We start from the raw sequence: 72089 nt of genomic DNA, 5'->3' as shown, positions 1-72089 counted from the left end.
CTCCTTCTGACATTACAAGGGTTGTAAACTTTCCTTCTACGAAATGTGCACTACACATGAGACTGTAACTCTATTGTACAATGTCCTAGTTTTCTTTGTTCTCTTATCTTTTGCCTCTATGTTTTATCCTGTTATATTTTATCTTTTCTTCATTGTTATTTACTCTTAGCATTTTTCTTAGCTATTTCTATGAGACTCTTATGTAATATGAGGATGTGTGGGTATTTGGGTTATGGTGTTGCATCTTTTATTGATATCCTCAGATCTATGTACATGTGGGTTATTGTTGCTATTGTTCTACCTTATAGCTTATATGTTATTAACTGACAGCTTCATGTATGCAGCACTTGCAGTCAAGGACAAATTTCCCTAAGGGGACAACAAAGTGTATTGTATTGTACATTTTACTGTCTGGAATTTGTGGTCAAATGTATTTATTTAGTGCTGGTATTAAAAAAACATGTGCATGTGACATTATGACATCCCATCCAACAGTCTAAACAAATACCATAATATAAAAGTAACAATTTTCCTGTGTGCAATGTGCTGTAACTGATCAAATCAGTCAATTACATTGTACAATGTAGGTTTTTTTGTACAAATAAAGGAAACCGGGTATTGTTACCTTTGACAGAGCAGGTAAGCTTAATTCTCTTGTGTCCTGTCTTTGTTTTAAGCTAAGTTAGCTGTCTGACGGCTGTGCTGCAGCTGTGTATTTACACCATGGACATCAGACGATTTAAAAATGAACCCAACACATAAGTGCCAAAAACGCCAGCACCTCCACCCAAGCTACCTCTATTACATTTCACTGGTGTTTAGATCCAGCTCTTTCATACATCCTACATCCCCTCATCACTACTTCCAAGTCATCTCATCTATGTCTGGGCCCAGCTTCTCAGAAGTCCATTTCTTAATTATGCTTATAATAATAACTTTTATTTGTACAGCACTTTTGAAAACAAGGGTTTACAAAGTGCTTTAACATGTGCATAAGCAAACAGAAGAACAAAGCAAAGAAACCCAAGAAAAGACAAAAATATAGAACAAATGACACCCAAACAACATCAGCAGAATCCAAAACAGTTGAAGAATCTAACCAAGAACCAGATCAAAACAATAATTCAGCAACTTCGTGAGGCATCAACAACTCAGAAGTCATGAGACACCATACAAACTTAGACATCACAGGAAATCAAGCAGAGTTAAGGCATCATATACACAACTAGGACATCATAGACATCATCAGAATGCAGATATCAGATTTAGATAGTAAGTACCATAAAAACAATACGAACCATATCAGATGTAATCATATATGGCTACAAGAAGAGACCACAACAGAGAAAAGGCTTCAGTTCAGGAGGTTTGTGACGTCACACTAAGTACCGTCCTAACTCAGCCGCTTATCCAAGTCAGAAAGTGACATGCTGCTCAAAATATTGAACTATTAATTCAAGGAAGCAGACAAAACGAGTATGGTCCTAGTTTACCCACCTCTAAGCAGTCTATTACCAGCGCTGTCAGCACTAAAAGGCCAAACTGTCTCTACAGTGTAGTCTGGAACCTTATACGGGGCAGGTGCACACCAGTTTGATGGGGTGTGGGGGTTTGGACAGTGACCAGTTGGATACCTCGTGGGTCTCTGATTCTAAATCCTGCTCTTTATCCATCGACAGCAGCTCTATACTGGCAGAGAGCATTCGCTCACACTGGGACTAGGGAAACTAAATTGATAGTAAAGGGGAGAGAGGAGGCATGTTTCTGGTACGTTTTAAAATCTGAACAGCACCATCCAAAAGTTAAAAATCTACATTACTGGTCTGATTATGTTTCAAGTATCCTACTCAGAGGTGTTAATGGCTGGTGCTTGTAGGGAGAGACGGTGGTGTTAGGTTTCATTAACTGTGCTCCCCATGTTCTTCAACAGTGGTTATTTTTATGATCACTGCTTGTTTGAGTGCCAGTACATTTGCATGAAGAAGGACATATCTAGTACTCATAAATAGGAGAGCCAGGAGCATCCATCACCTCTCTGGTGACAACCTGTTCTTTGCATTTCTGTCAGTTAGTCACGCTAGCGCGAACGGGGCTCAGCACTCTACAATCAGGGCAATACGCTTTTGTGTTAACTATGTCACATTTAAATTGGTGTGCAAGCCAATGGGGAAACAGAATTTAATGGAACAAATGAACCATAAAAAGGCTCAAGATCTGGGGAATATTTAAATGACATCATCAGCAAACTCAGCATACTAAACAATGTTTTTCTTGGATGACTAGAACAAGACTGGCACTGAGAGATGTTTATTGTTCCTGCAGTTACTATTTTGGAGTCTGGGAAAGTGTTCAAATGTGGAAGCATAAACACCTCATTGGGTAGACTATACACTCTGTCACATTACATTTTCACATTATTCCTCAATTTTAAATGTTGCTGTTGCCCTGGGACTGATGTGAAGTAGCTAATAGGCTCATTATACACAGAGTTACTGCAGCCACATCAATGACTGTTGGCAAACACAGCCTAATAAATGACTAAGTTTTATCATCACATCTTCTAATTAAATTATTTTGCATAGTTTGGCATCGAGTGTCTTATTCTTGATGAGGATACGTTAGCAATACAGCCATGTACATACCCTAACATAGCATGTAAAACGACATGTTTGGGCGAAGAAGAATAACAACAAAGACGACAAAAGCAGAGGTTTTGGGGCCATTTCTGTATTTGACTTAGCGTAGGTAATTACGTTGATGATTTAAGTCGTATTACAGTCTTAAATAGTACAGTCTCTTCACTAATGTTCGTTTGTATTGAAGCATGATAGCTGGAGACGGAGTCAAGCCACACTTGTGCACAATGGCATGAACGACAACATGCCATTATTTTCAAAATAAAATTTGTATTGAACTTTTGCTATTAAAATTAAGAAATTAATGGGAAAATTAGAGAAAAATATAGGTCAAAATTTATGTTAAAAGGGATGCTTTCTTCTAAGTCGCCCTATACAGTCATATTTCAGCGTTCACCGCCTAATGTATAACAGGCAGTTTGAGACAAAAGCTTAACAAGAGGTGTTTAAATCGTTTAAAAGACACTTTGTCACTGCCAAAACTAATTTAAAAAATTTCAGCCAGTTATTTCAGTTGCTTTGGGTAGCAGCGCTTTACTCCTTTATTGGCACAAGTCATTTCCGGTTTCGTGTTGCGTCACTGCGTCTGACTTGACCAAACCGCTGCACTGGACAGCTCTGCGTTTTGCGTTGGCAGCTAGACGTTGCCAATCCGTTTCCTCTGTTGCTGGGCACGGACGAGCACCGGGAAAGTCGGAAACAGAACGAGACCGGTAAGATGAAGCGCTTTCTTATCTGGTTGTACTGTCGCATGTGAGGACGAGCGCTGTCTCTGAGAAGAAAAGTTTTCTTTCGACTTTAATTGATGCTGATGCTGTTGTTGAGGTGAACAGCATGGCTGAGTTGGGAGAGCTTGGAGTGGATAAAAACGTGGTGTTTTGGAGTTTGATTTTGCCCATCGCTTTTATCTGATTGGTTGATAAAGAGTGCACGTTAGTTGCTTATAAAGATAATGGATTTTGGAGGAGGCTATGCGTAATTGCGCACCAGCAGCAGCAGTTGACGTTTAATCCCCTTTCTGCACACATGTCGACCCACTGGAAAAAATACTTTGTAATACTGAATGAGTGATGAGGATTTTTTTTGTGTAAATGAATAACAAAGGAAGAGCATTAAAATGCATAATAACGGAGGTTCTTTTTGCACATCGACTGTAAATTCTAATCAGATTGGAGCAAGAGTTACCTAAAACTATCGAAGTTACTCTTTGACTTTAAATCAGCACATATTTGAAAAATTTACTTCAACTTCTCTTGTTTCCAACATTATGCTCCCATGCTGGCTAAATGACTCTAATTTATGGTGTTTTCTTCTGAAAATGGTCAATAAGTTCCCCTCCAAGTGCACTCCTCTCTGCACTGCAACCTATCAATATTACTTTATTTTCTTCTATTAAGCCAAATGTATTTGCTTTCCTTTAAAGGCTGATCTCTGTGGTGCAGTATTGCTGTGCTAACGTTAACTTATTGGTTAAACTGTGGGAGCTTATCAGACTTTGTGTCAGTCACTATTGTCAGCATGAATAATGTTCAGAGATGAAATCTTCTGAAAATAGTCATTTTAGATTGTAGTTTTGCACCGAAACCTTCATAAAGTGTTTGTGTAACTCTGTTCTGTTAAATCTGCATGTCTTGCTGACAGGCATAAAGCAACATATCATATCTGACTGCACATTCAGGGTTCATTGCTTTTTGAAGGGGGCAAAAATTTGACTTTGCATGCAGGACCCCAGGACATGGACGTGTTGTCATGACATGCTGTGATTCTACACACTGAATACGATGCACTGGAAGCGTTTATGAGACATTTTTTTGCATCCTCCTCCTCAGGGGAAAATATGTTTGACATTTTTTGAACTGCACAGAGAGAAAACTGTTTCTCCTACTACTGATGGAGTCTGTCTTTGTAAAGCCACCACTGGCACAGTGGAGCTTAAAGCACCTCTTGATTTTTTTGTGCTCATCTTAAAAGCTCTCCTGCTGCAGAAACCTTGATGCTCAGTAATTGTAGCAACAAGTAAGAGGTTCTATAAATCACCAAGATCGTCGCAGAGTTGTTTTAGAGAACATGACAGAGTGCTGCAGCTCTGTTCGCACAGGTTTTATTGATGGACAGCACCTTTTCCTGCTGAATAGCCCTGTCTGATAAATGTTACAGCCTGTCATGCTGCAACAATCAAGTCGGCAATAAGTTTTCCACGATCATTTGTGTTTTTATTGTTGCTTTATGTTATGCCAAAGGGAGATTTAAGAGTTGTAACCTGGAGTGAAGGAGGTACAGTGAATGGAGCTGGTGTTTCATGGTACACATGCTCATCATGAGCTGTTTAGTGTGGGACTTGTGGTTTCAGAACTACAGGGCAGAAATTACAGCTTCTTGGTATATGAGCAATTTAAAAGTGTAAATTCCTCTTGGAGGTCTTGTATATTTGGCTGTTACCAAAAACCACTCAGTTAAGCCTGAATTGTTGTGGTGATGACAAATGAGAAGGCAGTAACGTTTAAAAAAATCCCTTTTAATTTAAGATCCACTGTTTGGGAGTTTTGTGGGTTTTGAGTGTCTTTGCAGAGTCATAGTTCAGTGAAAGTTAAACCTATAAATGCTGCATACAAGGCACAAAGCTACTGATTCAGGTGTTTTTTTATACAGAGTAAATGCCAATGTTCTAGCGTCCTTATTTTTGGTGAAAACATGTGGATTAAGCTTCACTAATGCTTCAGATTCCAGATTTACACTCGTGATCATATTATTAGGTACACCTGTTCAGCTGCTCAAATATTTAATCAACCAATCGCACAGTGGTAACCAATGCAGTGTCGACATGTAGATCAGTTAAAAGACAATGTGCTATGCAAACTAAGCATCAAAATGAGGGATAAAGGGGATTTAAGGGACTTTGAACATTGATTATAATCTTGTTCTTAGTTGACTAGAGGGGTTCATCTGATTTAAGGTTTTGACCAATGTGCATTCAGAGGTGCTTTTCTGCATATCTCCATTGCAACGAGTGGTTTCCCTTTTTTGATCATTTTCTGTTAACCCCAGAGGTGTTTGTGTGTAAAAATACCTGTAGATCAACAGTTTGTGAAATACTCAAACCAATCCAACCACCATGGCACGTTCAAAGTCACTTAAATCCCCTTTTTTTCCCATTCTGATGCTTGTTTTGAACTTCAGCGTATGATCTTGCCCAGGTTTGCACGGTTAAATGCACAGTTTGTGATTGGCTGATTAAAATGTTGCATTGATGAGCGGTTGGACAGGTGTACCTCATAGGTTCTTTGCAGATGCAGCAGCAAGCTCCCCTTGGGGGGCCAAGAAGTGATTTCTGCATCAAGAAACACTACCAAAAAAGGCCATATTTTGAGCTGTTTGGAGCAATACCAAGCGTTCAAAGTACAAAAATGAAAACATTTTTATTCCTAAGCTGCCTGTGTGTCCTGAAAGTAGTGAAATATTCAGGCAAAAAATTAGAAGTAAAAAAAAAGACTCTTGGAGAACCAGCAGCAGGCAGGAATTAAAAAGCATCTGTCTGAATCCTAGATACACAGTGCCACGTAACGCTTATGTATGGTCTGTTTCCACAAAGTGGTCCAGTTTGGTTCAGTAAAGTTTTGTCATGGTTTTAGCACATAAAACTCTGATATTACCTGTTTTTCTTCAGCCGATGGACCACCAGTCTCACTCCTTTTGGTGGGAAATCCACCTCTTAAGTGAACCAGACCATTTGACGACTCTTTATTTGGTCACGGATTGGCTTTTTAAATATGGATTGAATAAAGACAACTCAAGGAGGAAAGAAAAGTGGCATTCTTGTCTCCCTAGATGATGCCTGTAGGAGGTCTGTAGGACTAAGTCCTGTGATACTGATCGCCTCCACACCAGGTAAATCAGACAAACCTTGGAAAAAAAATCGCTGTTTTGTAAAGTATAGGGATGGTATCACTGTATCACTGATCACTGTACGTAGACATTTTCTGAGCATAAGTGCAGTGTACAGGCCCATTTAGAGCTTTAAAGCACTAACTTTCCTCCATTCCCATTTATTTCTTATGGCTGCCCCCAACCTCCTGACCCCCAATGGCAAAAGCATGAATCATAGCTAGTTGTGCATTTGTAATTTGCAGCCATTAATTGGATTTATTGTGGGCAAAAAGGGTAAGCTTGCAAATGTTTTCCTGCCACAGGGGAAACAAACACTACAGAAATTACAGAAGTGTCACCATGCTCTGCTACTGCAAAAAACAGCTGACTGTAGTGTCTGTGTGCAGGAGTGTTTAAATAGTATTATGACTGACTTAATTCCATTACAGATGCTTTTCAGTTATTCTCCTTAATGCCATTTTACATTTTCAATAGTATGGTTAAGATTAAATCCTTGGTTTTCTCTGTTCATCTATTTCAGTGCTGGTAATTCAGTCAAATTAAAATGTTGGCACACACAATAATGAAGAGTAGGTGAAGGGGATTATTACGCAAACAGAAATTTTTAGCAAATGCCCTAATTATAGCCGCCAACGTAGCCTGCATCCCCAGCACTGACAGAAGAACATCTGTGTTTTGATCATTTCTCATCACCTCATCCACAACTCTGCAGAGCAGTTGAACCACATCAGTGTCCACCCTCACCCTCTCTGTCCTCCTGCTGCGTTTAAAAAGACTACATGCACTCACATAGAGAAGACATCACAAAGTGGCTTTTTTCAAATCATAATGTAGTTTTTAAAGGATATCAAGGTTATCTATTGAATTATTTTCACATTTGATGTGCTGTTGTTATAACTATGGTTGTTTTTGTAAAGTGATGTGACAACTTTGAACTAAAAATGTTAATTAAATTCATTTTGTGCCATCCTGCTCTTTCATTCTTGTAACTTATGAGAAAACATTGAAATAACAGTCACTCCATTATTCAGCCTATCTTGTAGGCAGCAGGGAAACTTTAGCTTCTCAAAGGAGATTTTGCCTCCTCTCTGGTGTTTCTGTAGACATATCAGTTTGATGTATAGCTTGGAAAAATTGCAGCAGTTTTGTCTCTCTGTGTTTCTGCAGCCTGCCTGCTAAATGTGTAGTTCTCCTGACATCGTTTCGGTCATTTCATGTGGCTTTGTGCTTGTTGGAATCACAAGTCTTCAATATGAGAACAGAGGAGGTTTAGATTAGGATACATTGGTTGGTGTTTCAGCTCTCTAGGATATTCAGGTGTATTTTGAGCTTTGATTTACAGCCAAGAGTAATGTAAGGCTGTGAAGAGAGGCTGTGGCTGCTCATGATGCATCTTGGAACAAAAATGTTTGGCTTTGTGGGCAGGGGAATGGTTTTCTTGGGCTCTATAACTTGCATTCTGAGACATTGTTGTTGAAATAGGCTGTATTCAATGTAGGGCAGAGGTGTCCAAACTATGGCCCAAAGTCCATTTTTGATTGATCCAAAGTAAATTCTAGAATTAAAATCAAATATGGCCCACATGTGAATATGAAGGTTGTGTATGCTTTAATGTAATGTTCTTCACAGTTTCACCACAAGGTGGTGCTACCATTCTAATTCTGTAAACAAACATTTTGTTACTCGGTTGAGATAACACTGTAAATGGTAAAATATTGGCAACTAAAATAATTGCAGTTCTTCAATTTATAACTCCCTGATGGATTATGGCAGTGGATAGCAGTACCAGTAACATTTTTTTTGGTGTAGCCAGTGGTAGTGAAATCTGATTGGCCTCCCCAAAACCATGAAATGATTGGCTATTTGCCTTGTCAGCTGTGAACTAGCCATTTACCTACATTGGATTGGTGTTACTCACTTTAATATCGTCAAGGCAAAGTATATGAAAGTGGCCCCACCACCCTTAAATATTTCTGTATGTGGTCTTCATTGGATAAAGTTTGGACACCTCTGATGTGAGGATAGGGTTAGGATTAACCAATATTGACTGGACAGCTACACAAACGGTGTTTGAAATGCTTTAAATGACTCACAGGAAAGAAACTAGAGTTGATCAAGTTGAATCTGTGACACTATAGCACAACTTGCTTTTCGAGTAGCTACACTTCTTAGATTACCAGACCTCTGCCATAATTGAGATCAGCTGATGTCGCGCAAACCCTTATTAGCTGAAAGCCAGCTGATTCTAAGCACACTATTGGATAATCACTCTCATGATTCTGTATTTAAACTGCTCTTGTCTGGCTACACTCTACTGCTCTCTCTGCAAGCTGCTCATGCAACCCTCCTCCATCCCAGCTCCTCCTTTATTCTGCTTTTGACTTAATCAGTGTTGTTCATTTGTCACTGATGCCTGCTCTGCTCTGGGTTTTTGCTGCTTCTCTTCCTGCCTTATGCTTTTCTTATCAGCTTAGGAAGAGCAGGAATGCCTGCTGTTGCTGCTTAATGCTGCATAGAAAAATTACATACACATTGAAATTCATACAGGTGAAAACTCAAGGATTCAAATCTTATACATAAAAATATACATAATTATACAGACAATATAAATTTATTTTTATTTAAAAAAAAGGTACATAAAAGTAAAGATACATGTATTAAATGGAAATACAGCACTTTTGAGGCATAACTCTCTGATCTATGACACAAACCCTCCTGTAGAAATATTGGAAATATTCAAGCCAAAACATGACAAAAATGGTTCCCATGTTCTGCAAAAAGGAAGCATTTCTTCAGCTTTAATGTAATCTTTTAGTCAGAGTTAATGCAGAATGGCAGCAGACAAACAGCCTGTCAGTATTTTTTGATTTTAGAGGTTTGAAATTCCACTTAAGGAAGTCTGTAGTGAAACACATCCAGACATAAAGCACTACAGTAGTTTGACGTGCTCATGATGAAAACACTAGCTCATCTTGCAGAGTCATGTGACTGAAATCATCAATATTAGATGTAAAAAGAGGTCACTCTGCAGCTGCACGCTGCATCCTGTCCACCTGGGAAGTTTAATGGGTTAGGTCTTTTTTTGACGTTTTTATCTGAGACTCTGGAGGAGAGGGCTGAAATGATGCTCACCTTAAGGAAGAAGTATTTCCCTTCTTTGCTTCTTTTCTTTGACCACAGTTCAGATGAGGGAAAAAGAAAACTACAGATACTTTCATTAATTTATCTAATTAAGTTTTCTTTACTACTGACAACTTTTTGACATACATTTTAACATATATATCCACATTTTCTTCCAACAGATTCGTTACTATAGGTAGGAATTTAATAAAACAGTAACATGCAGACAAGATAATCACTGCTCAATATGCTTTTGAGACATAACATTGTAGAAAAAATTGTCTGAATCTCTCTAACTAAACTCCAAGGATCCAGCTAAGGTACATCGACTGAAATAAAAAAAAAAGATAATGCAGTTTATGCTGCTTTTGCAGATTTGATCACTGTCCTAACCATCTGAGGTAGACTTTCCATGAGTGTGAAACAATGATATATGGTCCTGCAAAAGACACAATTTTCCATGGTATCTACCTTCCTTTGAGAAAAACATGGTTTATTTGGACTCACAGGGCGAAGAACTTCATTACTCACAGTCCTGGAGTACCACAGCAATGTCTCTGATTGGAGGATTGAACTTTAACCTGCAGAACTTCTGCATTTGGCTGCTCCTACTGAATTGACCCGTTATCCTTTAACTACAGGAAAATACGAAAATGATGGTGATGGTGATGGTTTCTGAAGAAGACACAGATTTTATGTTATCAACCTTGTTTTAAGAAAAACATGGTTTATTCTAGAGATGTTCTGTTTGTAAAAATCAGGCCTAATGCCTGAAAAAGACAATTTGCTAATGGCCAATATTGGTGCTGATGCTTTTGTCATTACCACTTGAGGATGCTTTTTGGCCGCTTCCCGAGAAGCATCCCCACAGCATGATGCTGCCACCACCATGCTTCACAGTGGAGACGGTGCGTTTGTGGTGATGTTCAGTGTTTGAATTCTTGTCTGTTGGCCAAAAAGCACCATTTTGGTCTCATCAGGCCAAAGAACTTTCTTCCTCTTGACCATTGAATCTCCAACATGCCTTTTGGGGAACCCTTTCTTTCCATCGATGTTGTCACAGTTCATCTCTTTGTCAGCGCTGTATTACAAAACTCTGCTGTATTTATGCCCCAAGACCTTTATACTGATACAGTAACAGCATGATATTATTTTTCTGTCTGTCAGTTCACAGTGTTCTGGCATTGTGGGATGTCAAGAGAGCAAAGCACAGAGAGAGCTCCACATACACAACAGGAATACAACCAATGACTAGTTTCATCATTAACTAGTCACAGTCTGTTGAGACCAATAGTCAGTTATTCAGGTTGATTTTTTCGCATTTACTTAGTTGCTGTTATTCAGAAAATGTGCCATAAAGAATTTAAATTCAAGCCATTTTTTTTGTCTTTGCTTCACATAAACAAGGACAATATAGATTGGATGATTTTCTACATGTTGTTTGGTAATGTTGTAATAAATAAAGTTGCGCATATTTAGTTAATATAGGGGACAGTGCATCTTAACTTGGACAAGTAAATGTGCCAGATTTTAGCCATAGGTTAATTTCCATCTGTACTCCCTCGCAGGTTGGTGGTATACATATAAAAGTGTACATCAAGCATGTACATAATGGGGAAAAAAAAACATAAAATCAGACAGGCAGAGACCAAACAACATGCAAACAACAGTTCAATATTGCTCCACTTTTTACAGGAGTAGAAGAAGAAAATGATGAGAAGAGGAGAAAACTGAAAAGATGCATTTTTTTTTATTCTTCTACATGCCTTCTTTTTAATTGCTCATTCATTACTGTCATGCTCCCACAGTAAGCAAGGCCCACTTTCCATGTCAGTTTCACTCCTCTGCTCACCTGCTGCTTTCAGTACTTTTTCCACTCACACTGCCACTGCTCCACTCTGCCAGCCAGCCACGCCCACCTCATCAGCCAACTCTACTCACCTGTGCTCTCAGCGTCCTCTCATGCTCAATCAAGCCAGTTTTAAGCCTCCTCTCCTCATTCAGACTCTGCCAGATTGTTCTTAGCCCTCATGCAAGACTTTCCAGCATTCTCCATAGGATTGACTACCCATTACCGACCCTGCCTGTCTCTGACCTCTGAATCTTGTCTCTGCCCCAGAAAAACACCTAAGCCCTCTGTCCCTGACCTCAAGTTTTTGCCTCTGTGGATTGGATTCTGTCTGCTCAGCTCCTGGACTCCTCAGCTTGTGTGTCACAGCTCTGCTCAGATACAGTGAGTGTGTTCTCCTCCTGCTGGATCTTCTGGCTCTGATCCATCTTCTGTTCTTCCCCGGATGGGCAGTTCTTTAGGAAGTGATTGTTTATTGTTGACCCGGTTGGTTCAAGTGCAGTTTGAGCTGAGATTTTTAAAGGACATTAGATCTAATTCTCCATCTCGTGTGTTGCTTCTTGGTACTAAAACCACCCGTTACATTACAAATATCATGGCTAATCTTTATGTTGCAGAAGAAGCTGAGTTTTGTTTGAGCAGCTAAAAGCGAGCAAGGAGCGAGTGTGTTACAAACACACTAACACTCACTGTGTGTGAAATGAGTAAAGCCGGTTGAAAGCTGAAAGGGTGAGCAGGCTGAATGTTACGTTTCAGCTGTGAGTGCTACAATAAACATCCACAACACCTGAGTCGGGCTCTTGTGTCTGCTTGTTGCTCCCTGCTACAAACCAGCAGGGTTAGGACTGAAATTACTGTCACTGCCGTGGTAGACAAATCACTCACACCCGTGCTCTCTGGCATTAGGCTCTGCAGCAGGGAGTTTTAACACTTATCTGTAGCGTTGAGGGTAAATGCTCATGTGTATTTACATTATGAGACACACTGATGTTGCAAAGGCCTTCATCATCATTATTAGAGATGTTCTAATGCCATTTTTCCTTCGTAGTACAGATCCTGAAACCACAGTGTTTGGTATTGGCTGATAAAGTACAGAATCAATACCATTGTAAACTGTCTGGGTGGACTATGTTGTGGAGGTCTGTGGAATTATTTTAGCCCTACATTTGACTCAGAACATGGCTCAACAAATAGAATCATAATGTACAGCCTCTCTGTGACCCTTAAAGATGTTTTCCTGCGGATTATTGCGAGTTTGACTAATAGATATGTAAATAATAACACAGGACGCAACATCGCAGGCTCTCTCTCTTCTTTCTCTCCATCATCCTCTATTCAAGCAGCAGGACGTGATAACAGAACAGCCTGCCATTGGTTGACAGACCCTCACAAAAGTAAAACAATGTGATGGATAGCATTTATGCTTGTGTTAATAAATGATCAAAAATGAATTTTAAAAAGCATTAAATATCGGGTTTACTGGAGCGTATTTTATCTTTATGCCATGTTGTAGTGTCACTGATTTGCATGCGACTCTGAGCAAAGATCATAAAGATGTTAGATGTCTCACTCCTCATCAATCTAAATAACAATGCAATGAACGAGTGCAGCATAAAAACATACTCAACAAATCGTCACTTATATCCATCAGTGACAAACTTTGCCACCAAATTTTGTTGACAATGTCTGTAATTTGTTACATCCCTAATACATGCACAGATATGCCCACAAACAGTGCTGGCTCTGCTGATCCTGCTTTCAGCACAGAGGAAAGATCACCTTGTCTCTCCTTTTTGCCTTCCTGATGTTCACAGTGGAGGTGAAACATCACAGGGGTGTAAATGTCACGTCTTTAAATGGCGCTGTGGTTTGGGCTCTCTCACCTTACAGCTTTCTCTGTGATTTGTCTGCTGTTCTGGCCTCTCTCTATTTCACCTCAGCCTTTTTTAGATCCCCCTCCTCACTTTTCTTATCTTTGCTATCATCACCTGCTGAGCAAAGGTGACCGGCCCGAGCGGCTCACACAGCTGGAGCCAGCGAGGCGATGCTGACCTCTCTTGTTCTCCTTTTCTGTCTTGCACTGTGTGAATCTGCTAACCTTGGTTTCACAGTACACTCAGATCAGCACTGTGACCTTCAGTTGGGCTCTCTGAAGTGTTTTGTGCTAAAGCGGTGACGTACGTGCTGGTCGCTTGTCCCATCGCCAGAATAAACACACAGTTAATTCCCAATTAGCTGGGGGACATCACCATCCTATCAAGTGGAGCGTAGCAGCAAAGTCATGTTCAAAGCTGTCATAGCTGCTAGTTGTAAATGTTAAGTACACAAGTTATGAATTTTAATGAAACTAAACTTCATGCATTTAACATCTGAGCATGCCTCAAATCACATTTTCTAAATTGTATCTTAAAATATTGTTAAATATGCTCATGTTGCACTATATTTATGAAGCCCCATTTTACACATTGAGTTATGTCATCAGCATTTTGGACTTGTAAATGTGTCTTCAGTAGAGAGAGCTTCTTATTTATTGAGATGTTTTATCAGAAAGTTTAACAAGCAAGCTTGATGAATTATAAATCCCTTTGCCTGCCTTTTGGGGTTTTATGGGGGGTAAAGGGGTGAGTAATGAGCTGTGCATGACAGAATGAAAAGGGTAAAATTTCTTCTCTCGCCTTCTCCTTGTTTCCCTCTCTCTCGCCTTGAAGGAGCGACAAAGTGATCGTGCCCCTCCACTCTGTGCCCTTTGCTGCCTGGAGTCGGTGACCTACGTGAGGCTGGAGGTGGCAGAGACATGGTGGGGGTTGGACTGGGTGGGGGTCAGAGATTCTGACAGCTGCACAGAGCTCGCCTCGGGGCATGCAGTCTGCCCTTTTCCTCTTCCCACCCCCCCCTTCCTCCCTCCTGCCCAGACTGGCATACCCAAGCGGAGGTGCACGGCCCAAGGATTGACTCAGAGGAGAGGCTGCCTGCTCCTCAGCAGGGAGCAGTAGAAGTGACACCAACGACCCTGGGGAGGCCAGGTTTAGATTTCACCCCCCCCCCCCTTTCGTTTGTCCTGTGACACCTTTGTGCCAAAACAGGACGTGGTCCTGCAGCAAAAGGAGAATTGTGAACCACATTGTGTCTCATTTGATATCATTTGATCAACAGATCACTAACAAAACACACTGAAAGTCTCTGTAAATGCATCCACTCACAGTCATGTGTGTAATGACTCACAGACAGTGACTCCAGTGTTGAATTCATTTACAAAAACACAGGCGCAGATGCACAGAGGTGCGTTTATGCTGCAGAGCTGCTGCTGAATGACGGCGCTCTGGGGTTCAACAGTGGCTCAGTGTGTTCACACAGGTAAACCCCCTCCACTTCTCTGCACAACAACAACAAACGCTAAATAGACGGCTTGTTTAAGTCCGACTGCCCTCATCAGGAAGGGAGCGGCTTAATAGTGAGATCAGAAACACGCTGGTATAGATGGCTTTCACGAATATGCAGATATTCTGAGTGAGGTAGCCAGTTTTCAAAAACATTTATCGAAGGCAGCTTGGTTTGATGCATGACTTTTTTTTCCCGTAGCACCTTCCTTCACACAGTTGTTCATTCAGTTCCACACGTTTGCACCTGGTAGCCTCTCAGCACAACCGCAGCCTTTCAGTGGAGCTCAGCCAGAGCTGTCGGGGGTTAATTGCCTTGCTCAAGGGCATCCTAGTCATCAATATCGACAGAAGAAGAGAGTGTTACTCGTTTGCTTTCTCCGTGTCATGATTATTCATAGCTGAGAGTATGAGTTAGCGGTCTTGAGGATGTGTGTTTAGCTCTTGTCCTCATCACATTTTTTTTTCACTTTGAGGATTATAAAAGTAATATTCATGCAGAAATGTGTGTGCTAAGATTTCAATGGCAGTATAAGGGTGCACTTCAGAGATGTTTAATGTGAAATCCCAGGCTGTGCAACAGTTACACACAAGTCATTACAGAATTGTTTTTTCATTACTGCCGTCAGGCAAAAAACATGAAAAAATAATCAGAGAATTCAAATTCTTCAAATCAGGAGTCATTAGATCCTTAATAAAGTGGTGCATGGAGGATTTTGTTTTTGTATCATGTTTACTTTGTCAGATTTTTTTTAATATTCTAGTCAAAAAATATTTCGTAAAAATTAAACACCTTTTACACCACTGGAAGCTTAACCTTGTATCCCCCCTCTGAGACTTGTTTCATTTTACCCTTTATTGGTTAAGTTTAGTACTTCCCTAAGTGTGGGCTGAGGTTGGCCCCAGAAGTACTGTAGCAGGCTGCAAAAGGTCATTTGGGTTAATTAAAAATCATATAAATAATTGGTAAAATAATTAAATTACATTTTAACCCTCCAAGACAAACACTGTTGTATTCAACAAGAAGAGACAGGTTATTAAATTGAATACAACTTTTGAACCCTAAATTGCAGCCACTTCTTCCCCTGTTGAAGCTAGCTATTGTGCCGTTGCAATGATGCTATCCATGCCTTTGTAGCTCTTACAGAATAATTTCTAGCAAGCCTGGAACATTGATAACTCCCCGAGGTCTTTAAGGATTGAATCTACACCGGTATGTTCAATATTGAAGGTGTTTTTATCATTTTTTGTAATCATTTTTTGATTGTTTCTGACTCTAGCCTTGAATGTTATCCACCATATTGTATCCTGCAATGTTTTGTGATGGGCTATGATAAATAATAGCACAGATTGAGCCAGTACAAAGCACACTTCTTTCCCGTTTTAGTCCAAAAGAAATGGGAGAACAAGTTTGTCAGAAAAAGACTTAGCCATTATTGTTTACTGTGTCACACATGAAAATTGAGTTTTATAAACTGATTTGGTTTCCTTTTGTCTTTATAGTCCCACAACTTTTTAAAAACTCAAAACACAGCCAGAAGTTCGTAGTCATGTCATCTTTTATCAATTATTTCCTCCAATGTATACAACAGGTGTCGCAGTTAATTTGGTATTGGATTGACTGGTGACACTCAGTTAGATGCTGTAGTATGTTGCTTGCTTCCTGGTTTTATGGCTGTATCAGGCCCTGTATGTGTCATCATTTAAAAACCAAATTGGCAAAGAGAGTAAAGGAGAAGCGACCCAAACAAATACCCAATTACTCATTTACTCATATATGACTACATCATAAGAGATGGCATTTTTAAAAGCAATCAAACAGTCACTTACTGGCCCTGGTTTTAGTTAATTGATATACATATGGGAATAAGAAAACATAATGAATGCATAATGGATTGAGTACAAAAACCACTAACTGACAAGAATACCTGATTTATCTGACAGTTTATGATGCACGTTTTTCCCCTAATATCTGTGATACCAATTTGAAATACATGCAACTTTTAGGCCAATTTAAAGCAGTGGTTCCCAACCTGGGGTCCGGGACCTCATCCTCATCCTCATCCTCATCTTCTGCTCTGTGGCTGTCAAAATTAGAGTTGCAAATGTTAAGTAAAATCCTGATGAAGCACTTGATAAATTGTTTTATACATATATGGTTTGGTAAGAAAAACCTGTGAAGAGCTACTCTCTGTTGTTTTTTGGCAACAATATGACAATATATATTTTTTGTTCGGGTCTTGTTCAGGCTCCAAGAAAAAATAGTTCGGAACCACTGGTCTAAAATATTTTTTTGAAAATTTGTGTTCCAAATATGACTCATTTGGATTTATTAATGCTGTAATTATGCCTCAGCACTGGCAATAGTCTAGCCTAGACACTTCACATTTTTGTATCCATATGTCTAAACATCTGTCCTCCTCTGTGTCCAGCCGTCTGCTCTTATGATCACAATATCTCTACAACACTTTGAGATATTCACTTCAATCTTTGCCCAACTTTCCCCTTTGACTTAAGAAACAAGGAGGTCTTAGGTCAAAGGTTAAGGTCACTGGACCTCATGTTCATCCCTTGCTTGTCAATGCAGTCTATCAAGAATGCTTTAAGGGATTTTTATCAAACTTTGCATGAATTTTTTTCTCTGACCTGGATACATTTTTCAGCACAAGGTCAAAAACCACTTTATTTACTGTCCTGTAACTGTTTCTCTGAGGCTCATCTCTGATTCTAGCTTTTCTCAATGTCATGTCAGAAATGATCAGAGAAATACTGTGTTCCAGTGTGGTGTCAATGTTCGAGCACTGACAAAAGATAGAAGAAAACATCCAGATCTGAAAAGACATTTTTTTTTTGTTGTCATTGCTGTCACCTGAGTATGAAGCACATGATGAATATGTAGAACCAGCAGCCAGCAGGAATGACAGGCACCCTGCAGATATTTGAATCACCTGGGTGTTATCTGTTCAATGTTCGGCTATCAGGGGCTTCAGGTAGACTTGTTTCTGCCAGTCTCACATCAATTCAGTGCTATTTATTAAATACTGCAGAACAAGACTACAATGCTTTTTATTTTAGCCCACAGCTGAGTCTTACTCTGAAGTATTTGCTTTAAAACTTCATATTTAACAGGTTAGAAGAGCACGTTGTTTTGCAAAAGTGCTTCAAACCTGTGTCAGTACAGCGGAAATGTAATTTTCTCAACAGTCACACTTGTGTGGCACTCGACCCCAGTCATCCTTAAGTGAGCTGAGGAGGAGACTAATGTGTTTCACTGCCACTTCCTCAGTAATACATACAGGAAATTTATTATAAAGTCAGAAATATTTCAGTGCTGCTCAAAGCAATGAAGAGTGCCAAGAATATGATTGGCATAAAGCAGGTATAAAGACAGTGTTTCCCTTTTTAATACCTCTATGATTATTAACAGAAATAACTCAAATGATATAATAGATAAACATTTCTGGCCTACTTCCTCTAAATATCTTAAGAAGTTGAAGTTTTGTTATTTGAGTAGTTGAAGCACATTTTACTTCATTTTTTCATCCTAAAAGCTCAGTAATGATTGTTTACCACTGAAATGTGCTCATTAAAATGGAGCTTTTTACTATCACAGAGTAGGTTAAGATGTCAGTGGTTGTCACACTACAGCACATTCAGTATGTAATTTGAAACAAAGCGCATTTTAAATGTAAAAATGCTGTATTTTGTATGACAGCTTAAATACTGAGCTGCATAACTTTGATGAGGCTGATGCATGTTTTTGTGATCTGCCGTTCATGTTAACACACTAGACCTCTAATAATCTTTATTTTCAGTTTAAAGAAGCAGAGTGAGAAGGCCTAGGACAGGTTTAGGTGGAAGAGTTGGAAGTGTGCATGCATTATCTTTACATAGGTTAGCATTTTTTTCTATTTAGTTGTCCATCAGTCTGTGGAATATGAGAAATCCTGTTTAATCTTATATTTTTCATCTCCCTTGTGTTTAAATAATTGTTGTTTGTGCGTCTCTTTGTTTTAATGTGTCTTTTATGTACAAGCTGAGCCAAACTAATTGCCCCTGAAGGGACTGATACATTTGTTTCACTACTGAATGTAAGTAGCACAAAAGAGGCAGCATGCCATCAACTACAATGAAGCAATTGAAAGCCATATAATGACAGCTTCACTGAAATGAATGTCCTGTTGGGTAGTAATCAATAAAATGTATGGATAAAAATATCTTGGCTGCAAGTCATTCATGCCTATGATAGCTGGTGATATGGAAAGAAAAATTTGGTTTTCTTTCCCAAGGAAGATATATTTTACCATTAAAAGCGACTTGCAATGGAATGGAAAAATGCCTTCCCTAAACTGCTGCCACAGATTTGGAAGAACAGCATTGTCCAAAACGTCTTGGTATGCTGAAGCATTAAGATTGGCCTTCACTGGAGATAAGGGGCCTAAACCCTAAAAGACAACCCCGTACCGGTCCAATATCAGTGTGCTTTACACCCCTCTAGCTGACACTTGTCATTGGACTTGGTGAGGTCTGGCAGGTGCTCTGCAATGGAAGAGCATTCCATAAAGTTCCTGGAATGAGCTCCTGCCTGATTGGCACCTGCTTGTCAGCATCAAGCACGGGCCATGCCACAGCAGTCAGTAGGTGCCTGCCCCTGGCTCTACTTTAGATAGAGGATAGATGTCTGCAGCTGTTTCTGTGGTGTTGCAGATTTTGAGTGGGTTGAAAATCGTCCAGATCCAGTCATCGGCAGATTGATTGTTGCGCTGCTAGTTTCCTGGATTAACCCTTTGGTAAACAGACACGGTAAAGTCTGGCTTATGCAAATCACAAGTTGTGGTTTATTAGCAATTTTCTGATTAATACAGCAGGTAAGAAACAGACAAATGATGAAGAATGACTGGAACTGTCAATGGAATCATCTTTGGATAAACTGGCTTTGGTTTTTCTCTAAAATCAGACCTAACTCTCCATTTCTACAATAGTAAAGTAAATGAAAGTTCAGCTGTGATTTCCAGCTTCCATTCACATGCCCTTCCTCTGGGCTGAACATCTGTTTTATCTCCTGCACAGCGACCAGCTCCTCCTCTGCCCACTGCTCCAGCTATCAAAGTCATTACAGCTCGCAGGAGGTGGCACCAAAGCTTCCTCTACCCCGCCAAGCCACCAACCTCCTCACCCACCTCCATGTCTCATTGATCCGACGACTAATTCATGCCGATCAGTGTAACCTCCACCGTCTGGGAGGCGCACACGCTTGTTTCACTGTGTGTCTTATTGAACCGAGCACGCTGCGAGGAGAGGAGGCTGGATATCGATGGGTGGGTCTCGGCTCACCCCAGATAGCCCGACGATGATGGCGGTGCAGGAGATGGGCTTGTGATGCCACTATTGACGTAGTGGGTGACTCAGAGTTTCTGATATCATTCAGCTTTCCTCTTTTATTCAGTCTCCTTACAATGAACTTAGCAAGGCTTAGCAAAGCGATCAGCGGTGCCCTGGCCTTTGATTAAAAGTCAGATTATCACTCACATACCATATGTTGGATAAGCAGCTTCAGGGAACTAACCTGTTTGTCATGCATGTTTTTTATCTCCTCCTCTCCTAGCGTGGAGCGTTTTTTTCAATTCTTTCTTCCTCAAGCTTGTGGCGGATGTACCTTTACACTCCTCTTTTAGTCTGTTTCAAACTCGTGGGCTGAGAATGGCTGAATGAAGCTCTCCACTCTCCAAAATCCCACATTAACTCCACTTCCTCCAGTATAAAATCCCTTTCAGCCCTGCAGCACCACCCAAGGTTTCAGCTCTTAACTCGCACGGCTGACGCACGCATCAGCTCACTGATCCGCTAAATCACTTCTGTTAACTGCATCGATTCAGTGCGTCTCTCTCTTTGTTTCTAACCTGCTCGGTGAGTCTGTGTCTATACTGCTTCTCTAACTTATTTCTAAGTTGTTGAAGTTGAACAAGACTTCCTCTGACAGTGATTCACTTCCCTTTTTCACAGTCAGATTGGAGCTTGGCTAATTTCATCTTTTGTCACAGCCAGTGTGAGTTTTAAACAAAGCTAATGAAGCAGCAAAAGCTGAACTCCGCTTGTTCTACATTAGTTGACTTCATTTCCCTCCAGCTCAGTGCAGGCCATCACAGACTCATAGTGGCCTGACAGACACTATAATTGAACCATATATTCTGGTTTCCTCTCAGTAAGGAGAGGGAGGAAGGGTATTTTTCACTGCTCCACTCCTGGGAGCATTTTTGCTGACAAAACAGGAGCTGCTGGGGTCGGGTTAACAATCGTAATGACATGGCTGTCAGGGAGGGGGAGCCGGAGAAGATAAAGAGAGAGGAGGAATGGATGCACCTGCTCTATGGAAGAGCAGAGACCTGCGCAGAGAGAAAGACAGGAAAAAGTGAGAGGTACAGACTTTTAAAGCAATTCTGCTTTATTCAAAAACTGTCTGCTTCACTGCTGAACCAAGTTTAATTAAACCCCTTATTCTATAAAAACAAGGATTAAGATTTACTTTGGATGCTCTCCTCCTTAGCCCTTTTCAAATATGTACAAAACTCCTGAAAATGTACCTATTTTTTACAGTCTAGGCTGCATGGCTGAATTTTACACCCTTATTTCTGCAAGAATTCTGTGTTATTTAATTTTTTCTGCTACTAGCTGTGTGAATGCAGCATATTCAGGAAATTCAAGCAAGAGGGTGGGGAAAACATTTTATATCCTCCTTAGATCCTGCATGTTCATATGAGGACATTATGTTGGCTTTTCTACAAGACGGTAATAATTCTGCAATTAGAAATTTTTAGATTATTGTCCAAACTTTCCACAGAAGTTGGAATGTCTGGGGAATATCCTTTGACATTTTCCTGAGTTTTCATAGAAATGTTAGGACGTTTGTTTTGATGTTTTGGGGATTTGTTTGGAAATTTTAAATGGAATTTTTGAGAATGCATATATAAAATCTTGGGATTTTTTTTTTTTTAGATATTTTGGGGGGAATTTTGCTATGCAATCTTGGGAACTCAATTTTACAATTTTGAGGAATTGTTATGGAATATTTGAATGCATATTTGCATATTTTTATTGGGTTGTAATGGAATTTTTAGGTGCTTTCATGAGAATTTGGGGAATTTATTGGACAATATTTGGGAATTTGAAATTTTTCTGGCAATTGTTTTCCTGAATTTTCATGGAATTCAAGTGAATTTGTTTTGATGTTTTGAGGAATTTGTTTGGAAATTTCAATGGAATTTTAGAGAATGTGTATATAAAATCTTGGGATTTCTTTTAGAATTCTTGGGGGAATTTTACTTTGAAATCTTGGGGACTTAGTATAATAATTTGAAGGAATTGTTATGGAATTTTTGGGTACATATTTGCATTTTTTTTGTGTGTTTTGTTATGGAATCTTAAGTTACTTTTATGAGAATTTGGGGAATTTATTGCAAAATATTTGGAATTTTTCTGGCAATTCATTTTCCTGAATTTTTATGTAATTCCAAGGGTTTTGATCTTTTGGGGAATTTGTTTGGAAATTTTCAATGGAATTTTTGGAGAATGCATAAGTAAATTAGTGGAAAATTGTTTGGAAGTTATGGGTGGAATTCGCTTTGTAATTTTAAGGAATTTTTGTTGCAGTTTTTATTTTATTTTTTATGCTTTCTCTGAACATTTGACTGAAACATTCAGAAACTATTGAAGGAAATCTGCCTTTCATGGAATTTAAAGAAGGTTTAATAACTTTCACAGAAATCCTCGTGTTGTACAGTAAAACCTTTTGTCCTCATATGCAGGTATCATTTTTTGGTGAGCTACATCCTGCCCATTTATTCTGTTTGAAGCTTTTCCAGTGAACCTGGAACTTGTGTGACTTTATTTTAAGATTAAATCCAAGCCAGTGGGTTGATATTGAACATCTTTTTATCCCTAATTAAAATCCATTTTCAATCGTTTCTGACGCTAGTTTTGCATGCTGAACATCAAATTGTATCCCACTATGCTTTTTGACGGGCTGTGACAACCAAAGACAGGCTGTTCTGTATTCATGTCATGCTTTGTCAAACTGCACATACGTGATTGTGTAGATCACGGTAAAGATGGCCTGAATAGCTCCTAACAGAGTGAAAGAGAGACTGTGATGTAGCCCTCTGTGTCACTGCAGGCAGGAACTGCTTTGAATAATGTCACTAATAAAACCAATACAGAAAAGGGCACAAGGACTGTTTCACAGCAGGATTTTTTTTCACTCTTTGGTCCCCGTGTGATGGGAGAACAATTTTGTACAAAATAGTCTTGGTCATTATTGTTTACCATGTATCACAATCTGAGAATCTGTGAGTTTTGATTTCTGTTTAGTTATTTTCTTTTGTCTTTATAGTCCCATAACTTTTTTAAAATTCAAGTGACATTACTGCAGCACACATATTCCTAAAGCCCAGGCTGTTCTGAATAAACGATATTTAGAGCTTCAATGTGCACCACAGCGTTGATTTTTTACAAGCTTTTTAGGACAGTTAGTCCATGCAACACAATTGGTTTGAATATAGTTTAGTGCTTGGAAGTCTAACATGGGTTCAAAGGTTTCTAAAACACAACTGTTGATTGTTTTAATTGTGCATGATGTTGCTATGGCAGCATTTAGGATTATCTGTAAACTTCAGAGTGTTTTTCATCACTCATACTCCAGGAGGGAGAGGTGAAGTGTCACATTACAACCAGTGGTGCACAGTTTGTGATGCCATGCAAAGCTATGAAAAATATATGACTGGGTCCTTTCTTTCCTGGTTTGTTGTTTGACAGAAATTTTCACACACAGGCAGTGGCGCTGCTGCTAGAAACAGATACACATCTAAGGCATTTATTATTATCATTATCATTATTATTATTATTATTATTATTATTATTATTGTTATTTGCTTATTACACAGCACAGTCTTCATGATGGTGTTAAAACAATATCATTGCTATTTTTAATTATGGTATTACCACCCAGTCTAGTGGAAACTGTCAAAAAAACATGCAAGACAAATTTCAAATAAAAGCATAGTTCAAGGATGCCATGTATATTTATGTCTTGACTTTCTACCAGTTTGATTTTATACTTGATCAGCTAATTGCTGATCCACATCAATGCATCCGTACACCTCTAACTTATAAAAATGCCATGTAATTGTAGCACAAATCTCTGTTGAATAGCGTGCCATCTTAGATAAGTGTGATACACATACACAAAATTTCAGCAAATTGCCCTGTGTCATTTCAGGATAAGATGCATGTGTGAACACAAACAGCTACATTTTCATTTCAGGCAGAATTTTTCCTACCAGCCCCCCCTTTATCAGGAAAATTCACAGTGGAGGATTAAGCGTGAGAGGTTGATAGCATTTATATCCTGTAAGGACTGCATGACATGGTTAATCTTCATGCACGAGATGAAGCTGCTTCCTACTCTTCTCTGCTTTTTAGTATGTTCTTTACCACTCTGTCAGTGATACTGTACACTCATTATAGCTTCAGACACTATTGATTCGTCTGTCTTGTGTTGCCTCCTGAGCAGTGTTGGGGGTCATGTGTTCAAAAGTAACCATTAAAGAATTTGAATTACATTCTTTTACTTGCAGAATGGTAGCATAAAAACAGATGTAAATGTTATTATGTCTTTTACTCTCAGAGGGAGATGTACAGTAGACTTAATGGACCACACCAATTCTCTGCTGATTCCATAGTGAGGAGCAATTCTTGCAATGCTGTCCATGAAGCGTATCCGTTTATTCCACCACTGCATATTGCAATAATGATACAGTTTCATTTTTGTTGTTCAACCCCAGTGTATAACACAATTGTATTCTTCTTCAATTCTTTTTAATGGCAGTTGTTTTGTAAGTTACGAGTTACTTTTAAAAGTGATATTACTCAACACTGCTCCTGAGACCCTCCCCTTCCTTTACGACAGGGAAAATCTCCTGCTGTGAGCAAAATTGATAAAAGAGAAACTGCAGGAAGATTTCGACTTCATCCACTAGTTCAAGTTTTCCATCTTTTTTGTTGTGACAAAAGGACCAGAGAGAAAGAGAGAGAGAGAGAGAGCGGGAGAGAGACCAAAAGAGAAGCCTGAGGAGAGCTTATCCTCCCTCCCAGTGGTACAGGAACAGGGTGGTTCAGGATCTGCAACCATGCGACGCCTGAGTGACTCTCATCTAAGAAACAAGGCAAGAATCAAAACAAAGCACTCCTCTACTACTTTCAAATTGAATCACAAGAGTCTGCAGGAAATCAATAGCTGGATCTTTGGAGCGAAAAGAGAACACATTCTCTGTCTGATGTTTTTTGATGACAAACTTGGAGAGAAAACACCTGAACAAGAGAGTCAGGGGGATACTGGTCATGTTTATAGTTACATTCATGTAAGGATAGATCCTGTGTACACCATGTCCATGTCAGACTCTCATTTAGAGATTTGCCATGTGACACTGGCAACACATAGTTTTAAGTAGCTTTCGTTTGTTATTTGAAGGGATAGAGGCTTTTACAGAACACCGATTTTCCTGAAGCCCTTTATCTTTGAGAGATACAGTGGTTTGAGCCTACAGTAGGAATAGGAATTTTAATTTCAGTATCTAATCATTCTCATAACCTTATGAGAATCATCAAATACTTGAAGATAACTAGTAAATATACTGTTAATCTATAAAGGAACCTCCCAGAGGTTGTTGTTACATGCACAAGCTGACAACAAGCTCCACTCCACAGCAGCTGCTCTAAGGTGGTTTGGTCTGTTTTCTGCAGTGTGCCTCAATAATACTACATGCCTGCAGCACAGTGGTCTTCAAATCCCCATTCTGAATTAAGTTTCAAGTGATGGTAATGTAGAGCTCAGTGTAGTGAAGTATTGTAGAGCTGGCTAATACTAGAAAAATAAGAATGCCTTTGTGACAGTTGGCATTCGACCAATGTGGAGTTGAATAGGATCGGCTGTTTTGTTATTTCTCGTCTGTATACCATACAATTTTGACATCCCCTCTCACAAACCGTTCAATTGAGACACTGTATATCTCAGAAAGATTTGCCGGTACAACATATTTCCAGTTTTACCTGGTGGTGTGGGTGTTGAAAATGCTAACCCATGCTTAGGAACTCTCCTGCTTCAAACTTTCAAATGAAGTTTCTCTGCTCTCTCTTTTTTAGCCCACTGACACTCCATCTTTATAAGTTCTTCTTCTGTGTACTCTGGTTCATACAAATTTCCTCTTGTATCCACAGTAAACGGCACATCGAGTCAAAATCGCTCATATTATCTCTGCTTTAGCTTGGTGTGGTGTTATCCCTGTAGAAGCTCGCAGACCCACACAGCTGATCAGAGGATAACTGCGGAAGGAGATAAAGTGCCAAAAGCTGCATCATAAACTAGAAAAGCACTCAGAGAGCGCAGACCTCTGCCATTAGCCCTGTCTCCCAATAGTGAAGAATTCTTTAAAAACATTCCTGGATCCAGACGGTGATCCAGATCACTCCCAAAATCTAATTCACTGATTACTCCCACTCCGGTGGGGTGGAGACATGGTGAGGCAAAGCATTGGCTTCGCTACGTGTGAAAGTCATGGCAGAGGGTGAATATTCCTCTATTCCTCCCAGGATTGTGAGTATTCTTGCTACAAATCGCTGTCTTTCTCTCTGTTACGCTCCAACTCGTCTCCTTGACCAGGCATGCGTCTTTCAAACTCTATAAACTCCAAAACTTTGGATAAGTTACTCATGTCTGCCATCTCCTGGTGTAAAGTGGTAACAGCGCAGCCCTATTTTCCAATAGTACAGAATCCTTTCAAAAATTCCTGGATCCAGCCGGTGATCCGGATCAGTCCCAAAATCTAATCAGTTCTCCCTTATGACATTTCTGACATTTCCTGAAAATTTCATGAAAATCCGTCCATGACTTTTTGAGTTATGTTGCTAACAAACTATCAAACTAACAAACGAACAAACCCACCCGATCACATAACCTCCTTGGCGGGGGTAATTAGTGCCTGACACAGAGGGTTTTTTTTGGGGAGAAATGAAGTGCTTTGTACTTTTTTGACAAGCATACAGGTGAGCCAACATATTTTCTTGACCCATTTTTACGCAAAACTTGTTAAACTACCCAGATGAAACAATCCCATCTACAGCCATTACGCAGATCTCTCTGAGCTCATAATAACCACAAGATCAACTTTCACAGAAATCACTGGAGGCTAATGCCACTACTATAGCCAAGCACCTCATATGACCCAACTTCAAAAATCCTTAAGTATCCCTTTAAATAATGACATCAGCAACAAGTACTTGTGTAACTATCTCCATCCCTAGATTACAGGATGGTTAGGTTTTACCTAGCTTTGTGTGCTTTAAATCATTTCAACAAGTTTGTGAAATGTGTGCAAATAACTATTGTAGTCTTCCTAACACTGTGTTCAGTCTTCAGCTTGCCCGTCTCTGACAGTCTGCCCACTTCATGGCCTATATCAAGGTACTCCTCCTTCATGGTAAACTTTTCCATGGCACATGAACACACAGGCCTCCCTGGGCCTGGGCTAACATCTAACCCCAAAAGCAGACACTTAAAACTGCCTGCAGAGAGACTGACCCCTCAAGGGTTCAAAACACACAGAGAGCTGCCCTGTTCCCCTCCTGGCCCTGGACTCAGGGACACACAGGAGCCTTCAGAGCGATGACGGCAGAAGGACAGGTTCAGTGGAAAGGACACACATTGAAGCTCTGTATTTCTATGTTTGACTTCTCCTCCACCCCCCTTTCAGACACCGCCCTCTCTCTGCTCCATCCATGTCAACACGCACACACCTTTGAGACCCAAAGTTGTGCCTGTTTTTAACGGTAGCTTTTAACTTCCACTTTTTTGCCTTTTTTTCTCTGTCTTCTCTGTGATCTCTCAAGCTCCAAAGCTCCAGCCAAGTTGATCCAACATCCCCAGTAACAGTGTGCCCATGTCTTTCTAACAGTGTTAACATATAAAGCTTTATACCAGAGAGAGGGAGTGAGCCAGAAGTGAGAGGAAGCTTATCTTTCAAAGAGAGGAGTAATGGGCCCTGAGGGCACTTCTCAGCTCCCTTGCTTTGCTACATGCCTAGAGAGGTGTTACGTAAATGGCAGAATATCCTCGATGGCCACTTTTTGTATGCTAAAAGCCTTCTCCCAGGTTGGTGTTTATGTTAATGACTTCAGTCAGGGTTTTGAAGTGCCTGGATGATGAGCAGCCAGCCTAGAAAACAGAGAAGTGGCTCTGACCTTGGCCCACTTCAGGGAAACGCTCTGGTTTCTGACTAATAGTGTATGCCCTATTCTCTTTCCCACAACATGCACAGAGAATAGCTCCGGCATGCCCCATTAAGCAGCATTTTAATTGTTAACACGGCATACCCTGTCCTTGGCACACATTAACTACCTTATTTAAATGTCAATTCCAATTAAAGATGGGCCAAGGAGACAATTGTTTTAACCAGAAACAAGCACGGTGCTGCAACCAAATTCACCACTATCGTCTTCAGAGAGATTCTTCACATCTTACCTCTTAACTATAAACAGAGAGGGCCAGTGTTCATATCGAAAAAATGAGGGAACTCTGCCATTTCCACATTTGAAATTATACATATTCCTTTCAAGTGTTTGAATCCCCTGGGACTTCATTGTTAAAACAGCTAGGGATTATAAACCTTTAAATGTAACCCTAGAGAGTATTGAGTTTAACAATGAATGGCATTAACACAGTAGAGTTCCTATAGGTTTTAATAATAGAGTGTATATTAAGATGGACAAAGAAACAGCCACCCAGGACTGAAGCCGCATATTTTTAAAGTTTCCCTGCTGAATGGATACAGTATAAATCATAAAATCTGCCTCTTCCATGTTAGCAAATAGGGTCTTTTGACAGTCTTTTGACATAATTAGAGTTTATATGTTATTTTTTACCTATGCTTTATATATGTGAGCAGTGCAGCACATGGCTAATTCAGTAGTTGAGTATTTATGAGATCAAGATATAGGACATGGAAAATGCATCTTTGGTGAAGTTTAAAACGAGACATGCATTATATTCGTTTTTTTTTTCTGATCAATATTCACAAAATAATTTTTTCTGCTATCGATACTGACATTCAGATTTATTTTAGACCCAAAAATTCAGTCTTTAAAACACAAAGTTGAAAGTTTTAAGATGATCAAATTAACAAATTTGAGCCCTTAAAACACACTCTAAAGAAATTACGATTAATAAATAAAGAAAAAGATGCCATCTGATGTAGGTCTGTTGGTTCAGCCTAAAACTCTCAAATACTTATTTGTTTGTACGGCCAGTTTTTACAGTTGGTATAGGCAGATTTTTATTGGCAAAATATCAATTGTAAACATTGGCAGAAATGGTCATATCTCCCAATACCAATGTTGCACTTTTTAAGCAAATATCTTCTGATATTGATAATCCTGCCCATCCCTATTTAAAACTACTGAAGCTATGCAGGAAAATTTATGCTTCAAGCACAAAGCTATCCACAGTAGACATGTTTCTCTCTCTTCAGCTACCATAAGTAAACCATGGATGAATTTTACAGTTTTAAATAAACAGCGGTTACGGTTGAGCTCATCAGTTCATGAGGACTAACAGTGGACAATGAATGGTAAGACTCAAAATTAGTTTTTACATGCCAAGTTTTAGTGTGATATCTAATGTTACCAGACTGATGTTTGTTGAAAAGGTTTGTTGGTTTGTCTGTGGAGGATGTTATTTGACTATTTTGTGGTAGTGGCTAATGTGCTAACAGGCTAAATAGGAGCAAATGTGTAAATGTGTAGTTAAGTGATGATGTGCTAAACGCTAGCTTGTATGGTGCAACTGACTGTATGTGTGTTAGGAACAGCTGATTACACTTTCCTGTGTTTTTTAAACAAGTTTTATTCAGATACATAAATGAATGACTATTCATAGCCATTTTCAAGTTCCAGCCTTTTATATTCTGCATAAATAGGCAGACCGTAACAGGGTCAAAACAACTTTTGGTTTGGGTTACTACTGTCTTGAACTCAAGTCAGGTTTGTACAGAAATATGCTGACTAAAATAGTGGAACAACAATGCTCTTGCACAGCTGGGTAAGTCACTATAACATTAAATTTCAAGCTAATGTTGAGTTGACTTTAATTATGTCTTAAATGTTAGCTTGGCAAAATATCAGTTTTACAGTTACCCTAGCTCGATCACCTCTGAGCATGTCTTGGCTGCACATTATATCACCTCCATTATCTCAGACAAATGTAGGCCATCCATATTGACATACAGTCAGAAGTTTGAATTGACCATACAGTGCTTAAGCCAGCCATGTTGGATTACATTTAAAGCTGCATGTATTGGGGTGTATCATGACAATTAGACATTCTCAGCTGTGCTTCAATAGCAGTTGGTTGCTCCAATGGAATTTTGACAAAATTAGTCACTTACATGCTAAAGAGGAGGACTGTGAGATCCTTACAACACAAACATGGGAATGGTTTATCTGATTCCCATGCCATACTATAGTTTCAAAGTTGGGAACATCCCAGCATTTCCTGCACAAGTTTCCGCTGTTAAAATTTGTCTCCTGAGAGTATCCATATTTCATGGCTGCCCAGTAAGGTCAACTAAATAAATGTCCCTATTCAGAGCTTTAGTTTTCTGTTCTATGCCGCTGCATGGGATTGATGTTGCTCATATTTGTTGTAATGCATGACAGAGCTGAAGGCTGTGACGGATGTTTGTGACTATTTCCTCCCTTCCTTCCTCTCACTGCCGCATAGGCCCTTCCCTCAGTGAAAACCACCATGGCTGGCGGATCCAACAAACCCCCAACAACCCACCCAGCTTGTAGCCTGCTCAGCTGTTCCGGGACACAAACCCCTTTTCCCCTGGAGAGCAATAATGCTAGCATTAGGTTGTGCGCAGAGTAATGCCAGCCCAGGGGCCTGGCATGCAATCGTCTACTCCTGCAAACAGAAGCCCTTGTCGGCTGAATCCTTTCCCAGCGCTGCAGTACCAGATGGATGGCAAACACAGATGCTCCCTGGGCCAAATCACCTCCTGCAGCTGGGTGATAGAGCCTGACAGTGGTGAGAGGGCAGGGAATGGGCCCTATGGTGGTTGTGTTTGCTGCAGCATTGTATAGCTCCAGTTAGATGAAGTGTTGGTTTGTCACCATCTTGTGCGTTCATGTACTTGCTTCGTTGCATTTTGGCCTTAGATTTTCTGTAAGCCCTTACTTGTGTGTCAGCATGCAGGCCTGCCCACTGATTTGTACAAGCCCCTAAAAATCCCAGTGAAAGGGCCCTCCCCAGTTGTGATTTATCGATGATATCAATGCATGTGTGTTGGATCAGTAGCATTGCTGCTTGTGTCCTGGTTGACATTTACTTTATATTGGAGCTGAAAAGTTTGTCAATCTGTCATTGGGCTCTGATGTTTAAACTACGTATTCATAGCACTTTAGACCCTGTTTCATCAATTATTCCATGTCTGAACCATTTTTGAACTTATTTCTGAACGTATTTCTTCCACTTATTGCCCATATTTGCCACTTTTTACCTATTTTTGCCAGTTTTAACCCTTTTCACTACTTCAGCCACCCACATTTCTCAGGTATTTGCCACTTTATGAGCCACTTTAACCCATTTTTGCCACTTTCTGCCCATTCCTTCCTCTGTAACCCGTCATTGCCACTTTTAACTGCTTTTCGCCATTTTTCCGCACATTTTTGACTTTTATAACCTTTCTAAACCCATTTTCTTCTTTGAACCTAACTTTTGCTACTATGTAACACCCTTTCATCACTGTTTCAACTCTTTTTTCCCCCACATTTGACTAATTTGAGTGAGTTTATGCAACTTGTGCCAATTTTTGCCAATTTTAACCTGTTTTTAGCCACTTTAAATCTCTTTTAACTACTATAGGTACATTTTTGCCAAATTTATCCTCTGTAACCCACTGGTGCCACTTTTAACTGCCTTTCACCATTTTTGGCCCTTTATAGCCTTTCTCAACACATTTTTTATTTGAACCAAATCTTTGCCACCTTTTAAGCATTTTCATCAAAGTTTCCACCAATTTTTCCCCATTCTAGTTACTTTAGCCAATTTTTGCTCCTAGTCGCCAATTTTTGCCAATTTCAACCTATTTTTTTATGACTTTTTAATCCCTTTAAACTTCTTTAGGTAAATTTTTGCCACTTTTTTTTTGCCAAATTTTACCTCTGTAACCCATTGTTGCCACTTTTCCACCCCTTTTCACTTCTTTAGCTGCTCATTTTTGACACTGTCTTGCCCATTTTAACATATTTTTACCTATTTTTGCCACTTTTTAACCATTTTCACCTTTCCTCTGCCCAACTGTTACCATCCACCTTTTTTTCCTGCCATTTTTTGCCACTTTTAACCCTTTTGCTGGTATTTACCTTTTTCTTTTTTACCTTTTTGTGATTATTTTTCTCTTCAAGTTATTTCAGTACTTCTACTTTATTTTCTATCATCCTGATGTTTGTGCATATCAAAACTTAGCTCTGAAGTCTGACATTCCTTGCCAAATAATGTAGTCAATGTGCCCATACACATGGTTAACATTACCAATAAAAGGATAATTCTTTTTCAAGGAAAGGGGTTTGCACTTTAAAACATGCTAAGGTGTATTTACAGCATGAATGAAAAAATGTTGCTTTGATGAGAGTAGTTACTATTCAGGTAAAATTAGATCTCCTTATCATGGCTTAACTTTACAATATACCATGATTTTGCTGACCTCCATGGGCCCCTAATTTAGCTGGGCCCCAGGAAGCCCCCCCCCCCCCATGGGCAGCCTTGGTAGTATGTAATGTATTTATAGCTGCCTGCCTAATGTCTCAAATAGGCAGATGTTCCTCTATAGTAAAGAAATGGGTTTTTATGGGGATGATGTGTGGGCCCCTGTGCTCGACTGCCTACCTCCAAAAGGTGCAAAAACATCACCACACGCTTGCATACACAAGTACACATGCAGAAGTAGCACCATTGCAGCACAAGCAGAGTGGATGAATCAGTGAGCTCTCAAGCATCTCCAAAAAGAGGAGGTGGAGGTGGAGAAGAGGTTGTCTAGGTTGATCTAGTCACATGAATCACAGCGTTACCTCGGTTTTAATCAACACTCTGAGGCTACAAATGACTCACTCATGGAAAACATTGCATTGCTGGTTGGTTGCTATTTTAATGCTAATGTGTTCTGTACTGTGCCCACTAGCCTACATGCACACACTTCATCATTCATTCCTCTCTTTATAGCATCTCTCTTCTATCTCCTGTATTGTAAACCCCTCTTCTCACCCACCCGTTCCTCCCCTTTCCCATCCCACAGCTCCTATTTCTGCCTGCCGCCATGCTCCCATGTCTCCTATTAGGAAAGGAAATGAGGCGAGGTACTGATGCAAATATCTTGGACCCCTCACTGCTCCCTGACTCATCACCCAGAGACAGAAACAAGGATTGAGTGAGGAAAAGGAGAGGCGGAAAGGTGCAGCAAATAGACAGAAAAACAGACCCAGACAAAGCATACAGTCCATTGGTACACAATGGAAAACGGAGAAAAGTGGCTGCTGCTGGTGAAGGCAGAGTTTATTATCATGCAGAAAGCTTTTTCGAGGGTAAAGTAGAACAGCAAAGAGGGCATGAAGCGCCAAACACACTGCATTATTTCTCTCTTTGGCTCTCCATCCTTTTTGTTTTGTGGTGTGGCGGGGCTATCACTCAGCCTGCAGTGCTATTACAGCAACTCTGAGGGGTCATTCGTTTTCTCTGCCTCCTGCCTCATCTCCAGCATACATGATTGTTTTGTAGATATTACTGTGAAGTGCTCGGCAGCTTGCCTGTTGAAAGAACCAGTTGGTGTTCATTAGTATCTGTTGGAGTGCCTTGCGCTTGCATTGTAAAAAAGAAAGAGAAGAAATTGAGATTTTTGGCATTTTTAAAAGCTGCAAATGTCTATGTGCGTGTGTCCCGCTGCAGGAAGAACACCATTCACTGTTATCAGACTGCTACAGCTGCAGTAGTAAAAGCCAGGATGCAAAAACTTTAACGTTCCTCCAGGGGATGTTACCCACTTCCTACATTCTTTTCAGGATTATGGAAATAATACTAAATATTTGTTCAGATTTTAACTCTCTTATAGTGTTAATTTTTAACACTCATGGTGTTATTTTATTACACATTAAAGCAGCTATTTAACACAAGATTATATTAGTTACTTTCACTTGGCTTGTTAAGCATTTACAGCATCTATTCTTAACACTTTGCAACACACTTTTCATACTTGACTTCACCACCTCATGTTGAAGACATGCACAACAACATCTCCAGTGTTAGCTTAACACTTAGTATTAAATCTAACACTAGAAAAAGGAGTTATTTTAACACTTTCCAGAGTATTATTATTTTTTTAACACTAAAGCAGTTATTACAATACTGTACACAGCAGAATCATCAGTGTTAATTCAACTCCCACATTGTTAAATTTCACACTTTTCTGAGTTTATAAAGTTCTAAATAAAAACATTTGAAATAATATTCACTTTGGTTATTCACACGGTGCAAAGTACTTTTCATAATTATGAAAGATTGCCATCTTGCATTGAACAACTGTGGCAAATCAAGGAGATATATTGAGTGGATAACTTCATTCATGATGCAGAAGTGTTTAACATCAAAAACAACAATATCTCACCTGGATTACAGACAGAAGCAAAGGAATTCAAGCACCAATCACTGCACATCAGGCAACATCTAAACACTCTGCCCAAGAGCATGATGGGAAAACTCTGCCTCCAGATTTGACATAGGTAGTGGTCTTCTTAAAGAGGTGAAGGTTACTTACTCAGTGGATAACTTCACTCATGATGCATGATCGGCCCCAGTAGGTAGAAATTACTTACTTGGTGGATAGCTTCACTCATGGTGCAAAAGCATCAAAAAGCAACGATAGTCCATAAGAAACATAAGCAAAAGAATCCAAGTAGTGGTTTCTGTACAATCTGCCCAAGGACATGTTGGGAAAAAATGCCACCCCCCACCCCCCATCCCCACCCCACATGTTTAAAATGTCACTGGGCAGTTAGATCAACAGATTCTCTATGAAGTTGGACTAACACTGATGGACCACCACTGTCAAACAACGTCCTAGTCATTTCACTCACAACGGAGTTAACATTACATATTGGTAAATAAATCAACTCTGAAATGTTTAAACACTTAAATATCAACACTCAACTTTTTGCAGAGCATGTTTATGTCTTTCCGTACTGCAAAAGCAGACATTTCTCCATTATCAATGGTTATTAATTCACAGTACCACCAAAATATTTGCTAAAGTTGTGAGTAAGTTAATGTGAACTGAACAATACTCCAACAACTGGCATATGCTAAACCATAAAAACTAAAATTCCACAGGTGGAACTCACTAACACAGTGGATAATTTCACTCATATTGCAAAAGCATAAAAGACAAGAATCCACCAGAAACATGAGCAAAGGAATCCCAGTAGTGATTTCTGTACAAAAGCATTATCTAAACACTCTGCCCAAGGGCATGAAGGGAAAACATACATGTGTTTGGTGAACTTGAGTCCTACCCTTGACTGAGCAGATAGCCAGGTGCATGTAGGGGTGCATGTGTCACATGTAGGGTAGCTAATTAGACGTCAGCAGGGGCTGCTGGAACCTTAGGCCACCCCTTTGAAATGCCCATGTAAGTCAGTTCAAAACTTTCTAACATTCCATCCTTCTGCTTTCTTCTTTTCTTTCTTTTTTTTTTTAAGAACATGATGGACCACCAACTCACCAGAGGATCAACTGATGTCCCTTCCACCAAGCCTCTGGCAAAACTGTAATATTCCCAAAAGTGCAGTAGCTGTGTCAATAAAAGGACAGTTCCCACCATGTAAAGACATTTGTTCCAGCTGGGTGGCTGGCCCAAAAAATCGACCATGCCTCCAGCATGACAGTTTTGCTTTAAAGACATGGGATGCTCAATGATTGGAAGAGAGAGCTCAGTGAAATCCTAACGTGAGAAACCATTATCTTTGTGGGCAGCTGAGCCATTTACAGGGTGGGATTCTGGCTCTGCTGGGTCTCCTGTGCTGTTCATGTTGTGTGACGAGCTACATGTGAAGAAAGGGGGTACATTTGTCTAAATGTGGATCATAAAGACAAAGCATCTCTCCACTCCAGCATGTTGGTGTGTGTCTGTGTGTGGTTACACCTGCTGTGCAGAGGTTGACACAGTTTATCTCACATGTCGAGTCTAACCACGTTTCATGAGAAATCCTTTCTCTCTGTGTCTGGCTCTAACTCTGTTTAGCACTTCTAATATTAGTAAGGTCTAATTGCTGCGTTGAGTGCTAACTAAAAGCTAATTAGGCCAGCGATTTCTGGTTAAAGACGGCGGAAGTGAACAGGGGATCTGTATTACAGTTATAGAGTCTCCTCCCTCTGCTAAACCACACTGCGACTGACCTGTCTTTGACCTTGTGTTTATTCCTTGTGCCAAATATCACAGGAAAAAGTCAGTTCTTTGTTCTAAACAATCTGTTAGATTGGATATTTGGAATATTTTTGCGCCTGCACACAGCAATGTTGGCTCAGGAAATTACAGATTGTGTCAACTGAAACTGTACATGAGCAATTTTGGGAAGGAAATGGTTTCTAGATCCAGGGAGATTTGTCGTGGATTATTTTCCACCAGAAAGTATGCCGTAGATGCCACTCTTAAACTTTTCTCTGAAATTTATTTAACCCCTACCTAAGTCCTCACTAAGCAGTGTAGGATTTTCTCACCAGTCTACCACTACTTTTCTACCTTCAGGTTTTGTTCTCATTTTTTGGTGTTGAATTTTCCTCTTCTTCTTTTTTGAGTACAGGCAGTGTGAACAAATTAAGACCTAGCTTATTAAACAAGTGAGCCTTTAAATTATAACAGACTGGCCTTGCATGCATGGCTGACTACCAGAGCCCTCTGCGCCCCACCTCCAGCAAAAAAACAAACATATCAAGGCGGGGCTGCATGCGCTGTCCCTTCTGCTGTGTCCGTTCTCGCATTGTGACCCTGTCTAACACCAATGTGTTTTTTAAGAGATTCACGCTTGAGTTAAAATGATGCTGATGTACTCAGGATTGTGCATTTATTTGCGTGCCTCCTATCTGTTTGTCTGTTTGTGTTGTTTGCATCATTATGCAGGGGGGAACTGAAGGCGGAGGTTGATGCCGTTTCAAAAGCTTTCCTTCACGCAGGGGAGAGTCGTTTCTGCTCTGCCTGATTGGCTTTGAATCCTGACAAATGTTAAAGTGGTTGTTATCTTTCCTAAGTTGCTGATTGCGGTTGATGTTTTGCACTTAATGTGTCTTGGTTCCTGTGTGTGGAGAGCAGATTGTGTTGCGTGCGAGAAATCGTTTTATCTTGAAGAGCAGGCTCAGAGGATGCAGCTGCAGAGTTCTGTTTGTTCCATAGTGGAAAAATGGATTAATTAACACAAAAAATGTTTGAAGTAAATGTTAGACACTATATTCTACCTTCATAATCCATTTTCATCCTCACTGTTTTAGCACACTTAAAGTTTCCCATTGTCTGTGTGTGGAAGGCTTTCCAAAAGATTTTAGAGTGTTCCTGTGGGAATTTCCCATTCAGTTTGTAGAGCATTTATGAGGTCAGGCACTAATGTTGAACAAGAAGGCCTGGCTCAAAATCTGCGTTCCAATTAACCCCAAAGGTGCTAGATGGGGTTGAGATCAGGGCTGTATGCAGGCAAGTCAAGTTCTTCCACACTGAACTCATCAAACCATGTCTTTATGGTCCTTGCACAAGTGTTGTAGTACTCAAGAACAGTCTTGTCTTGTCACGGATTCAAGAGTGTTTTTACTCTGTCTTGTCTTGGTCTCGGACTGGCCAGACTTGGAGTTTTCCATCAAGACCGATCAAGATCAGCACTGATCTGCTATTCTTCAACTTCATTAATGTGATAATAAGGAGAAGCACTTGCTAAAACAACAAATAGCTACACCTGCAAAAACTTGGACATCAGTCTATCTTATTTCTAATCAGAAATACCTCTGAACACTTACTTTAGGCCTCATTCACCTGGCAAATCCAAATAAACATGTCATTTTCAGATATTTAAAATAATTCCACACTTGTCAGTGGCTTTTGAATAAATACAAAGATTTATTTTTTACAAGTTAGTTGAGCAAATTTGTTAAGATTTGAGACTTTTGCATGTCGTGCTTTGAAAGAGTTGCAGACACCTTGTTTTTATCTGTCAAATTTATGAAGAAAACTAAAATTAAAGAGAGAATGCTCTTTAACTGCTGAACCTTGTCAGGTTTTTTAGAATTGATTTTTATGGTCTTGGTCTTGTCTCGGTCTTGGTCTTGACTCGGTCTCGACTCCCAAAAGTATTGGTCTTGTCTTGGCCTCGGTGCACTCTGGTCTCGGGCAAGTCTTGGTCTTGGATAGTGGGATCTTGAGCACAACACTACCACTGTGCACTGAAGGGACAGTCATGTTAGAATAGAGAAGGGCCTTCCCCAAACTGTTGCTACCAAGTTGGAAGAACAGCATTTTCTAAAATGTCTTGGTATGCTAAAGCATTAAGCTTTGCTTTTACTAGCGATAAGGTGCCTAGCCCAAACCCTGAAAAACAGCCCCATACCATTGTCCCTCCCCCACCAAACTTCACAGTTGGCACAATGCAGTCAGGCAGGTGACGTCCTCCAAACCCAGACTCGGCCACCAGACTCTGAGATCTGTGATTCGTCACTCCACAGAAAACATTTCCACTGCTCCATAGCTGTTTCTAAGGTGACAGGAGATGTGTATTGCCATTGCAAATCTACTCGCTGACTGCAACTTTTGGTCATCTTATAGGTCAGTGTCTAAAGACTGATTGTTGATTTGAATCTAACAATGTCAACGTTTATTAAATTGTGAATGAAATGCCATGCAGGGAAAAGAAGTTTTGCTTTTATGATGCTGTCATAACTCTGTCCCATATCAGGATGCAGTTGCGTTTGCATCTTATTCAAACTGTGCCAGAGTCTGCTGGAATTGTGCACAAGACCACCTCCCTAAGTGGGCTCAGGCCTGGTGCTTGGGCATGGTTTGTTTGCATTCACACTGACCAAAATAACCATGCCTGAGCACCAGGCCTTTGGGGTCAAGTGTTCTCAAATCTGGAACTGGGCCCCTAGTATAAAAGCACCCTTAATTCCTTGTTAGGAAGAACTAAGACATGAGAAAGAAACGTGAGATAGACAACAATCAATTGGGAAAAACCCATACACTTTTATTTGCCTAGCACCCATAACCAGGAAGTGTGAGTGTTCACAGAAATGAAGTGGTATGATTTGAAACTTAGATGGTATGAATGCTGACAGACCGGTGTATTGTACACATTGTCAATTTAAACTGTGTTTAACATGTTCAAGTAGTCTTGACGCCTGAAGGGGCAACACCCCTTGCACCCATTTTCACATTCTTCTGCTATCAACTTAGATCTTTAGCTTCCTTTAGTTGAAGTCTAACCCTCAGCTGTATAAAAGTGCATATTAAATTTGACTAACAATCTCAATGCACCATTTTTTGATTACATATGGGGCTAAAATCCAGGGAGCAAATGAACTGCATCACTCCAAACATTATGTACATGAAAAAAATATTTAATAATGGAAATAGCTGTAAACATCTACAAAATGAGCTTTCTGTGCGGAATCCCTGCCAATCTGTGTTTTATTCTTCCATGTAGACCTCTGTGTACAAAATGTTGTTATAAAAGTGTGAGTGAAGCGTCCAGCTACATCATAACTGTCTCTTTATGTTGTTGCAGTGTTCAAGTCCCCTGAACACAATAATGTAGTGAATGCTGCAGACATTAAAATACAGATTCAGCTAAGAGCGATCTGTGGTCATGCATTACACCTCCAACCTGCAGTATTTATGCTAAGCAGTAAGGCATCACAAAACTTCTTAATGGGTTTTAGAGCACTTTCCTTTGTCAGCTGAGCGTGGGCTGGTTTGCCTGAGTGTTTCTGTCTAATTTGAAAAGGAGCAGGGGGCTCAGGAGGACAATTAGTGTGGGAGGAGTAAAACAAGCTCTCAGGTGGGCCCTGAGTTCTCCCAGGGGTGAAGTCCTGCGGTGTGGGGAGGTGTTGGTATCTTCCAGCTCCACGTGATCTTTGTCATTTTGTTTTTAATTTTCAGCTCAGGTGCCTGCTACCGACAAGTAAATCTACACAAAGATACACAGCAGTTCCTGGAAAACAAAGTTTTCTCAATGCAAAAACAGAATTTAGAAAAATTTTGTCTGCATATTTGATTTTGAGTGCTCTCTTCTACATCCATGCTGTCCAAGTCTCAGTCAGTCTTCTGGCAATCACAGCTTAGCTGTTCTCTAGCTCATTTTCAGTTCAGTAAGCACAGATTTGCTTTTGCATTTGCAGGAATATAAGTTAAAACTTCTTCAGATTAAAAAAAATAGAGTAAAGCGATTTTAAGGGTTATGACCATTATTTCAACAGCATTTGAGTCTCTGATTTCTAAACTACTTGTTTAGCAACTACCATATTTTCCCACCAAGTTTGGCAGAGTTTAGCTCTACTGGTAATACGCCTCTTAAAATCTTCTTACCTGGTTTAACTCCACTAAATTTTTAAATTTTTTTTTCTTGTTTTAAATAAATGCAGACACAGTGTTTATAAATAAGACCCCAGTTCAAGTGCTACCTCAGTGTATCATTCTGGATTTACCAACCCCAAATATAACCTCGGTGTGGACCTTTAAATACACTCATTCTACCAAGTTGACTGATACATCCAGCATTACAACATGAAAATGCAGTTTTTCCTTCAATAAAGTATACCACTGTATTTAGGTGTATGGCAAGTACTGTCATAAGCTATACTTAAACTGCTGTAAATTTAAGTCAAGTTTAATTAACATTCTCTTTTACAGAGACAGCACATCATCTCAAAATGACCCTCTCCGCATGGCAGCCTTTGGCAGATCCAGTTCTGACAAGGCGATGCATCAGTGCAGACCTAATATGATGGCAAATTTAGACAAATATGTGCATCTCTGATAATTTTTCTGAGGGAAATTGAATGTTCCTGACCCACAGAAATGACTGAGAAAGTGCTTTCAACACCAGTGGAACAATAATGAAGTAAAATAAATCTATTAACTCCCTTAAGGTGAATTAGATCCATATGATGTTTGAACACTACATTCTTTGACTCTTTACCAAACTCCACTTTCTAAGCATCAGTCCTTCATCTATAACTTTGTAACCCTGTGACCCTTCACCCTCCAGCACTTTGAAAATTAGACTGACTCATTCCAGCGTGATTTCACGATTATTTGTTTACTTAAGGACAAGAAATGTCAACGCCGCCCCGCCCGCCCCTGCTCACCGCTGCACTTCATGCTTTCTTCCTTGCGTTCTCCTCCTCCTCTGCTCAAGGCCAATCTTCAGTCACATCAGCTCTTCAGCCCGAGGCGAGTGTGACGCAGCAAGCTGCTCTCGTCACTGATAAGGAGGAGAAAAATATATAATGTGAGAGAGCACTGGATGCGCCAGCAAGCTGTCCACAATGAAGCTGTGTGACACATTTATGTGTCTCAGATATTCTATCAGTGGCAGAGACCTTGGAAATGCTCAGGTCCATCCTCTGCTTGTACAAGAAACTGAATTCAGTCTTTTTACTTTTATGTGGTATCATCAACAGGTTGATGAGGTAAAAGGCTGATCAAAGATAAATCATGACAGCTTTTACAAAGTAATGCTTTTCATAGATCTACTTGCACCATGTTTCTCTTGTAAATATTTTCTTTATTTTGAACTCAAGTCATTATCGCTATATTTGAACACCTTGTTCTGCAAGACTTTTACTTTGAAGGTGCAGCAGCAGTCAAAATGTAGATAAATATAAGCATTAGGGGTGATTACATACATAGAACATAGTACTTCAGAACATGTATAAACATGTTTCAACAACCTATTTCACCATGTTAAATTCAGTAATTTCTACTATTCAGCCAGGATCCTGGAAAAAAAAAATGCAACGATTGTCAAATTTCATAAATCCATGTTTTATTCACAATAGAACACACAAAAAAATTTACATGTTGAAACTAAAAAATTTTACCATTTCATTATTAATTCTAGCTCATTTTAAGTTGATGGCGTCAACACATCTTAAAAAGTAGGGACATGTAGCCTCCCCTCTTCTAACAGTCTCTAAGCATCTAGGAAGTGAGGAGACCAGTTGCTGGAGTTTTGGGAGAGAAATGTTGTCCCATTCATTCAGGATTCTATCTGCACACGGAGTCTTCTACTGTGAGGCCATGCTGTTGTGATGGATGCAGTTTAGCATTGCATGGCTGAAATATGCAAGGCCTTCCCTGTAAGAGACGTTGTCTGGATGGGAGTGTATGTTTCTTTCAAACCTCCATGTACTTTCAGCATTGACAGTGCCTTTCCACATGTGTAAGCTGCCAACACCAAAAGCCCTAATGCAACCCCGTACTAACAGAGATGCAGGCTTTTGAATTGTAACGTGCTGGATGGTCCCTTTCCTCTGTAGACTGTGGTTTCCAAAAAGAACTTCAGATTTCGATTCATCTGACCACAAAACAGTTTTCCATTTCACCTCAGTCCATTTTAATTGAGCTTTGGCACAGAGAAGACAGCTACATCCACATATAGATTTTCTTTGCATGATACATCTTCAACTTGCTTTGTGGATGGCAAAGCGACTGTGTTGACAGGCAGTGATTTCTGGGGGTGTTCCTGAGCCCATGCAGTGACTTCCAGCACAGAATCACTCCAGGTTTTTAATGCATTGCCACCTGAGGGATTTCTCTATATTTTCTGAAGCTTTTGATCATATGTACTGTAGATGGCGGGGAATTAAAAGTTTTGCACTTTAAAATTGAGGAACTTTTTGAAATGGTTGCAGTTTTTAGATGCAGTTTTTTTTTTTTTTTTTTTTTTTTTGCAGATTGGTGAACCTCTGACCATCTTTTCCTCTTTAAAATGCTGCTTTTGTACCCAGTTATGATACTTATGCTAACCTTATCAGTTGCAAATTTCTCCTCTAGCTGTTTTTTTATTTGGACCACTTACTTTTCCAACCTTTTGTTGCCCCGCCCCATTGTTTTTTAGATGTATTGTAGTCACCAAATTTAAAATGAGCTGAAATTTTTCATGAAATGGTTGAATGTCTCAGTTTCAACATCTTTTATTAGGGTTTATAAGATCTGCAAATCATTCCATTCTGTTTTCATTAGTGTCCTTTCGATTGGGGTTGTATTTAGTATGTAAATGAATAGTCTCAACAGAACATTACAAATTCTTCTTTACATTTTATGCAGAAGATGCTGTAATTTATGGTCGTGCAGCTATGCCTGCACAAGCTTGTACAAATCTTCGGCATGCAAATACCTTAAATACAAGATCTGACCTTGAACTTATTTATCTGTGGCCAAAACTATACCCTTGTTCAGAGTCCTGTTTTTTTAACCTGTTTTTGATCATAGTGATTTATTGTACATGAATGCCTGTTCACAGTCTTCCTATGCTAGACATTGTGTATCATGGTGCACTGAGTTTTATCATAAATGTCTTTATGGTTATACTTACCTCAGTGTACATTAACTTTTTCCTGACTGTGCTCTTCACAAGAGGCATGTTATTAAACATTATATTACTTTTGAAACATAAATTGTAGGTACTTACTGTTGTTTTTTCTCCAAAAGCCCTGTGTTGTGCCATTCTAATGGCGCTATCCATGCCTTTGTAGCTCTAACAGAACGTTTTCTAGCAAAGCCTGGAATTTAACTGACTTTCTGGGGTCTTTAAACTGGTAACTTTGATCTTGGAGGTATTTTTTATCCATTTATAATCCATTTCTTAATTGTTCCTGCAGCTACCATGTTAGCCTACTGTCATATGGTCTGTTTGTATCCCAGAATGCATTGTGACTGGGCTGTGACAACCAATGGTAGGTTGTTTCATCTTTATGTCATGCTTTGCTGCGCAGTGCTTGTGCACAGACTCAAAAATTGAAGGAGAGAGCCTGAATGACTCATAATAGAGAGAAAGAGACACAGAGAGGCTGTAATGTGGCCCTCAGAGTCACTGCAGATAGGAACCCCTTTAAATATGGACTTAGATACCCAAAAGCACAAGGACTGTTTTTGTAAATATGTGAATATTTTAAAGACTTTTTGTCACAGAAAGTCACAGAATCATTTTTAAATGTTTTGTTCCCAAAGAGATGGGAGAACAAGTGTGCAAAAAACACCCTTTGTCATTAATGTTTGCTGAGTTTCAAACATAAAAATCTTTGAGTTTTAACTAGTTTTTTCTATTGTCTTTATAGCGCCATCACTTTTTCAGTATTCAAGTGACATTACTGCAGCACACATATTCTTGAAGCCCAGGTTGTCATGAAGAAAGGGATGTTTAAAGCTTGACTGTGCATCACAAGGTTTATGTTTTACAAGCATTTTAAGACAATAAGTCCAGGTGAGACACAGTGGTTAAAAAAAATAGCTGAGGGCTCAGAGGGTTAAAAGGAAAAGTTGTGGAAGGAGGAATGCACCATTTGACATCAACACCCAGAGTGAATTTCACAACAATGGAAACCTATATATGAGTTTTTTTCTGTGTGTTTCTCAAAATGTAGATATATTGTGTGTTTCTTTGTGCAATGCACAAATACAAGACAACAATTTTCCTTTTATGAGCAATTAAGTATCAGCCTGGTTCCTAAAATTTAGCACAATTGAAGAATATAAAAGACTTTTTCATAAATTTTTGCTTTACTGGCAACTTTTCTCATTTTCTACAACCCAAACGTATGACAAAATTCATATCTCAATGCTCATGCTTCTTGTGCTCGTCATATCTAGAGCCATCCAAAATTCCTGCCTTTATCCAACTGTCTGTTGACCTTTTTCACTATGCCATCTATTATGAGATATAACCATCATCAGAGGGGTCTTTTAGCCCCAGCTAATGCTGCAGACCTCCCAGTTAAAGACGAAGAGTAAGCACAGACCTGAGACTCATAATAGAAAAGGCTTGTTTGGGACACTGCGACCAAATACCCAGGAAATCTTTCCAATCTTACAGAAGATAATCACTTGCTCGAGTATGTGTGTTTAAAAACAGAGACTGTTTCTGTGATTTAACCAAGCAAACTGTTTCCTAAAATATTTTCAGGTCTCATCCTGGCAGTAAGATGCAGTACCTTGATTCCTGCTTCTGGCACGTTCTCTAAAATGTTTAAAAATGATTGGAGTGGCATTCTTATTTAATCCCTTGTGTTGTTGTGTGTCAGGATGTTTGTGTGTAAACCACAACCACAATAATCCAGCAGAAAATGCTCCGCTGCAGGGCTGTGGTTTGACAGTGTGGAGGAGTTGAGTGTTGTTAGGCACAGATGTGGTTTAGGTGTAGGTGGGGCATACAGCTCAGTATTTCATCTCTTATAAAACTAAGAATATCCTTTAATGTGTTAGAAGATGTAGGATAACTGCCCAATGAATAGAAAAGATCACTACAAAAAAAGACCAAATGTTCATGGTTCAAATGTCTATAAGGTTAAAATAGTGAGTTAACTTCTATAACAGCTGAAATGAAGCTAATCCATTGAGATTTACACCTGCATGTGGTTATATGACTGCATCCCACCATGCCGATGGTCCAGTCCGTATGAGAGACCCCCCCCCCCCAATTGACTGGCATGTTAATCACATGGTATTAGTCCCCAAGTAAGTATAAATGTGATGGAAAATGGTTTGAATTTCACACTAAGCCTCCACCGGCCTGTAATCCTCCGCCCTTCACTTGGAAGAGTCATCCCGGGGTAAAGTGTGTGTGTTTTCAGTCCACGTGCCAGCGTGTTTCAGGAAGAGCCCCACACTGTGCACATACACACAATGTCGAATCCTAAAATTCCTTTACAAACAGTTACTGAAATCAAAGCTGGTGACATTAGAAATTCGTCATCATTTGTCAATGTGATCTTATTGGCCAAGAGGTCCTCTGTGTTTGCCAACAGAGAGCACAGGAGCTCTGGAGAAATCACAACTATAAATGAAAATTTCCATGCTTGCTGTACAACAGTGATACACAACATTGAGCTGTGGTAAAAGTACACTAAAGTTTTGCTGTTATACTGAATTACAGCTTGGGATGCACATGTCAAGTGTAAAAATACTTTTCAAAAGTCAATAGCAATAATTCAACCAAAATTTGTAATACTAGCAGTGAATCACTTTCTCACTAACAGGAGATCAGGATCCATCATAAGCAGGATGTACTTTTAAGTTTGTCTCTTTTAATGCATCAAATAAAAATTCTCTCCCCATCTCACACATATAACCAGCATCGCCAGCAAACACAAGTGGCTAAGTAACAAATATTCCATGTCAGCTGGAGGTCTGCAGGTAGGCCTGTTGCCTGCTTGTTTCTTTTATTTTCATTGGGGGAAGGCTCATCGTACAGATGGTGATTTAAGCTGCTGCCCAACAGTTTATAAAGGACAGACATGCCCCAAAGTTGAGGATTCTGCTGGTGATTCTGCTCCCACTGTGCAAGAGTGTGCACTTATTCAACTTCCCCAACTAAAACCTGCCTCACACAAAGATTTTCAAGATTTCAACTGATTTTCTTTCAATATGAAAGACCATACACATGGCAACAAATGATAATAGATTTACAGTTTCATTTATACAGTGTGTGAAGTAGAACAGTGGTTTCCAAACTTTTTCTGCTGGGCCCCCCTTTGAAAGATGAAAATATTTTCACATACCACAGGGTAATCTGTCTAGACAATCTTAAGAACTATCTGATAATCTGGCCATGACTGATTTTAGTCAGAAGGAGGGGTTTAGCCCGACAATCTGCATAATAATCGTGTAGTATGTGGCCAGCTTTAAGGCCTTTGCACAATGAGTCAGTTTTTTCATCTGAATTTTTCATGTTTCAAAAAAAAAAAAATCAATCTCATGTTGTTCTATTCATATTTGCACACTGACACTGAAAATTTTGTCTGTCATTTAAATTTTCACATCAGTCCAAATCATTAAGATGGTGTTGATGATTCAGAGCAACGTTTGCTGCTTCCTTCTCGCACTCGTTCGCCCCATTCCCTCTCTCTCACTTTAAACTCTGTGGTTTGCCGCATTCTACAATTTTCAAAGTGAATACAAATAAAAAGGAACAGACTCGGTGTGCAAGATTCGAGTCAGTCAAGTTTTTCGGATTAGGGATCTGAAAATAACGGACTCGGTGTGCAAAGATCTTTTAATGAAACTTTAGGCGCTTCCAGCAACCAGCCTTCACTCACAGTTAAGTTGATTTTACGTTCTTTCCTTGCTGTGCTAATTCAAATCCCAGACATTAGAAACAATTGAGGTCTTAACCTGCTTCAGGTGTCCCTAAATGGTACGATCTCAATCTGAACACTCAATCAGGGCTGCCATGTCTGTGTGACAAATTTAGCCCAATGGCTGATAAAAAACTAGCCCAAATTACAACAAGGAGCTGATAAATGTAATAGAATAAAGATATTTTGAAGACGAGATTAAACTTACAAGAATGTTTTGATATTTTATAAATTTATAATTTGAGTATCCAAATTCAATCACCATTATTTGCAAGTTTGCTCTTCTCTCTCGCTGAGTCATGGCCCTGAACAAATCCAGCCGTGCTCATATTCGGTATAACAGCACTCCATCTTATGTCATTCTGCTTTAATAACTGATATTCTGGGATTCACGGAGCGAAAAAGGGAAACATGTAGACAGTTATAGTCTGCCTGGCTCCCCTTGGCATTTTTTGAGCGACATCCAATCAATTATATTTGTTCCCTCTGAGCCACAGACAGCCTGGGTGAAGATAGTCTTGCCAGCAAAGTGATAGATCAGTATCTCAAGGACAGTTTCCCCCCCATGCCCATCACACATTAAAAGGAGCACAGGCATGGGGAGAAGTGTTCCTACTCTTTAACCATCACTCAGTTCTCATTCCACCTTTTAACCCTCTCCAAACACAGCAGAGTTTAAAGCTCTGATGGACCACCACCACCCCCTCATTGCTTATTTCCTTTCAGCCAGGTGGTGGAGGTTACATTGTCATCATGACTCACAGATGGCAAACAATCTGCACTGAAAGGACTAAAATCCCCTCAGTGGACGAGGAAAAAAGGTAAATGTTCCAGTTTGTACCTTGAGGATGTGCGTGTGTCCTTTGTTCACAACTGTATGAGGTGCCTTTGAGCAAAGCACAACATTAACAGAAGATTGGGACTGTGTTAAAAGAATTTAAAATCATTCAGCTCGAAATCAAAACAACATTATCAGTATCCATGGTCATTTTGGTGTGTGAAGTAATGGATAAATGTGGCTAGTAAAGCTGCATACATGAGTTCAGGTTAGGCTATCGCAACAGAAATAATGTTTGATATAAAATAATATGTCATAAACATCATATGAAAATAAAGTGGATAATATGTGAGATGGGGGCTCGTCCGGGAAAGCAGATAGAGACAAAGCAAAGCAGCATGGGACAAAGGATGTGATTCCTCTTCTTTGCCACACCCTGGCTGACGCCCTGAAGTTAAAAACACATAATTATTTACTGATGATGTTGGACAGTCTTGGTCACCATGCTGATATCTGGTTTAAATTAATAAAACTTATAAAACAAGTACAAAACACAACCACAAGCATTAGAAGCATGGACCCCTTGTATGCGTGTCAGCTGTAGAGCAGCTTTATGCAGCAGCTTTCTCAAGTAATCTGTTTGAATGAGTGGTTCTTACACGACTCCCACTGTCTCAGCCAATCATAATCACCCAAATGAACAGTGTTGGTGCTACTGAGTAAAGAGCCACTGTTTGGCTTTTGTGTATTTTTTTTCTCTGATTAAACCTGTGGTTGTAATACTTCCTGCTTTTCTTGTATTAAGATTAAATCAGAATTTTTTGTGGCCGACCCACTTAAAAAATGTGCCTTAAAAGATGATAATTAGAGGGATAATGGCTTGTGAGGCAAACATGTTTCTTTTTTTTTTTTTTTTTGGCTGAGCTGACCAGTTGTGTAACTCCACACACAAGCAGCAGGGTGCTGTTTGGAAAAACAACAGTGCAAATTTAACTTTCATGGATTAATAAAAGATCTGAAAGATTTATTTTGACTGGTCCAGATACTGATCTAACACAGTGTGAGTAAAGTGGCCTTTGTGTGTGTTTAGTGTGCACACCAAGATCAATATGAGCAGGGAGAGACCTGAACACGCTCAAAGGTACACTATCAGATGCCTCATGAATAGAGAGTAGGGTCATTTGAAATAAGTGTTGACCATGCGACTGGCAGAGTGTCTGTCCTCTGTGGAGGAGAGGAGTAATTCTCCCTCGCGCTTCATTAGCTCGCCTCATCTCTGCATGTGCTGTGTAAGTGTGAGTGTGTATTTGGCACCTGGAGCACCCAATCAGGGCCTCTCATCAGTCCTGGACCACTCCAACTCCACATCACAGTACGATAGCATCTCATTTCTGTCGGGACCAGGCCTCGTTACTTCATTTTTCTCTCTCTCCTTGTTTCATTCTTTCCTCTCTGTCTCTCAGTCTTGTGTTAAGCTTACAGTCCATTCTGTGTTGGAAAGGTGATTTTTTCCCATTTCTGGCTGTTGATGTAATCTTTATAGTTTGAAATAGGCTCTATACTCCTACCTTGGATAATAACTGAATGAGTAATGGGGCTGATAATGGTATAATTGGTTGAAGAATTAATATGGTCTCCTTGTCTATAGACACTTTGTCAGGGAACAAGATTGCTGAGGTGAACATGGGGACATCTTTTCACTTCCATTTGGCACCTTTGTGTGCCTTTTGAGCTGTTTTCTTGTGTAATCACTGTTATTCTCATGATTACTTTATCAGACTCATTACTGTGCTGGATGTGAGTCAATAGTCGCACTCCATGACCTTCCCTTTACCTCTGTCTGTGATTTATTTTGATTGTTTTATTATATGGTTACTGATAATTTAATATTCATGATGCTAAAAACAAGGCAAAAATATTAGAACGTTTATCTTGTAAGAATCAAGATATTGGAGCATGTATCACAAATAACAGACCTGTTGAATCAAGAAAATTACTGTCTGACAAAGTGAAGTAGGCTAAAAGAGCTCAAAAAGCAACACATCATGCAAGAACAGATGAGAAACAAATTTGTTGACATCTATCAGTCAGGAAAAAGGTTACAATGCCATCTAAGGCTTTGAGACTCCAGCGAGCCATGGTGAGAGCCATTACTCAAAAATAGGGAAAACTTGGAACAGCAGAGAACCTTCCCAGGCCAGCCTACTAAATTTACTCCTAGAGCACACCTAAGATACATCCAGGAGGTCTCAAAAGAACTCAGAACAGCTTCGAAAGACCTTCAGGCCTCACTTGACTCCCCTAAGGTCGGAGGTCATGATTCAACAATAAAAAAGAGACTGGGCAAAATGTTATCATGGGAGAGTTCCAAGATAAAAACCACTGCTGACCAAAAAGAACATAAAGGCTCATCTCACATTTCCCATCTTTTGGGAAAATATTCAGTGGATTGACGAGACAAAAGTTGAACTTTTTGGAAGGTGTGTGTCCCGTTACATCTGGTGAAAAACTAAAGAACATCATCCCAACTGTCAAACATGCTGGTGGCAGTATGATGATCTGAGACTACTTTGCTGCTTCAAGACCTGGACCAACTGCTGTAATTGATGGAACTGGGAGTTCTCCTCTCTCCCAGAAAATCCTGAGGATCTCTTGCCATCAGTTGTGATCTCTTGCTGAGCACACTTCAGTTATGCGGGATCCAAATGATCTGAAAGACACCAGCAAGTCCACCTCTGAATGGCTTTGAAAGTAAAACAAATGAAGGTTTTGGGGCGGCATAGTCAACATCCCGACTTAAATCTAGTTGGGACGCTGTGGCATGACCTTAAACAGGCTGTTCATGCTCAAAAATCCTTCTAGAGTGGCTGAATTATAACAATTCTGCAAAGAAGAGTGGGAAAAAATTCCTCCTTGCTTGCAGTTGTTGCTACCAAGGGGGGCATGACTAGTTATTAGGTTAAGGGGACAAATACTTTTTAACATAGGGCCAGGTAGGTTGGATGGCTCTTTTCCCCTCAATAAATGAAATCATCATTTGAGACTGCAGTTTGTACACTCAGGTTATCTTTGTATAATTTTAACTTTTTTTTAATTTTCTGAAACATTTAAGTGTGACAAATATGAAAAAAAATTCAGGAAAGGGGCAAATAAAAAATGTTTTATTGTGAAAAACTGCTTCACAAGAAATCCACAAAAGGAAATAAAAATACATATATTCAAAAATACAGAATTAAAAACAAAAAACATAATGAAATAAAATTTTAAACATCTAAAACATCAAAATATTTGTAAAAACAAGGAAAAGTTTTCTTTAATAGAAAACATGCACTTTGTAATTTTGTTGAGTTTGAAACATACACTTTGCCTGATTAGTCCTTTAAAGAACAGCTGCTATAGGCATTTAACATGTAGTGTTATGGGTCAGCTTGCCTGTGCTTCACAGACAGCACATTTGAACAGAGCACTCTGTCAGGAGAGTATTATTGCTTGTTTTTAATCACAGAGAGAGCTGTGTCACTGATGATGCTGAAAGTGCCATGTCCAGGGGTGAAAATAGTGTGCTATTGTGTTATCCTCTATTTGCAAATTCTTTATGTTTGTGTACAGTGAAAATTTAATTTTTAAGGTGGCTTTTTCTGTTTTGACAAAGATAAAGCAACATGTCTTCCACTACATGAACAAACAAGCATAACACCATGGGTTATAGTTTGTCGTTGTAGTATACAGTATGACTTACTGGAAGCATTTCTGAATGCAAATGTCTCTGGAAGTGCCTAAGCCTGCTGGAAGAGAATGTGGGATTTATCAACACTGACTACAAAAGAATGTGTGCAGGACTTTCATACTTCAGTTGTGTGTGTGTGTGTTTCTTTTTTTTTAAGTTGGACACATTTTACATTTTACTCAGACAAAATCCAGTACATTTTCTACACACTGTTGAAAAAGTGCTTTCAAAAAGTATTCAGACCCCCAATAGTCTGCAACTATTAGCGAGATGATAAGGTTTTCACTGATGTCATACTGATTAATTTTTCACATGATTGAGCATTTTTATGTGAATATTACAACGATAATGAATAATCATAATGTGAAAAGAAAGAGGGTTTTTTTCAGGCCAACACTGTCTTTCAGACCAAGTAATACACAGAGAAAAAACACATTTAACTTTATATTGCCACAGAAGTCTCTTCTGCATACCAACAGACAGATTCAGTTTTAATAGTGGCAGAAACAAAAAGAAGATCTGCTGAGCTCAATGTGCTGGCAGGAGATCAGTTTCAGGAGTGGACACTGTATGGACCCACTCACTGTGAGTCTCAGATCCCTGTAACTCACTGGTGCCATCATGTCCCAGTTTGCCAGCGTGTCAGCTGTTAGCATGCCAGCTGCAATAGTTCATCAACTATTTCTTGGGGAAAACTTCCTCCTCCTTTCAGAACTAAATATTTAACAAAGACGCACTTAATAATTTTACTGTGCCACTTTCCGGTACAACCTTAAAATACTACAAAATAAGTGTGAGGGCTGTGAGAAACTTTTGAATCCAGTTGTCACTGGAGTAACATTCGTACGAAAATATAGCTCGGTATAGGTTATACAGAAAGAGAGTTGAACTTTCTGTGTTGTTATTTTCTTTTGGCCTGTGTCCATTGCTGTGATCTTTTTTGCACAGGTAGCAGTCACAACCCTTGGATCAGAGGATACAGTTTTTATGATTCATATTAATTTGTCCAAAATGCTGCTCTGCACTGATTTTGTATTAAAAATGGGGGCTACCAGTGTAAAAATAACTTATTCAGATGTCACAGTATTCACTTCTTTGATTGGCTCAGTGGCATGGCGTGGGGTGTCCACAGAATTATGCAGGCCTGAGTTAGTAAAGGAATTAGAGTATCTTGTTAACAAGTGTTCACACTGTGAGATTGACAAGTGGATTTATACAGGATCAGCAGTTTTGCAAATGTGGTGAAAAGGGACCAGAGCCAGAAGGTAAAGCTTTTGATTTACAAGTCGATCTATGTTCCAACCCTCACCTGTGGGCATGAACTTTAGGTAATGGCCAAGAGAATGAAACTGTGTATATAAACAGTCGAAATGGTGGCTTGGCTCAGCCCTAGATAAGGTGAGGGACCTCAAAGTAGAGCCGCTGGTCCTTCATGTCAAATTGAACCAGTTGAGGTGGCTTGGACATTTGGGGTGCGTTCGAAAAGTCCATTTTGCTTAGGAAGGTTCCTAACTGAATGAAATGACCCGGAAGTATTTAAGTGTCGGCCATGATAAGGACTGTTCGAATTCTCCAAATGGTAAGGAAAGGAGCTTCATTGTTTCCTTTATTATCTCCTTTAGCCTAGGAAACACTGGACCATCCTTTACCAAAGGAGAGATGAAAAGACGACCCACAATGCTTTGCGTAAACTTCATTTAAAGTGACACACCTGTTGACCGCTCATCAGAACAAGTGAATAACTTGAATAACTGGAATAACTTTACTAACCCTGATTTATACCGTAAAATTCAGTCAAACATATAATACACGTGATAAACGGAAGGCAGTAGGGATGAACAGAGAAATATTACAGACATGAAAACTTTGTCATTCAACTTATGATCACGATTTCATTTCTTCTCATATCTATTTTATTTAAATAGTAAACTGATCAGTCAGTATTTTAAACTGTATTTGTCTTGCTATTTTGAAATATTAAAGTAAACGTTTTAAGTTTGTAAATCACAACCAACTAAAGCGATAAAGTCGGCATGTTGCTATATTGTGATTATTATATTTATCATCATACTTACGCAGGGAAGACGCAGTTTATAGAGCTTTTCACAGAACGAGCTGAAAGGAAGATGAAACCAATGTAGACTCTGTAATAAAATTAACAGAGACGAGAGAATTAAAGAAAAATGATTAGGTAGGGAATAAAGCAAAAGTATTTAATATCGTTATGAAACAAAAGGACTTGAACATTATTCATCTCGTTGTATTGACTTAGTAGAAAGTTGAGATTAAGAGAAAGGTTTCTGCTGTTCTAGATGTTCACAGTTCCTCTTCCTGAAGAGACTTTAGGATATAAAAATCTTAATGAGCTCATATCTCTGACGTTTTAGCGTTCACAGCACATAACACAGAGAGCGCACCGAGTGGAAGTTGCAAATTTTGTAGTCCATCAACGCTAAATTGTAGTTTTTACATAAAAACACACGTCACGTCCGTAACATCCGCCTAGAGAAAGTGCAGTCAGATTCCTTACTCACCACAGTTCTCCTTTCCTATCCTCTTACTCCCACCTTTCCTTAACCCTGTGGCGTTTCTCGTCGGGGTTAAGGAAAAGTGAATAGGAAAGGACTTAGGAGGTAATTTTTTGGACTTTTCGAACGCACCCCTGATCAGGATGTCTCCTGGTTGTCTCCCTGTGGGGGTCTTCAAGGCATGCCAAATGGGAGAAGAGACCTTGGGGCAAACCAAGAACTGAAGGGATTATATATCCTATTTGGCCTTGGAGTACCTTGGAATCCTTAAGCTGGAAAACATCTCTGGTAAGAGGTATGTTTGGGCTGACTTACCTTGCCTGCTACCACCGCGATCTGACCTTGGTTAAGCCGAGGAGCGATCCACGGATTAAAGGCAATCCATGCTTGGTGATTGGATCATAAGCTTAACCATCTTTTCAGATAGGGAAACCTGTTAGAGGATAATGATACGGTAGAGAAATCGTTGGATCCTTTTTAATTGTGACCGGCATAGGCGGGGAAGATGCTGTCATACTTGTGCTGTTTTTCTGTAAGCACATCTGGAGGGCCAAACACTGATGTTTGACTCATGTTTTAAAACTCTCTACCCACATAGGGCAGTTGAGACACTGTTATAATTCTGTCAAAGGAGAACATTGTGGGATGCTGTCAGCAACTTAAAAAAAAATCCAAGTTATGGTTTGAATTCCTCAGTCTTGGCTGTCTGTCCAAAAAGAAACTCTAAAAGAAAAAAATGCTCCAAGTGTGGTCAGTCCAACACTAGTTTGTAATCCACCCATGTCAGTGTGGCTGATAGTTAAAGCTCCAGAGTTTACTGTTCTCCCAATGAGAGACTGAGCTCTCTGTCTGTTTCTGTCTGTGTAACCATCAGGCCTTGACGGCTGTGGAGTCTGACTTAGATCAAAAAGCTGGATCAAGAGTTCAAGCTTAACATAAAAATTGGCAAAAGCAAACTGAACTGTCTACCGGAACAAGACCAGGTGAAAATCAGCTGAATTTTATGTCAGACTCATTTGGGCTTCAGACAGCAGCCTCTAAAACCAGCGTTCACCACTTCTGTCAAACAGCTCCTAAGTATAGTAATGCTATAACATATTCTCACCTGTCATCACTGTATCCACAGATCCATCAAACTATTCTAAGAGCGTAGCCGGCATTACAGTCAGCACTGAACAACAACACATCATAACTGACCCACTGATGAGTGAAGTGACAGTTGGGAAAGGCAACAGGGTCCTATTAAGGATCACCTCATTCTGCTGTTCTGCTAAATTCAAAGCTGTTCAAACTCTGAATTATTACTTTCGATTCAAATCAATTCCCACTACTTTCCCCATGTTATAAAGACGTACTTTTTTCTAGATCTACTCCATTATGTTGCGCACAAAGAACCTTCAAATTAGTGAAGTGTGTTCACATTTTTTCTCAGAAAATGATGGAAATCATTGTAACCAAGTCAACAAATGGTCTGTTATGACTCGCCTACCAATGACCACAAGTTGGAGTCAGCGAGTAGAGTTGTGAAAGCAATAAATGTTTCCTCAAAAACCACCATATCTGCATAGTGCAAGCTCATTTAATCCTGAAAAAGTATCTTCTTTTTCTCATTGGTGGGTTTTTTAAACAAGCTATGTGTTTAGCACCACCTGGCAAGTGGACCAAAGCATGGGTCGATGTTGCTATGCCAAAGCAAGCCGTGGTAGGAAGAATAGCAAAAAACATCTTTCCCTCCAAGAAAATAATTCAGTGTCATTCCTTTCACTCCTTTCAATAAAGAAATGTTGTCTAGTTCTGATCAAACCTAACCTGGCAGGCCAGATGGATTTGTTTCACGCATCCATCTGGAAAACCACTTATAGACAGCGTTTGAGAAAGGGCAGGAACTCGGACAGTGATTGGATGAACATTCTGTCCATCACATCTTTACGGGCCAATCAGAGCAACAAAACACGTGACGTACCAGCTAACGAGCTGCACCCCTACTGAAGGAGTGAACGTCATATAGAACTGCATAACGCAAACTATGGCGACTGTAGACATATCAGTACATGACTTTTGTCGTTTTTGAAAAAAAAAACTCACTTCTGTTCTTTGTTCTTCTTTTAACGAAGATATGTTTTCAAATTCTGATAAAACTTACACTTTAGCAGTGTCCACGCTAATGTCTTCTGCCATAATTGCACCGGCCTCTTGTTGCTGCTTGCTTACGTCACGACTCCGCCGCACCTGAAAGTACTGCCCCTCGACGCTGATTGGTCCTGGCACTTTCTAACCGGGCCCAAACGGTTCAGACGGTAGCTTTGCAAGATGGATACTACTGAGAAACACAGAAATAAGTGTATTCATCTGCTTTGTGAGGTTAGATCAAACCACCATCCATGCAAATCCCTTCACTGGCAGCCATTGTTTACAGGCTTGCAGTACAATAAGACCATGTCTGTAGTGACCACCTCTTTCTCCTCAAATGATGCCGACTGGTCCACTGGAACAAACGTATGGATGGATCTGCCTGATGACACACATGAAATCTGGCCAGTCTCTCGGCTTTGCAAGGCTAGACCACCATCAATGGGCTTCAGATTTTTACTTCAGTGACCAGTGGATGACAGGCAGATCATGTAAGGGCTGTGGCCATGTTTAATACAGTCTGGAAGTAAAACTTTTAGTAGTCCCTGCAGATAAATACTGTAGATTGCTACTATTTTTTTCAGCAAACTGTCCCAATTTCTGTAACTCCAATATTATCTGAGTTAACTTATACTTTCACACAGAAAATTCTTATACCTTGACTATAAACTTGCTCATGAACACCTTCTAAGTAGCTTTTTGCATGTTTTTAATCCTTGGTTGTGGTTTATCCTGTGATCTATGCGCTCCTGTTGGTTTGTCAGTAGGAGTATTATGATGGAGGGGCCTTGTTCCTCATTGTTATACCTAAACATATTATGTAACAGATTCATAAGCAGCAGTAAATTGTCTTAACGGCCATAAAGAGCATGCAAATTCTGTTTACTGCCAAGCTCTGAATAATTGATACGGCGATAAAACTTGCCTCCTGGACTCATTTCGTCACTAAAGGCTGTTATGGAGGCTCAGCGGAGGGTTTTGTTATTAATAGCTCGATAATTGTGAGTGGCAACTTGATTGATTCACTTCACTTCCTGCGAGAGCAATTGACAACACACAGACATTATCACATGTCATACACAATCATGCAAATGTGCGCCTTCACACACTCGTTTTCAGTGTTAAAAGAGTCTGCTATGTAATTAGCCCAGTTTAGCAGTGTTAATAGGTTCCTCAGGGTCTTTTACATTCTGAAAAAAAAATCGAAAAAGATGTGACAGCATTTGCAGAGAGAGCGGGGGAGGGCTGTACGTATGTGTGCGCTGGTTTGTGTAGGCGTTTAGATATGTGTTAATACAGCTGGTACTTTTAGCATTACACAATGATAAACCTACTCTGACAACAGCCTAAACAGGGCCTTTGGGTGCACTTTATTTCATTACAAGGCCAACCCTGAGAAGGCCTCAAAAGTGAAAGTAGTTTGACCCACATCTGCTCATCAATCCTTCATTTCAGCTATACACTCTCAAAAATACCAGTATTTTGTTCATGCTGTTTTTGATCAGTTTTGGTTTTTATTTGTTTTTCCTATTTCAGCTTGTTTGTTTACTTTCACTTTCTTGTCTTCTGTCAGTTTGTCTTCTGAAAGCTGTTAAAAAATAGGAAAAAATGTGTTAAAAGTGGAAAAATAGCTTAAAAATGAGCACCAAGGGCAAAAATGTGCCACTAAAGTAGTTAAGAGAGGTTAGAAATTAGTAAAAGTGGGTTAAATGTGAAAAAATATGGCAAAATCGGTGGAAACAATGATAAAAATGGGTCAAAAAATCATCAGAACCCAATAATAGCATGATACTTTTTCACAATCAAAATGAGGTAACGTTAAGGATTCATCACAGGGCGGATTTACTTCCAGAGGTCAAAGGTCAGGCTTGGTTTTCCTGTTAGACCATGCAGGTGTTGTTATTTTAGATGACACCAGAGGAAGTTAAAAACTTTGTGGCATGTTTTCTAACCGTCCGTGTTTGCTGCTTTAATTGTTGCTTAATCAATCCTGGCTTAACCACAGCGCCATGTTTCTCTGCAGGCACTAAAGGACCACGTCACACACGGAGGGTTACTAAACGCTGATTTATGGCTGCGAATGTGTCTCTGTGTTTGTCTGCTCACTCTCACTGGCTCTTGGAAACCATCCAAACACAGTCTGTAGTCTTTCTGCTCGAGCGTCTAAAGGTTAACATAACAGATAATCCTTCTCATCATTGACTTTGAATGCTGTTGGAATTTCAGGACAGCACCCTCCACCGCCACTCCCACTTTACTCTTGAGAGTCTCTGCTGGGTGCAGCTGCGCTCTGATTGCTCCACGTTTGGAGAGCAACGAGCTGATTATAATCTCTGTCATACATATGCAGCAGAAAGGTGATTATACACCTCCAAAATCTGTGACCCCTACTCCAGACAGCGTAGACAGGAGAATCACTTAAATGTTTTTAATACTTCTGGTAAATGGCTTAGAAGTTGTAAACAGTTGTGTGTTGCTGTTTTAAATACAAATATAATACTGTCTTTTTAGGTAAAAGTAAATCTTCTGATGAAATGGTTTGAATCTGCACAGATTTGTCGCTGCCAGCTCAGTCCCCACACTTGAACTGTAATAAATCCCCTCACTAAGGATTTGTTGACAAAAAAGATCTGGATTAGGTAACCCTGATTGGATTAAATTAGATTACTGGATTAGATGAAATCAGAGACGCAGACGCTGTAAAGCCTTGTGATCAAAGAGCTGTACAGAGGAACATAACTGAGAGCCACAAACAGCTGCAAGTTAACAGCAGTGATGTACGGATGGCCTGTTTGTGTGTCGGTGAGCGAGGGTGAGATGCATGGTGATATACAGTAATGTGTGCAGGGACAGCATGGGCACAGCCAGCGTTAATGTGTTTATAGGTCCAGTTGGAATAAAGTCAGCAGAGACTGTATGCGTCACTAGCTTCTATTCATCACCAGGCCTTTTTATTCCTCTTTCTCCTGATTTCCTCACTCCTAGTTACACTTCAAAAAGACCTGTATTATTAACCAAGTCTTAACCTTCACTTTGTCATTCATGGCCAAGAATACCTACATTTTTTTATTGTACTTTCGTCAAGGTGAAGAATGACAGACATTTTTTGAAGAAAAAGTTATATTTTTTAAATGGAGCTTATTTGAAGCAGATACTTAACCAAGCAGAGAAAGAGGAAACAGCTTTTATAAATGAAGTTGATCAAATGAACTTGAGCTTTTGTATATCTTTTCTAGTCATCTGACTACTCAAAGTGCTTTTCAAATCGTGGCTTCATATCTTTTCACAACGATGGTGAAGGCTGCCAGGACTCACAGACTTGTGACTGCAGGAGTGGATCAAACCCTAAACCTTCCACCACCGCAACCACACCCTCCGTATTTCAAACCACAATGGTAACAGGAAGTGGCAGCATGTTGATAGAGGGCGCTAGAGCACTGCCTCCCCACTCTCCACAAGGAGACTGACAGCACTTCACTGAATAACATTTAAGAAAATCTGTTTGATATGTGAATAAAGTCTAAATAAATCTTTAAAAGATAATATAAATATGAAGTTATGGCTGTGGTTCTCAACCCCCCCCCCAAAAAAAAAGAATATTATAATGCGATTTCAATTTGAATAATTGACTAATTTTTATAAAAGTAAATTCTTTAAATAAATTATACATGTAGACAAAATTGTTGGTATCCTTTTGTTAAAGAAAGAAAACCCACAATGGTTACTGAAATAAACTGAAACTAGCAAAAGTTATAATAAATAAAAATTTACTGGTAATTAACTAATGAAAATCAGACATTTATTTAAATCGTGGTTTAAAAGAATCATTTCAAAAAGCAGACCAATTTAACTTGCCTTGACAAAACTGATGGTGCCCATAGAAAAGAATAAAATAATTTAACCACATGTTAAACTAAGGTGTGTCCTATAATTAACATCTCAGGTGTCTTCACACTTGTATTCAGTAGGGGTGGGAATCTCTAGTGGCCACACGATATGATGCTATCATGATACTTATGCCACAATTCGATATTGTCGCGATTTTAAACATTTTTGCAATACACATAGTATGCACATAGTATAGTGTGCGATATTATGCATTGTGATATATTGCTGTCAGTACTCTTTTTTCAACTGTTTAGCTGATTTATCATTAGTCCGGCCTTCATTTTTATCATATTACCACAGCATTTTATTTTCATGCAGCACTTCTTGCAAACCCCATGTGTCATGTCCATGTTGTTCGTGCCCTGCTTACACTCTTAATGTCCTTCCCCTGGTGCTGCCATGCTGGTTGTACTAACTTTCTCCCTCTGTATAACCATCACCTCTGCCGACTTCACTGGACAAAGGGTGCAATAGCATCATCAAGTGGACATAAAAATAACTGATGCTGTTTATCAAGTATCATAGGGTTCAGTTCATATCAGCAATTAAGTTGGAAAAAAAAATAGATACTTGGCGAAAGGCGATATGATATATTGCAATGCAAAATATCGCAATACCATGCTGTATCGTTTTTTTTTTTCTGCTCACGCCAAATAATTCGTCAGTCTGTCTATTTAAAGGGTGAAAAGTTGTCACTGTGCTGTTTGGTATCATGGTGTGTGCCACACTGAACATGGACCACAGAAAGCTAAGGAGAGAGTTGTCCCAGGAGATTAGAAAGAAAATTAAAGACAAGCATGTTAAAGGTAAAGGCTTTAAGATCATCTCCAAGCAGGCTCTTGCTTCTGTGACTACAATTGCACATATTATTCAGAAGTTTAAGAAGTTTCCATGGGACTGTAGCCGACGTGGCTGCAAGAGGAAAACTGATGACAAAATAAAGAGACAAATAATACAAATGGTAACCAAAAGCCTGGAACAATTTCCAACTAGATTAGAGGTGAACTCCAAGGTCAAGATACATTAGTGTCACAACACACCATCTGTCGCTGTTTGAGCCAAAGTGCCACAGGCGCAAAAATGAAGCATCCAAAGAAAAGGACTCTGTACCTACTGTGAAACATGGATGAGGCTCGTTTATGCTCTGGGGCTACTTTGCTGCATCTGGCACAGGGTGTCATGAATCTGTGCTCTTTGTTGTGGTACAATGAAATCTCAAGACAATCAAGGCATTCTGGAGCCAAATGTGCTGCCCAGTGTCAGGTCATGGGTCCTCCAACAGGATAATGACCCAAAACACAGATTAAAACACAGACGAATGGCTAAGAACAAAAACCTAAGACAGCTGGAGTGTTTTGCTCATGAGGAGTGGACCAATATACCTGTTGACAGGTGCAGAAATCTCATTAAGAGTTAAAGAAATGCCTTTTTTGCAGTGGTTCTTTAAAGGTTGTGCAACTAAATATTAAATTAAGGGTACAATCAGTTTTGTCCAGGCTACTTTCATTACTTTGTTTCAAAAAATGATTCTGTTGAACCACAATTCAAAAGCATGTCTGATTTTCATTAGTTAATTTTCAGTAACGTTTTATTTATTATTACTTTTGTCAGTTTCAAGTTATTTCATTGACCATTGTGTGTTTTACTTTCTTTTTAAGAAGGGTACCAACAATTTTGTCTATGTATGTATAACAAGTCAGCTGTTCCAAAGAGCTATCAATGATAACGTCAAGTAAACATTGTGTTCTCCGTTAAGATTACTGCCCTGATTTAGTTAGTCTGTTAATTGCCTTTTCCATTATGTGTTAGCATCAAGCTAACAAACTAATTTGGTCAATTTGTGAAAAATTGTGAGCAGCCTGGAGTTTGCACCTGTTACAGATCTGCTTTTGGCAAATAGATGTGAATACACAGAAAAACTGGTGGCTGCTATCAAAGTTTGAAGACTTATTTTAGAAGAAGTTTTAATGTCTGTGTAGGTTCACTTTCATGCAGGCCACGGTTAGCCAAAGCTTGATTCAAGCGACAACTTCAACCAGTCTAGCTGCTCCTTTTGGATCAAGCTTTGAATAAGAAGTTTTGGTATTGTAGTACTGAATTGTGAGTATTCAGGGCTTCACTTTATACCTACAGCTTTTAGTACTATTCTATTAACATTGAGTAAGATCACTTTTTCTTCATATCTAAGAGTCCTTCAAGTTGTTCTTTTGGTAAACTGGCTTGCAGCTCTGCTAGTTCATTGGAGTTTAAGTACTGCTGCTATTCATAGAGGAGCGTTTAGCATCTAAAGGCTTATTATAATCGAGCATTTAGTGTAACCAAACAGAGCTTAAAGGAGTTTTAATATCAGTCCAACATTCATCAGGTAAAGAAACTCCGAATGAATATTCAAGGTTCAAATGCTCTTAAGAGACCCCAGAAGGGAAGAAACTAAATAAATACATTTAATGGAATACTTGTTTCACCCTTGTGCAGTGTTTTTAGCTGTTTCTCTTTGCTGCACAATAATTTCTTTTTGAAGAGAGATGTTTCTGTGCTTTTTATACACAGCAGCCCACTCTCTTTAACCTCCTTCTTTCAATCAGAATGCTATTCTTCCTGCTGTCTATAAATACCATACCCCCCTCTAATAATTTCCCTCTCTTCTGTCTGAGTCTCTTTGAGCAGCATGGCAACGTAAATAACGAGTGCTTGAAGTTGTGTGCAGATAATCCTCCCGCTTGTAGGAGCTGGTGCTGGGATTGCGACTCCACTGATGAATGCAGGGAAAAGCTTATTGGCGAGGACAGCTTGCATGCCAGCATCAACACCAAAGTTGATCCCCTGGATAATACAGTTTGATACTCACTCTTAGATACCACAGTGCAGATAGACGTGTGCAGCTGAGTTACACTCTGCTGAAACGGCATTGTTAGCAGCAGTCATGCTCTTTATCTCCCTTTACTGGGACAGCTCTGCCTTTGAGACCACTTCCTGCGGCGCTGATGATGCATGTCCATCCATCTGTGAGTGCGTGTGTGTATATTTAGTTTTAAGTCTCATTTGGAATCAAAACTCATCATGTCAAGGCGGCCATTTGCCTCATTGTCCTGTAAAAGTTCCAAGTTTGATTCCAGCTGCTCTGAGTCAAAGTTGCCCCCGTGTTTGATTGCATCGTGCGTAAATACTTTCCTTCCTAAATCACATTTGTTTACAACAGAGCAGGCAATTTGTCAGAGTGTCTAACCTCGTATGAGGGAGATGGACTCAGCTATCTGTGTCTAATGAATTTCCTCCTACAGATCTAATGTCATTAAAGGACAGGTAGGAGTGAGGCTAATGCAATCAAATCCTTGCAGTAATTACAACCGTCCCCAGGCGGGCCTGGATTTACCACAGTGATGAAGAGAAGCAGCTCATTAGGGGTGCCTGTAGACGCCTCCTCCCTCCATAGTCTCAACAGGTAGATACAGTGAGTAGAGATTATAAAGATGGATTGGACCTGACAGGACAAAGTCTGTAGGAACTTTTTGGCCACAGGAGTGTCACTGTGAAATATCTCAGAGATCCTGTTCTTCAATGATTAAAATGAGTTATAGAGGTCCAAAAACAAATATAGAAATTGCATAAAAGTCGTAGGAAATCATTTATTTTTTGTTGTCTTTAAACATGTTGACATAATGGTGATAAGTGATTGATTTTTTTTAAGTTTTGGTCTCGGGGAGAGCACAGACTTCTCATTTTGGCCTTGAGCTGATAAAGTTTGGGCCCCCGTGGATGCACTTACAGTGTCTATAAAAGTATTGATTGGATTGATTGGATTGAGGTCTGGGCTTTGACTCAACCACTCCAGGACATTCAGCTTGTTGTCTTTAACCATTTTAGTGTTCCCTGTATGCTTGGGGTCATCATTTTGCTGATAAAACAATTCTCTCAAACTGTAGTTCTCTTGCAGACTGAATAACATAGTCCTTTACCAATATTTTGCCCTATTCATTTCACCCTCTACCTTCACTAGCCTTCCAGGGTTTGGCTGCCGTGAAGCATCCCCACGGTATGATGCTGCCACCCCTGTGCTTCAAAGTGGGGATGGTATGTTTGTGGTGATGTGAACTCCTTCAGAGTAGTCATAGGTGTCTTGGTGGCCTCTCTCACTAGTCTCTTTCTTGCGCGGTCACCAGCCACTCAGATTGTGAGGCTGGCCTGATCTAGGCAGATTTACACGTGCCATACTTCTTCCATTTCTTGATGAAGTAATGAACTCAAGGCGATTTTCAGTGCCTTGGAATTGTTTTTGTTTTCATCCCCTGACTTATACTTTTCAATAACCTTTTCTGTGAGTTGCTTGGAGTGTTCTTTTGTCTTCATGATATAATGGTAGCAATGGATACTGATTAACCACTGACTGGACCTTCCAGTCACATTTCCCTATTTGTGAGATGACTAGCATCAATTGGTTGGACCTCTGTTGAATTAGGCCAGTCACTTTAAAGGAGGTGCTGTAAGATTCATGTGTCAAAGTGTAACCAGAAAGACTTTTGGGACAGCCATCCTGCCTAAGTTAATGTTTAAAGTGAAACATTTTTTTTTAGAAGTTGTATTTCCTGTCAGAGGAATTAAAGAGAAGTCAAAAAGTTCATGAACAAAAGTTTACTTTAAGTCTTGCTGCCTATTTTATAAAGTTTCACAAAATATAATCACAAAATGTCCAAACCAGCACACTTAGAGAAATGCTTTGAAGATTATTCCCAAAAAGCCTTTATGATAAAAATGTCACCAGAGTTTCTTTTTTAACTATAAAAGCATCACAGTGACAGTTTTAGACCTGCTGTGAAAGATTTAAAGCAGAGCGTTGACTGCTGCTGTGATGTGCTGCAGGAATAGACCAACATGACTGCTTTCGTGTCATGACAGCATGGGCTTTTAAATTTCTGCCAGCTTCGCTAGCTTGGACGTCTGAACCTGTTTAGGTCACCGTGCTTTAAGTAGTCTGGGGTCAAAACAGCATGAAGTCCTTAGTTCTTCATTAATAAGAGTCTCTGGTAGGGGAGATCTCCTGCACACGTTTGCCTTTCAACAGTGTGACCTGTGTTGGTGTTATCTTCCCACTGTAAAACATGTTAGATTAAAAACACGTTTACAGCAGGAGGAGTGTGCCCTGGTGTGTGTTATGCATGCAGAAATGTGAGAGAAGAGAAAGAAACTTTCTTTTCTGCAGCCATTTTCACCGCTCAAGCTGCACAGCATGAGAAACAACGTGGCACACAGGTGCAACTTCCATCTCTCTTTGGCGCCTGAAGGTTATCTGTTTCTTCCCATCTCCATCAGTCATGCTATCCAGGCTGCAGCTGCCTCCCTGTTGTCTAAAGAGTGCATGCAAAAGCTTTATGTCGCACAAACTGTGTGAGGAAATGTCATGATTTTCTCACCGCAGTGTGGACGCTTGCACGCAGAATCTGCAGAGATCTATTTGAGCGTATCAGACGATAATTGCATTGGTGTTTAGAGAAGGAGATGAGCTGATAGCAGCACATGCTTCTTACTTATCCTATTTTATCATTTTTAAATATATGCAGGATTAGAGTCTCTTATCTAAAATGAAAATTGCATCTCCTCATCCTGTATCATCTGTGTCCAGTTATCTCTAAACTAATCCCATTCCCCAGATGTCAAACAGCATCCAGAGACTGATGCAGCTGCTTGTAAATTTATGCTTTAAATAAAAGGAATAGAGGCTGAGATTGTGTACCTGTCACTATACTTTGTGTTGTTCATTGTAGTCATTACAGATTATGTCTGATGTGTGCCGGAGCAGAGACTGATGCGAGCTTTAAAGCTCTGGCCAAAACAGATTGTAAAATAAACACCTCTAAGGCCTTTGGAAGATAGTCTGTAATGTTTCCCAGTCAGTCAGTCAGTTTGAGTATATGTTTGTGTTTTGACTGTGGCTTAGCCTGGGTTTGTCCCTGTCTAAGTATATCTAGTGTTGTATGGAACCGCTCCCAGTATCTGTGGTCACTCGTACTGGGCAGTTCCCCAGTTGGGTTTGTGGTGAAAAGTGAACAAGGCGAATATGAGCCTGTTTTCCTGCACGGGCTAACTTTAGCACACTTCAGGCAGACATGGGTTGGAATAGGAGTGCAAAAACTGGAATGCTCTGTTTTTCTGTGGTGGAAAAATGAAAAGGGCCACAGTGGTTGGAGTGGGCAGTGCAGCAGATGAGCGCCCTTTATTTAAGCATTAAACCAGGTTGTTGTTATGTAATTCTCTTCATTTGGGGCATGACAAAAGTACAATTTATATAACTTTAAAAACAGAGCTAACCTGTGCTAGAATTCACAGCAGTCTATTATTTTAGACTGACATCCATTCAGTTCATCAGTCAAAATTTGATCAAAAGTAAATTTATTCTTATTAGATATGTAGGTATCAAAGCTCAGGAAAAAAACTGATTGGATACAAAAATAAACTGTTCATATACCAGGTTGGCCAAATATGCTAATAAATAGAAATATATATAAAAAATATATTGGCTGTTTATTGGCTATCAACTATGTTATTTCACTTTTTATGCCTTTATGTGAGACAGATCACTGGAGAAGGAGGAGGGTCTGGCTGCAGACTGTACATTTCTGGTGGCCACTCTCACTGACCGTACATCCGAGACACTGTAAATCTCAGAAAGGAAGTGCTGTGATAAGCTGGTGCAACATATTTCCACGTATAGATTTTTTAAATTCAATTCAACATTATTCAAAGACAAAGTCTGGCAGTTACTTTAGCTTCATTAAGTTTAAGTAAAGCTAACATAGCTACACAAGCTATGGAATTAATGCAACTATGAGGCAACTTAGCTAAAGCTAACATAGCTACATAAATAACATACCTATGTAGCTATACAGTCCCCTCCAAAAGTATTGGAATGGTTGGCCCAGTTCCTTTATTTTTGCTGTAGACTGAAAACATTTGAGTTTGACACAAAAAGACTATTAAACTATTAAAAAGACTATTAAAAGACTATTATACTATTAAAAAGACAACACTATTTATTGTTGAAATAATAAATGTAATAGGACACACCTGGGTAAAAAACACACCTGTCAGTCACATGTTCCAATACTTTTGCTCACATGAAAAATGGGTGGGTTCAAACAAAGAGTGCTATCTTCAAAGTTGTATATCAGATCAAGATGTAAATACCTGGAAATAAAAGCTGAAATGTTGATCTCTTGTCTCATATTCATCTTTTGATGTCAAACCAAATGTTTTCAGTCTACAGCAAAAATAAAGGAATTGGCCTCTTTGTTCCAATACTTTTGCTATGTTGGCAACAAAACTTTGTTATCTATAGCTAAGTAAGCTTTAGGAAGCATAGCTAACGCTGACTTAGCTACACAGATAATGTAGATAGGTAGTTTGTGTAGCTTCTTTGTGAGCCTAACTTTTGCTCCATTAGCTACATAGCTCTGTTGGCTACATAGCTTACACAGCTAACGGAGCTATGTAAGCTATGTTTGCTGCGTTGGAATTAGGTTTTGCAAATCAGATTTTTGACTTTTAACTTTTAGTATCCTAACCATTACCCTAACCCTAAATGGAAGATTTAAATTTTTTTAAGGTTTATTTTGGGCATTTTGTGCTTGTATTTGATAGATGAGAGGATAGTGGATAGAGAGGGAAGAGAGCTGGGAGAGACATGCGGTGAGAGGCCTCAGGCCGTATTCAAACCCGGGCCACCCGCGTATATGGGTCGCGCGCCTTATCCATTCTGTCACCTGTGCCCCTGGAAGCTTTCATTTTGAAAGTTTTAGCGTGTATTTCTGTTCTGACAGAGATGTCTCAGATGAACTCATGGGGCAGAAATGTCTAACATCACAGTAGAGTGATCACAGCACAACAGGTAACATCAATCAATCAAGAACTTTATTTGTCCCCAGTAAGGGCGATTCAGTGTGCAAAAATATGGGGAGCATAAGAAACATAAAAGCCACATAAAACATGTAAGAGTACATAAAAACATGTAACAGCACAATTAACTCATTAAAGCACAAAGTAGCATAAAACAAGTAACAAATTTAAAATCAAACAAAGAAACTGATCAATTAATTCATCACACTGGATGTCACAAGCTGCAAAAGTGCAAAGACTACCTCCTCCTCCTGGAGTTAATAAGGGAGATGGCAGTAGGAATAAAGGAGTGTTTGAATCTGTTGGTTTTGATTGGTGGAAGTCTGAGAACGGAAGCTGATGGGAGAGGCTCAAATTGTAGATTTAATGAATGCGAGCTATCTGACAAGATAGACTTAGCCATGTTGTACACCCTTTTGTTGTACAAATCCTGAAGAGGTTCCTGAGTCACACCAATTATTTTACTGCGGACTGTAACTACTCTCGAAAGGACATTTTTGTTTTTAATGTTCAGGGACTGAAACCAACAGATAAAAGAAAAGGTGAGCACTGGCTCAATAAAGGAACGATAAAACATATTTAACAAGGACCTGTCAACCTGGAATTTACCGAGCTTTCTTAAACAGAAGAGGCGCTGCTGACTTTTCTTATTCACTGCATTAGTATTATGCTCAAAAGTCAGTTTCTTATTGATTATAGTGCCTAAGTACTTATAGGACTCCACTGTTGCAATGTTCTGTCGAAACACATTACCCAAGGGCATGCTTGAAAACTTCGAGTGTGGCTGAATTAAAACAATTCTGCAAAGAAGAGTGTGCCAAAATTCCTCCACAGCGATGTGAAAGACTCATTGCCAGTTATTGCAAATGCTTGCTTGCTGTTGCCGCCAAGGATGGCACAACCAGTTATTACGTTTAGGGGCAATTACTTTTTCAAATAGTCAGAATCTATTTTAATGCAATTTGAATTAATTTTATCCCCTTATTTACATTTAAAATACACATTTTAATCTATGAAAGTAATTTTAGATGTATACCTTATATTTGTTGCAAAGCAATAATGATTAGACTTGTAACACAAGGCCCTAGATGACTGCCTACATCTTCATAAAGGTAAAACTACCAGTTAGAAGAAGGCTTACCATGGAAAGTTGGAACATTGAAAACCCTGTTTGAGGGGATCAGGCTTATTAAACCTAGACGCTTGTCTTCATCTGAGTAAATTATGGCTACAAGATAAGAGGAAATACAAATATTTCTATTTAAGAAGTGGATGCCATTTTTGTAATCAGAGTTATAGTCATGCTAGCAGCAGCCCCTAGGACTGTGTCCTGTGTGAGTCATTTTGCTAAAATAAAAGGTCAGATTGTGCTTGCATTTGGTTAGAAACTCTAAAAATAACAGGAGAGATCTTATCCTTAAAAGTGTTACACTATGTTAACAAATTTGTGTCTGATATAGTAGATATGGTCCTTCAGTGTTCCTCTCTGAATAGAAATTCTTTATTTTTACTACAATAACTTTCTTTATGCCCCCCTCCTTTAATCAGTCACCTCTCTATCTCCCCCTTCTTCAAAACTCTTGTTCAGTTATCAGTTTTAATAATCTCTCTTCAACGTGAGTAATAAGCTCACAAGGCGTATTTACACACATGCGTAGGAGCACACACACATAAACAGCCAAACTGATGGGATCAGTGTGATGTTGTATAAATTTACCCCCGGTAAAACTTTTTTTTCTGTGCTAGGACACGCTGACACGCGTGCACAAGCAAACCAAACACACGCGTAAAAACACACACTGTGAACAAATGCCCTCCCTGCACGCTGCCAGAGAACTGCTGCAAACAAAGATTAGAGAAAAAACATCAATTTATGTGCCACTGCTTTTTATTTACTCCCAGGCTCTAGCTGAAGCTGACAGGGACAGCAAACACTCGGTCTCAGCGTTCCACTCTAAAGCTCAGCAGTGCTCTAGTCGTCCCTTCTTTTTTTTTTCCAGTGAGCACAGCACTGATTCCTGTGTTATTACGCTCATTAGAGAACTGTAGCATTGGCTCGACATAATCAACACTGATGCAGTGGACACAAAGACATGGGACTTCAAAGACCGGGGCTTGTTCTGTTGCTGCTGTAATGAGGATTCAGCCGTGATGACAGTAATTCAACTTTGATAAAGGCAATTATACTAGCGCCTTAGTGCTCTCTCTACCGACGTCCCTGCTGTCACTGACCTGATGTAGTCAAGTGCTCTGACTTCTGTTAGATTTTCAGGAAAGTTTGGATCATGATCGCCGTGGCAAAAGGTCAGACAGGGCAGAGCATTACACCCCGAACTATCAAGATTGTTGCTGACATTTTTGCATTTTGTATTTGGACCAAAAATCTATATGGCCAGAGACATACTTGCTGTATTACCTAGCATATGCATCCCGCTTGAGTCTTCTTGTGAATATAGTTGCCTTCATGAAAGCCATGTTTCTAACTCAGGCCCTAGGTACAATACAGTCATGAAAATAGTCAATATATTTATAATGCTGTGCTCAAAAATAGCAAAACCAACATGAATAATCAATAATAAGAACTGACCAGCTCAGACTGATGACTGGTGCTGAGAACACACTGCCTGCTCACAGCTTAAGTTTTGAATAAAAATTGATTCAGATTGGACATTGGATGGAACAATATGTGAATGAGGAGATGGAGACATGCTGGTTAATATCTCCAGGAACACATCTTCAACCTAATGAAAACGGCTTCACAACCTATTATGTTTCCCAAACCACCAGTTGACAACCAAGGCTCTTAATGATATTTTTTATAATGTTTTTGGATGGAACTGTATAATTTATGGCTTAATGGGATATTAATTTGTACACAGCGAAATCTGTGAAGCCTAATTAACACTGTCAGAGTTAATGCTGACACTTTTACACCATAGAGTTTTGATCTGACTATTTTTGGAATGTTCATCTGAGACTCCGTATATCTTAGAATGGAAATACACACTAAAACTTTCTAAATAATCTTTTTAAACTTCTGTTTGGAGTTAGGATAAGGGTTAAGGTAAGGGCTGGGATACCAGAAGTTAAAAGTTAAAAACCTCACCTGCAAAACCTGATTGCAAAACATCTAATAAAGCTAGGTAAACAGTCTGCTCACAAGAAAAAAAAAAAACTTGTCCTCCATGAAAACATTCTAACGTAGCAAGTGTAGACGTGTTAGGTTCGTAAGCTACATAGCTAATACAGATGCATAACTAGCTTAGCTACGTAGCTAATAGAACCAAAACTGAGATCACAAAGCAGCCACATAAGCTTCATGTCTACCTTTTTGACATAACTAAGTTAGCTTTAGCTACAATTGCTAACACTTTCATTGCTTAATCTTACTTAGCTGTATATAGCATAGCTATGTAGCTAATGGAGCTAAAGCTAAGTTCACAATGCAGCTATGTGGGTTACATAGATACCTTATCTATATAGCTATAGCTTTAGCTACATTATGTCAGCTAAGTTACCTTTGTAGCTATGTTATGAAGCTGTATTAGCTTTAGCTACGTAGATTATGTATTTATGTAGCTAGAGAGCTTAGGCTATGTTTTCACATTCTTAAAGCTAGCTTAGGCATATGTAGTCATGTAAATTAAGTCGCTATTGTGGCTATGTAAGCTTTAGCTAAAGCTAATGAAGCTAAAGCGAACCTCTGTTTGTGTTAGTACTTCTAAAATGGGTAATTTAATTCAGGATTAGACTTCTGATCTTTCATCCTATTTTATTTATGAAAATGTTGCTTTTATCAGTAATC

The sequence above is a fragment of the Cheilinus undulatus genome, linkage group 21 (assembly GCF_018320785.1).
Source record: "Cheilinus undulatus linkage group 21, ASM1832078v1, whole genome shotgun sequence".
Lineage (NCBI taxonomy): Eukaryota > Metazoa > Chordata > Actinopteri > Labriformes > Labridae > Cheilinus > Cheilinus undulatus.
The sequence above is the reverse complement of the archived record's forward strand: the minus strand, read 5'-3'. Positions refer to the sequence as shown.